Source organism: Benincasa hispida, chromosome 1, assembly GCF_009727055.1.
Source record: "Benincasa hispida cultivar B227 chromosome 1, ASM972705v1, whole genome shotgun sequence".
In the NCBI taxonomy this organism is placed as follows: Eukaryota; Viridiplantae; Streptophyta; class Magnoliopsida; order Cucurbitales; family Cucurbitaceae; genus Benincasa; species Benincasa hispida.
The window spans coordinates 52,241,250-52,313,338 of record NC_052349.1 but is presented as its reverse complement, the minus strand read 5'-3'; the positions used below and the strand labels follow the sequence as shown (position 1 = coordinate 52,313,338).

Here is a 72,089-nt window from a genome sequence, read left to right as displayed (position 1 = left end):
CTCATGTGACGTAAGTCATAGTCCTACTATGACTGAGTCTTCTCTTCCACAGAGAAGCTGTGGCCACTATGTTCAAGCCTCAGAATCAGCCCTTAAGGGAGAAATCTCTCTACTTATCCCTACTTCGGGAAAGGAGTGAATTTCATCTTGTGGATTGAGTTCCCAGCTCCCAGATTAGACCCCAAAAAGGTATGCATGTTAAGTTGGCAATCTGGCCACTCTCACCCATACTAATCAAAGGTCCGCCTTAAAAAACAAGAGTTCCCAAAACACACAGGATTGAAGTCGTGTCACCTATGGTCGTTTAGTGAGATGCATGTCTCTAGTATCACCGGCGTTATATACATAGTCTTGTCATCTCGTAGTCCAGGTCTTATACAAACTCTTTGTATAGGACTCCCCCGCACATTTCCACATGAATGGTCAGAATCTATCATCTATAGTAGTTTACAACACTTGCAAACCTCTACAAAGCGGATCGTATCTGTAGTGTCAACAGGATCAGGTATCCCACTTTAATCCTTATACTATAGACCTATTTAGATTATCACTTAAGGCATGATCCACTTGTATATCACATATACGTGCTTAAGTTCACATAAGATAACCAAGGAGCTTTGTTTATTGGATATGAGTAAATGGCAGAATTAAATAACATTTATTTTATTCATTGAACAATGTGTATCTTTACAAAACGACGAGACTCTGGGAGAATTAGGGCACAAATCCCAACAGAGTGTAGCTGTCAGTCTTTAATGAAGTGTCTGACAGTTAATGGATGTTGAGTACTTTAACTAAAGAAGTTTAATTAACTTGAGCTTCAAGTTACAAGTCCATGAGGTCCTCTCTATAGCTCAACACAGATTTAATGAGAATCAATTTTAGATTAATTTGAATTGTTCAAATTAATTGAGGGAATTAATTATATGTGATATAATTGATTTTAATTAATTATATATGATATAATTACTATAATGTATTTGATATATTAACATTATAATATACAGTTTATTTGAGAGGAAATAAATATTTGAATATGATTCCAATATTAATTATGTGAATTGGATTCATATAATTAAATTTAATATAAATGGGATTTATATTAAATACATTGATGAGCTAATTAAGATGACACCTCATGGACAATTTAATTCTCTCATCAATGGTATTTAATATAAATGGAATTTATATTAAATTCAAGTATATGAATCCAATACACATAATTAATATTTGAATCATATTCAAATATTTATTTCCTCTCAACTAAACTTTATATTATAATGTATCAAATACATTATAGTAATTATATTAAATTAAATTAATTATACCACATATAATTAATTCTCTCATTTAATTTGAATAATTCAAATTAATCCAAAATTGATTTTCATTAAATCTCTGTTGAGTTACAGAGGGGACCTCATGGACCTATAGATTGAAGCTCCAATAGTACTTGAATAATTAATTAAACTTCTTTAATTAAATTATTTAACATCGATTAACTATCGAGCTCAAAGACCGACAGTTGCACTCTTCACACTATAGATATATTTATATGTTCATTGGATATAACCAGTCAACAGTGCAATGACCCTTCACAAATTGCTCGTAAGTACAACTAGGCAAATTACCATTTTGTCCTTGTAGTTACATCTAACTCCTTAAATACCACTGGTCCCTCTAATGAATAATAAGTCATAGCCCAACTACGACCAAACCCCTCTCTGGCCAAGAAAAGGTGTGACCCTTCACAAATTTATCTACTTACCTCAACGTTAGGAAAGTAGTAAATTTCGTTTTGTGTAGCTGCGTCCCAGCTCCTCAATTAGACAAATCCCCAATATGGTAGGTTTACTGAGTCAGCAATCTGGCCACTCTCACCTATACAAATCAAAGGACCGCCTTCATAGGTAGGAGTTCACAACTCACTCAGGATTCAGGTCATGTCATCTATAGTCATCCTGGTGAAATATAAGTCTCAAAGAACGACATTATATAATGACACTAGTCATTTCGTGGTTTGGTCTTATACAAACTCCTTTGTATAGAATACCCATGCCCACATATCTCTACATGAATGATCAGGATCAAATCATTTGTAGTAATTTACAACAATTGTAACATCTACAAAGCGGGCCATATTCATAATGTCACCAGGATAAGGTACCTAGCCTTATCCATCTACTATAGACCATTTGGGCTATCACTTAAACATGATCCACCTGTATGTCTCTACATACATGTTTAAGCTACAGATGATAACCTTGGATGTTAGTTTATTGATTTGTGGGTCTAATGCTACTAAATGTCAAATAAAACATCTCATATTTTATTAAATAAGTGAATTGTTTATACATTACAATTACAAACTACAGGAACCAACAAGATTTAGGGCATCAATCCCAACAAAAGCAAGAAGAGAGTATGAGTATTTCATCTATTTCTTTGATGTTTATTCAAGTATGGGTATTTTTACCTAATGCAGCATATATCTGAAGTTCTTGAAAAGTTCAAGGAGTATAAATTTAAAGTTGAAAACTTGTTAGGTAAAAAGAATAAAACACTTTGATGTGATCGTGGTGGACAATATATGGACCTAAGGTTCTAGGAATATATGATAGAACATGGAATAATGTCCTAACTCTCAGTCCCTGGTACACATAAAAAAAATGGTGTGTCAGAAAGGAGAAATAGAAACTTGTTTAACATGGTTTGGTCTATGATGAGCTATGCTCAACATCCTGACTCGTTTTGGAGATATTCAATGGAGATTGCAGTTTCTATTTTGAACAATGTTCTGTCAGAGAGTATTTCAGAAACATCTTTTGAGCTTTGGAGAGGTCATAAAAGTAGTTTATGCCACTTTAGGATTTGGGGATGTCCGTTACATGTGCTAATAACAAATCAAAAGAAGTTGGAACCTCGTTCAAAAGAATGCATATTTGTAGGCTACCCCAAGGAAACAAGAAGTGGGAACTTCTTTGATCCAAAAGAGAATAAAGTATTTGCATCGAAAAATGCTACATTTTCGGAAGGATCACATGAAGGACCACAAGCCACGAAGCAAAATAGTATTAAGTGAATTTTCAATAAAACTACGCTGAGACTTCAATAAGAGTTGTTGATGTCGGTTCATCTAGTATATCATATCCATCTCAAGAATTGAGATTTCCTCGTGTAGTGGTGTTGGGTTATATGTCCTAAAACTCGCAGTTTGTAGTGTTAAATATTTTCTGTTATCAATAAAGATGTTATTCAACATTTCTTCAATAAATCTAATGAACTAAGATCCACGACTATTATATGAATATTAGAACTTTATGTGGAGACATAAAAGTGGATTAGGTTTGAGTAAATAGTCAAAATGATCTATAGTATACAAATAAGATTGGGTGTCTTATTCTGGTAACACTATCGGATGCGACCCACTATGTAGTTGTTACAATGTGCTGTAAGGTGCTATAAATGAAGTGATCCTGATTCATTCATGTATTGACATGAGAAGTGGGGGCGTCCTATGCAATCAGTTTGTGTAAGATCGGACCAAGAAATTAGTCACATTACTTTATAACGTTGTTTACTATTTAAGACTGACTATTTCGCTCAGATGACCTAGGTAACTCGATCTTAATCCTGAGCTAATTATGAACTCCTGTTTATTCAAAATTATCCTTAGATTTGCATAAGTGAGAGTTGGTTTAATATCACCAGCTAAATAAGCCTTCCATTTCAGGGGTAAGACCGGGTAAATAGTTGGGGACATAGGGTGCAACACGGAATTCACGCCTATCCAATTGAAGGATAGGAGAAAGGTTGTTCTCTTAAGTGCTAAATCCGAGTCTTAAACAAGGGACCCCACCCTCTCATTGGCNAAACCAATTGTTCATTAGAGGATCAATGAAACTTAAGAAGCAAGACGTAATTTTGGGGGTAAAACAACATTTGACCCAACCGTTATTACGAACAATCTGTGAAGGGTTGACTTACTAATTATGGTTAAATCAAGTGGACACAAATATATGGACAGTGAGAAGAGTGCAACTATCAAGCTATAGTGGTGTGACTCGGTAGTTAACGAATATTGATTAATTCAATCTAAAGAGTTTTAACTATTAATCTCAAATCATTGGAGCTCATGATCTGTAGGTCCATAAGGTCCCTCTATTAGCTCGTAAAACATGAACACCTTAAATTAGTAAATTGAATGAATTGGAATGATATCAATTTGAAATGTTCAAATTGAATTTAGGGTTTGAATTTGAATAGTTCAAACTTAATTTAAGGACTGTATAATTCTATAATGTTTAATTTATTAAAATTAAACAAAATTGGAGAGTTTATAATATTTAAATATTTATTTAAATATCAATTACATGAATAGAGTTTATTTTTAAAATTAGGATTGTGATTAATTTAATATTTGATATTAAATTTTTATTTAATTAATTAAATATGTTTAATTAATTCAAATAAAATTATTTTTCAAACTTAAATTCAATTTAAGAAATTGAATTATGAAATTTTGATTTAAATTAATTTTGAATTAATTTAAATTTAAATTCAATTTGTATTTGAAATTTGGAATTTTAGTGGGAAAATTTTGAAGTTTCACTAACTAGTAGGTGGAACTCTATAATTCACACATATATCCCACTCAATTTTCAAATTTGAGGTGTCTTTGATTGAATTCACTGATGTCTGCATGTAGTTGAAGAATAAAAACACTCTAATTTGTGAGAATTCGGAAAGAGGATGATTGAAGAACTAGAGGAAAAAGTTCCTGCTGAGTTCTTCTCCTTCACTTGAAAACTCATCCCTTTCCCTTCACAAATTTAGCTCAATTATGAGTTCCACCACTTAAATTCAAGGCTAAGCAGAGTAGAGAAGATCTCTTGGTGGTTCACTGAAGTTTTGGAGGTGAGAATTTGTGAGAAGCAGCTTGGACTGGAGAGGAATTCTTCAAAGGTATGTTTTTCTTGAAACCATCTTATTACCCTTTGAACATGCTTATTTTAATGTCAAAATTAAGGAATTAGAATACTTAATGATCCTTGTTTCTTTCGCTATTTGTTTCTGTATTCCAACAACTAGTATCAGAGCATCATTTAAGCATTCAATTCGGTTTAATTTTTGTTTGGTGGGTGTTGTTCATAAGTTGTATGAAAATGATGAATTGATATGGTTTTTTCTGAGTTTTGGCATTGTTTTCTCTTCAAATATGTTGTAATTCTTGTAATTGGCTGTTGATTGATGGGTCTTAATGTGTGATTAAGTGTCTGTAATTCGATTGGAATCATTAGAGTTACAATTAGGATGTAACTGAAGAAAGAAGTGAAGAAGGTCGAGCAGCAAAAATTGGATTTTCAGCCACTGCCCAATACCCGATGCTCCATGGTCCATACTCGATGATATTTTGTGAAATACTCAATGCACGTTGCCATACTCGATGGTACTCGATATCATACTCGATGATATTTTGTGAAATACTCGATGCACGATGCCATAATCGATGGTACTCGATGTCATCCTCGAAGGTATTTAGTGAAATACTCGATGCACGATGGCATGCTCGATGCTTGATGCCATACTCGATGCTTGATGGTACTCAATGGTTTTTGCCTGGTTCAATCCAATTTTGAGCATTGGAGGTCTGATTCGAGAGGTTCTGGTCCAGTTCGAGGTGGTTCAAGCAATCCAGAAGTGTTTTGGAATCAGTTTTTGTTGAATTTTGTAATAATTAGGCCTTTGTTTGCTTGAAAATGCCAAAAACGAAAATCATATTAGTTTGTGTTTAATTATTTATGCATGTGATGTATGTTATAATAAAATAAATCTTGTATGTGCATAAAACATGCCCTGTAGATTTAAAATCCCACCATAGGAAGCATGTTACATGTATTAAAGGTATGTTATAAAGTGTAAAATATATAGTATACATGTATAGGGTTTCAAATATTTTAATATATATGTTATATTAATGTTGAATGCCTTTTATGTATGTTATGGATGCTTAGCATGTCTAAAATTTTATAAGTTGTTACAAAATTGGGTTAGACATTTAAAATCCATAACAAAAATAAGTTGCATGCTCACGTAGGTTAACCACTTGTTTTAATAATTAAAATTGGTAGATATCTTGTAAAATATGGTCACAAACTCAATCAGTATATAATCCTATCTAAGGCTGGGGGTTCTTAAGTTGACGATTTCTGGAACACCTTCTACCTGGGGATTATGGCCGAATAATTGAGCATTGTTAACCAGTTTTATGAGCAATAAGTGAGCGATGTGAGGTTTTAAAACTGATTTATCACCTAGACATCGTAGATTAAATCCAAATATAAATGTTATACTTGGATAAACACCTAAACTTAGGTTGTTTAATTAGCTAGAATAAACTTCAGTAAAGAATATACCCAAACAAATGTTAGGACACTTCAGTGGGAGTTCAATAACATATATGATATATTCTTAGAACACTTCAGTGGGAATTTATTAGAATGCTTTAGTGAGAGATTAATAACGTATATGATATGTTATTTTTAGCTCTCGCATCCCTAAGAGTTTCATATCAAGATTCATGCTTCGCTTCGTGTCGATTATACCTCGACTGCTCCATTTGAAAAGTGTTGACATGAATCAAGATCAGGTGAATAAGGGTTCACAGTAAAATCAAAAGTGATGTTTTGATTTTAAATCTCACGTCCTAAGATGTTCACTCTGTGAGATCCGTGCAACGCTTCATGTCGATTATGAACCTCGACTGCTCCATCCAGAAAGTGTTTACATAGGATCAAGATCAAGGTGAATAAAGGGAAGTTGTTCAATGTAAAATAAAATATATGATATATTAATTTCAACTCTCACGTTCCTAGAAAGTTCACATCGTGAGATCCGTGCAATACTTCATGTCGATTATGAACCTTGACTGCTCCATTCAGAAAGTGTTTGCATGGAATCAAGATCAAGTTGAATAGGGGAAGTAGTTTATAGTAAATGGGTGAAGGATATGTGTCAACACATCCTGCGGTCTCTTCCGTTTGTTTGGACCATGAGATTCCATGTTGCACATGCTTGTCGTCTTTAAGTCGACCTTGCTAGTCGTTTAACAACGGCTATCCCCTCGAAAGATTGTAACATGGGATTCGGAACAACTCATACTCTAGAAATGAAAAGGATTTCTTAGGTCATTTTCTAACCTTGACTTTCCAATTCAGTAGCATCATTGGGGCCGACTTCTGACATCTGAAAATGGAGGGTTACACTTACGGAATTACTAAGGTGTTAGTAAGTTCTGACAAAAAACAGTAGCTAAATGACTATTAGAATATGAGTTATTTTGGAGATAGTATTTAGTCAAGAATCTTGCTTTAGTGAAGGAGTATTTGACTGCCCCTCGGTAGCACTTATTCTGACTCACTATATTATCGTTGCAAATAAATAATGATTATGGGTACATTATTATTTTTTGCTTAAAAACTTGATTTGGACTTAGTTGTAATTTAATACTAAGAATATGTTTAAAATTTCAGCATGTCAAATTCTTTTAAAATACTCGCTTCCGCTTTAATTAACAGTAATAACAATTCAACATGCAAATTACTAGCAAATGACGATTCAAAACAAGTTTTAACAGAGGATTTTCCTCTATCTCCCAACTCATCTAAAGTTTTGAACAATGTAGATGAGAATGAAAAATTCGAATGACAAAGTAAATGTGATTTACTAGTCATCGAAACATGCTTAGTGGAAAATGATAAAAGACCTAGATAATAAATTCAGGTGCCGCTAATCAATCTGTATTTTCTCTCAGAAAACTAGTTCCTGGAGACAACTTACAGAAGACGAAGTAACCTTTAAGGTAGGGATCAGGGAGATTGTTTCAGCTAAAGCAGTGGGAGATATGAAGTTATTTATAGGAGATAGGTACAATTTACTTGAAAATGTTTATTATATTCTATGAAAAAGTATTTAATATCCATCTCATGTTTGCTAAAATGAAATTACAAAGTTTTTTTTTTTTGAAAATAATGAAGTGTTCATTTCTTCGAAAGATATTAATATTTGTTCTGCAAAATTAGAAAATAACTTGTACATGTTAAAACCGACTGAGGTAAAAGCCATTTTGAACATAGAGATGTTTAAAATAGCGGAGACTCAAAATAAGAAAAGGAAAGTTTCTCCAAATACCTATCTTTGGCACTTGATATGTGGTCACATATATCTCAACAGGATTGAGAGATTGGTGAAGAACGATTATCTAAATTAGTTAGAAGACAATTCATTACCACCATGTGAATCTTGACTTAAGGGTAAAATGACTAAAAGATCTTTTTCTGAAAATGGTCTTAGAGCCAAAGAACCCTTGGAACTAGTACATTCAGACCTTTGTGGTCCGATGAATGTTAAAGTTGGAGGAGGGTATGAATATTTCATCAGCTTCGTCGATGATTATTCGAGGTATGGCCATATTTACCTGATGCATCATAAGTTCGAAACATTTGAAAACTTCAAGGATTATAAGGCTGAGGTTGAGAACCAATTAGGTAAAAGGTTAAAACACTGAGATTAGATCAAGGTGGTGAATATATGGACTTGAAATTCTAGGACTATTTGATAAAACACAGAATCCAGTCATAACTTACAGCACCTAGCACACCTCAACAAAATGGTGGGGCAGAAAGGAGAAATAGAACCTTGTTAGACTTGGTTCGTTCTATGATGAGTTATGCTCAGTTATCAAATTCTTTTTGAAGTTATGCAGTTAAGATTGTAGTATATATTTTGAATACGGTTCCCTCAAAAAATGTTTTTGAAACACCTTGCGAGCTATGGAGAGAACGTAAAGGTAGTTTACGTCACTTCAGAATTTGTGGATGCCCAACACATGTGTTGGTACATAATCCTAAGAAGTTGGAACGTCGTTCTAATGTATGCCTATTTGTAGGTTACCTTAAAGAGACAAAAGGCGGTTTCTTTTATGATCCTCAAGAAGATAAGGTTTTTTTATCGACAAATGTAACTTTCCTACAGGAAGACCACATCAAAAATCACCAACTTCGTAGTAGGCTAGTAATAAATGAAATGACAAGAGAAACGACAAGGGCATCAACAAGAGTTGTAGATCATGTAGGTCCATCAACAAGAGTTGTTGACGAAACTGGTACTCCACGTCCTTCTCAAGAGTTGAGAGTTCCTCGACATAGTGGGAGGGTTGTGCAACAGCCTGATCGGTACATTGGTTTAACTGAAACTCAAGTCATTATACCTGATGATGGCTTAGAGGATCCATTAACTTTCAAACAAGCAATGGAAGTTGTGAATAAAGAACAGTATGTTAAAGCCATGGATCTTGAAATAGAGTAAATGTACTTCTATTTAGTCTAAGATCTTGTTGATCAACCAGAAGGGATAAAACCCATCGGTTGTAAGTGGATCTACAAGAGAAAACAAGACCAACCTAGAAAGGTATAGACCTACAAAGTTAGGCTTGTGGTAAAAGGATTTACCCAAAAAGAGGGGGTACACTATAAAGAAAACTTCTCTCTGGTTGCCATGATAAAGTTTATTAGAATACTCTTGTCTATATTTGCATTTTTTGATTATGAAATCTGGCAAATGGATGTTAAGACAACCTTCCTAAATGGCTATCTTGAAGAGAGTATCTATATGTCTCAACTAGAAGGATTTATTGAACGAGGTCAAGAGCAAAAGGTTTGCAAGCTTAATAGATCCATTTATGGATTGAAACAAGTGTCTCGATCCTAGAATATAAGATTTAACACTGCGATCAAATCTTATGGATTTGACCAAAATGTTGACGAACCTTGTGACTATAAGAAAATGGTTAACAAAACTGTCGTTTTTCTGGTTCAATTTGTTGATGATATTCTACTTATAGGAAATGAAATAGAATTTATGGCTGATGTCAAGAGATGACTTCCTATGCAATTCCAAATGAAAGATTTGGGTGAAGCGCAGTATGTTCTTGGGATCCAAATAGTTCAGAATCGAAAGAACAGAACTTTAGCATTATCTCAAGAATCTTATATAGTCAAGATATTGTCTAGATATAAAATACAAAATTCCAAAAAAGGAGTGTTGCCTTTCAGACATGGAATTCATCTGTCTAAGGAACCAAGTCCTAAGGCACCTCAAGATGTTAAGGTTATGAAACGAATTCCATATGCATCAGTAGTAAGGAGCTTAATGTATGCCATGTTGTGTACTCATTTAGACACATGTTATGCAGGCGGAATGGTCAGCAGATTTCAGTCCAATCCAGGATATGATCATTGGATAGTCGTTTAGAACATCCTCAAGTATCTTCGGAGAACAAGGAATTATATGCTCGTGTATGGTGCTAAGGATCTGATCCTTGCTGGATATATTGATTCTGTCTTCCAGACCGATATTGATTAAAGGAAATCAACTTCGAGTTCAGTATTCACTTTGAATGAATAAGCAGTAGTGTGAAGGAGTATCAAGCAAAGTTGTATTACTGACTCCACAATGGAAGCTGAGTATATAGCTTCAAGTGAAGCAACAAAAGAAGCAGTATGGCTCAGAAAGTTCCTAACTTATTTGGGAGTGGTTCCAAATATGCACCTGTCGTTGCAAACTCAAAGGAACCTAGAAGCCATAAACGTGGAAAGCACATCGAACGAAAGTACCATTTCATCAGGAAGATTGTATACAGAGGAGATGTGATTGTCACGCAGATAGCCTCAAAAGACAACTTAGTTGATCCATTTACAAAGGCCCTCTCAGCTAAAGTGTTCGAGGGTCACCTAATGGAACTAGGACTACGAGATACTTTCTACTAGGGAAAGTGGGAGAAATAATGGGTATCTGATGCCCTAGTTTATTGTATTTATTTTTTTTCTTCTCTCATTGAACTCAACATTGTATATATTTATCCACTGGATTTTTAGTCCAAGTGGGAGTTTGTTGGGTTGTATGTCCTAAAACTCGAAGTTTGTAGAGTTAAACATTTTCTATTATCAATCAAGATGTTATTCAACATTTCTTCAATAAAGTTGTTATTGAATTTGTAAATTTCATTTATAAAGACTAAATCCAATAAACCAAGATCCATGGCTATAAAATGAATACTTGAACTTTATGTGGAGACATAAAAGTGAATTAGGTTCAAGTAAATAGTCAAAATAATCTATAGTATACGAATAAGGTTGGGTGCCTTATTCTAGTAACACTATCAGATGCGGTCCAATGTAGTTGTTACAATTTGTTGTAAGGTGCTACAAACAAAGTGATCCTAATTCATTCATGTATTAACATGAGAAGTGGGGGTGCCCTATGCAATGAGTTTTTGTAAGATCGTACAAATAAATTAGTCACTCTTACTTTATAACTATTTATTGTTTAATCCTAAGCTAACTATGAACTTTTGTTTTTTCGGGATTATCCTTAGATTTGTATAGATAAGGGTTGGCTCAATAGCATCGCCTTAATAAGCCTCCCATTTTAAGGGTAAGACCGGGTAGATAGCTGGGGACATAGGTTACAAGACAAAATTCACGCCTATCCAATTGAAGGATAGGAGAAAGGTTGTTCTCTTAAGTGCTAAATCTGGGTCTTGAACAAGGGGCCCCACCCTCTCATTGGCCCAAGAGGAATCCGGTTCAGTGACTGGATTACAAACCAATTGTTCATTAGAGGATCAATGGAATTTAAGATGCAAGACGTAATTTTAGGGGTAAAACAGCATTTGACCCAACCGTTATTATGAACAACCTATGAAGGGTCGACTTACTGATTATGGTTAAATTAAGTGGACCCAAATATATCTACAGAGAGAAGAGTGCAACTATCAAGCTATAGTGGTATGACTCAATAATTAATGAATATTGATTAATTCGATCTAAAGAGTTTTTGCCAATTAAGCTCAAATCATTGGAGCTCATGATCTGTAGGTCCATAAGGTCCCTCTACTAGCTCGTAAAACATGAACACCTTGAACTAGTAAATTGAATGAATTTGGAATGATATCGATTTGAAGTGTTCAAATTGAGTTTCAATTTGAAGTGTTCAAATTGAGTTTCAATTTGAAATGTTCAAATTGAATTTAGGGTTTGAATTTGAATAGTTCAAATTCAAATTAAAGTTTGTATAATTATATAACATTTAATTTATTGAAATTAAACGAAATTAGAGAGTTTATAATATTTAAATATTGATTTAATATTAATTATATGAATAGGGTTCATGTTTAAAATTAGGTATGTGATTAGTATAATATTTGATATTAAATTGTTATTTAATTAATTAAAATCATTTTTTTTTTCAAATTTAATTCAACTTGAGAAATTGAATTCTGAAATTTTAATTTAAATTATTTTGAATTTATTGAAATTAAAATTTAATTTGTATTTAAAATTTTGAATTTTAGTGGAAAATTCCAAAGTTTCACCAATTAGTAGGTGGAACTCTACAATTCACATATCTATCCCACTCAATCTTGAAGTTTGAGGTATCTTTGATTGAATTCATTGATGCCTGCATGTAGTTGAAGAATAAAAACACTCCAATTTGTGAGAATTTGGAAAGAGGATGATTGAAGAACTAGAGGAAAAAGTTCCTGCTGAGTTGTTCTCCTTCACCTGAAATTCATCCCTTTCCCATCACAAATTCAGCTCAATTCTAAGTTCCACCACTCAAATCCAAGGCTGAGAATAGTAGAGAAGATCTCTTTGTGGTTCACTGAATTTTTTGAGCTGAGAATTCGTGAGGAGTAGCTTGGACCGGAGAGGAATTCTTCAAAGGTATGTGTTTCTTGAAACCATCTTATTGCCCTTTGAGCATGCTTATTTTAATGTTAAAATTAAGGAATTAGAATGCTTAATGATCCTGGTTTCTTCCGCTGCTTGTTTTTGTATTCCAACAAGTGGGAGGGTTTTGAATCCACGTGTTCGTTACATGGGTTTAATAGAAGCCCGAGACATCATATATAATGATTGAGTTAAGGATCCATTGTGTTATAAGCAAGCAATGGAAGATGTTGACAAGAATGAATGGACTGAAGCTATGAATCTAGAAATAGAGTCTATGTACTTCAATTATGTTTGGGAACTTGTAGATCAACCTGATAGGGTAAAACCTATAGATTGCAAATGGATCTACAAGAGAAAAAGGGGTGTAGATGGAAAGGTACAAACCTTTAAGACTAAACTGGTGGCAAAGGGTTATTCCCAAGTTGAGAGAGTGGACTTTGAAGAAACTTTCTCACTTGTTGTCATGTTGAAGTCTATATGGATTCTCTTATCCATTGACATATATTATGACTATGAGATGTGAAAAATGGACATCAACATTGCCTTTTTGAATTGTAATCTTGAAGAGATCATCTACATGAATCAACTAGAGGGATTCATTGAACAAGGTCAAACACAAAAGGTTTGCAGCTTAATAGGTTCATATATAAATTGAAACAAGCATCTTGATCTTGGAATATAAGATTTGATACTGCAATCAAGTTTTATGGCTTTGACCAGAATGTTGATGAACTTTATGTCTACAAGAAGATAATCAACAGTTCATAGCTTTCCTAGTGTCTTATGTGGATGATATCCTACTCATTAGGAATTATGTATGTTTACTGACAGATGTAAAGAAATGGCTAGCCGCCCAGTTCCAAATGAAAGATTTGGGCGAGGCGCAGTTTGTTCAAGGGATTTAAATCATCAGGGATAGTAAGGATAAAGGGCTGACCTTGTCTCAGGCGTCATATATTGACAAAATGATTGTCAGATACTAGATGCACAATTCCAATAGGGGTTATTACCTTTCAGGAATGAAATTGTATCATCTAATGAACAGTGTCCTAAGACTCCCCAAGTGGTTGAGGAAATGAGACGAATTCTCTATCCATCGACTGTTGGCAGCCTTATGTATGTAATCTTATGTACTAGATCTGATGCTACACAGTAGGAATTGTCAATAGACATCAATCCAATCCAAGATTAGATCACTAGATAGTGGTAAAAAAAATCCTCAAGTATCTATGGAGAACAAGGGACTATATGCTTGTGTATGGAGCTAAGAATTTGATCCTTACAAGATACACAGACCTTGATTTTATGACAAATAAAGATTCTAGGAAATCCACACGATGATCAATGTTCACTATTAACAGAGGAGCTATAATTTCCAAATCATTAAATAAGGATGTATCGCAGATTCCATAATGGAAGTTGAACCATAGCTACTTGTGAAGCTGTTTGGCTAAGAAAGTTTCTTAATAATTTGGAAGTCATTCCAAATATGTCTTTACCCATCACAATTTATTGTGATAACAGTAGTGCTGTGAAAATTCAAAGGAACCTAGAAGTCATAAAAGAGGCAAACATATTGAAAGAAAATATCACTTGATTCGAGAGATTGTGCTATGAAGTGATGTGATAGTCACGAATATAGTTTCAGAGCACAACATTTTTTATCCGTTTATGAAGGCTCTCATGACTAAAGTGTTCCTGGGTCATCTAGAAAGTCTAGGTCTATGAGATAGGTGCCACATTGTCTAGAGCAAGTGGGAGATGTTACTGGGAATAGTGCATGCCTTAGTTTATTATATTGTGTACTTTATTTTTATTGTACACTTCACTAGTTTTAAGATAAATGGAAGATTGTTGGGATTGGTGTCCTAAATCTCTTTGTACTCGTAGTTTGTAAACTTATACAAACAAATTGTTATTAATAAAATAAAAGTTATTTTATTTTATGCATTAACTCAATCCAATAAACTAAGGTCCAAGGTTATTTTATGTAACTTGAATATTATGTGGTAGACATACAAGTAGATCATGTTCAAGTAATAACCTAAATGATCTATAGTATATGGATGAAGAAGGAAACTTTATCCTTGCAACACTATGGATATGATGCACTTTGTAATTGTTACAATTGTTGTAAAGTATTACAAATGATCTAATCCTGATCGTTCATGTGAAGACATGTGAGTGGAGGTATCCTGTACAAAGAGTTTGTATAAGACCTGATCACGAAATGATTAGTCTCTCGTTATAACACCATTACTTGAAGAAACATTTCACTAGGATGATTATAGGTGACTTGATCTTAATCCTGAGTAAGTTGTAAACTCCTACTTACGAGGACGGTTCTTAAATCTGTATGGGTGAGAGTTGCCAAATTCACCAACTCAATATGCCTACCATTTTGGAGATTCGTCCGAGTGGGGAGCTGGGAACACTACTACACAAGATGAAATTCACTCCTTCCTGTAATTAGATAAGTAGATAAATTTCTTCCTTAAGGTTGATTTCAGGTCTTGAATAATGACGCTCAGCCGTTTCACTGGCCAGAGAGGGGTCTAGTTTATAGTTGGACTATAACTAATTGTTCATTAGAGAGATTAGTGGTACTTAAGGAGTTAGATGTAACTATAGGGGTAAAATAGTAATTTTGACCCAACTATAGTTACGAGCAATTTGTGAAGGGTCAATTTACTGCCAAATGGTTATATTTAATGGACACAAAAATATATCTACAGTGGCAAGGATTGCAGCTTTCGGTTTTTAGTGCAGTGACCGTAAGTTAATGTATGTTAATTAACATAACTAAAGATTAAATTAATTAATCTCGTAGCATTAGAGCTTCTAATCTGTATGTTCATAAGGTCCCTTTGCTAGCTCAAAAGGGTTTAATGAGAGTCAATTAATTTTTGATTAATTTGAATTGTTCAAATTAATTAAAGGAATTAATTGTATGAGATACAATTAATATAATGTATATGGATACACTATAATTTAAAATTTAATGAGAGAGATAAATATTTGAATATGATTTAAATATTAATTAGATGAATGAGACTTATATAAAAACTATAAGTTAAAATTAATATGAATATGATTCATATTAAAACTATAGGTTATATGAGAGAATATAAGGTTAGTTTATATTATATATGATATAATATAAACTATAGACTACATTATATAAGATATATAAGGTTGGTTTTGTCTTATTAATTTAATATAATTAAAAGAAAGATAAATCCCTTAGAATTTATTTTACATGATGAAAGGAGTTATGAAAATAATTCCCCCCATCTCTCTCATGTACAAGCATCACAGATTAGTAGTGATTATTCAATTTTATAGAAAACGTGAAACAAATAGAAATTAAAATCTCAAATTAAAATCTCTCTGCTTCTTCTTCCTATCAATGATATTTCTCTAAAAAGGTTCTCCCTTCTCCCTCACCAAAATTAACCAGAAAAGCCCACAGTTCCTTTTTGATTCTCACATTGAGAACAGTAAGGAAATCACTTGTGGTGGTGTCCAAGAGTCTCTATGTTCTTGCTGTGTTCGTGAGGAGTAGACGTTCTCTGTTCGTGATCACCAGGAGAGGAATATGTGAAGAAGCGTTTCTTCAAAGGTATGTGTTAATCTTCCCTTTCCTCTCTGTTAATTAGAAAGCATTCTTAGATTCATGTTTACACTCTCTGTATTCTATGATTCTCTGATTTAATTCATTCCAAAAATAAATTACTGACATAAAGGTTATCAATCGTTCTCGCATTGGGAATTCAATTTTTTCAGGTTCAAGGATAACTTGGTTAATCAATTAGGCTAGCCAATTGATTTAATCACACAATGGGACCCTTAATCTTAATGCAAATATGTTAGTTCTAGATGGCCACTTTCAAATCCAATATGACTAAAGCATTTAGATAAATTAGGGCTTAGGCTTTAATTAATAATTAGGGCACTTACTAGGTTTAATTCAATGAGTTGGCTACTTGTAGCATCAATGAGTTGATTATGCCGAGCAAGTCCTGTGCATGCGTAAATTTAATGGATATTAGTCAAGAGAATCCAATGATCGGAATTGCATCAGAATCCTTTCTTCCTCCTAGGACTAGAATCTCCAATCCTAAGTTACTTTACCCATTTGCTTTTATTTTCCACATTTATGATTCTCTATTCTATATACAGTTCTCTCTATTTACTGTTGCAACTGCTTAGTTGGCTATTTGAAACCATAACTCGTGCATCCCTATTTAAAGTCAAGTGTATAACCAAGAAAAACATGCAAGAAGTTTTAGGTTCAAGTTTATTTTTATTATAAGATTTTAATAAAGAATAGAAAACACATCCAAAAAAATTTCAATGTAGTAAATCAAGAGTGTGACATCATATTTTGGGATGGGATTGGCATACAGTCAATAAAATATATTGCAGTGGACATGGAATACGGTAAGAATTCAAGAGATACAGACGAATGGAAAATGAGAGACATGGCAGTTTCGACAATATGCCTGTGTTCGCATTCTACAACACCATTTTGTTCAGGGGTATGAGGATACAACTTTCGATGAAGCACTCCCTTGAACATAAATAAATTTTGGATTATATTATTGCAAAATTCACTCCCATTGTTTCAAAAAAAGTTTTTAATCATAGTTAAAGTAAATTTTCAACAATCGGAACAAACTTTTACAATATGATACTCAGATCAGGTGAAGGAACTCTATGAGAAGAGAACTTTGAGTGGAAGCAGATCGACCAAAATTCATTTTTCATTGAATATAAATTTTACAATAAACAAGAAACAAGATATGCATTTATTTATAAATTGTAACATGCTAATGAAAGGGTTTTAGAAACCTCACCTTTGAAGACTTTTCTTCAAGAATTCCCTTGAACAGAACACGAACCACTTGAAGACTTTCTTCCAAAAAAGATAACTCGAACAAGTTCGAACACGACCACGAAGGTTTCCTCAATATTCTCAGGATGAGAATCAAGGAGTGGTGGCCTCTGGCTATTTGATTTGAAGGAATTTTGTGGAGAGGAAGAGGGAATTGAAAAATGTTCACAAACAAAATTCAATTCACACTCATAGAAAGGTTCTGTCTTTTTTCTTTGTATCACAAAAAATATCATTTGGCCAAGAAGAAAAAGAAACCTTTTCTTTTCTACATGCCAAATATAACCACCACCCACTTACGTGGGTGGAGAGAAAAGAAGAAGAAGTGAGTTGTAACTCCCTCCTTTATTATTAAAATAATAATTAATATAAATATAAATATGATAACTAATTTATCATATTATATCTATATATAAAATTATATGTTATATCAATATAACATATAACCTATAGTTTTAATATTGTATCACGTGAAATATAAACTATAATTTATTTTCTCTCTTATATGACATTTAATATAAATCATATTTATATTAAATTTAACAACTATGAATCCAATTCATTGAAACTATATTTGAATCTCATTCAAATATTTATTTCCTCTCTTTAAGTTATAAAGTATCAAATACATTATAATAATTATACCACATATAATTGGAACAACTTAATTATATCATATATAATTAAATCCCTATATATAATTAACTCCCTATATTAATTGAACAATTCAAATTAATCCAAAACTGATTCTCAATTAATCCTATTGAGCTACCGAGGGGACCTCATGAACCTGTAACTTGAAGTTCCAACGGTACATGAATAATTAATTAAACTCTTTAATTAAATTATCCACCATCCGTTAATTGTCGGGCACTTCACTAAAGACCGACAACTGCACTCTTTGCACTACATATATATTTTTATGTCTATTAGATACAACCAACCAATAGTACGATGACCCTTCACAAATTATTCGTAAGTACAACTAGGCCAAATTACCGTTTTGCCCCTATAGTTACATCTAACTCCTTAAGTACCACTGATCCCTCTAATGAACTATATATCATAGTCCAACTATGGCTAGACCTTTATCGAGCCAGGATAGGGTGTGACACCACATTGTTCACGACCCGAAATTAGCCCTTAAGGGAGCAATTTATCTACTTACCCCCGCCTCGGGGAAGGAGTGAATTCTATCTTGTGTAGCTGTGTTTCAAGCTCCCCAATCAAACAAATCCCCAAAATGGTAGACTGGTTGAGTCGACGATCTGGCCACTCTCACCCACACAAATCAAAGGACCACCTTCATAGGTAGGAGTTCACAACTCACTCAGGATTCAGGTCATGTTACCTATGGTCATCCTTGTGAAATGTAAGTCTCGATTATGAATGACTTTATATAATGAGACTAAATATTTCATGGTTCGGTCTTATACAAACTCCTTTGTATAGAATATCCTCGCTCACATGTCTATACATGAATGATCAGGATCAGATCATTTGTAGGACTTTACAACGATTGTAACACCTACAAAGTGGGCCATACTCGTAGTATCACCAGGATAACGTACCCAACCTTATCCATCTACTACAGACCATTTTGGTTATCAGTTAAACATGATCCAACCGCATGTCTCTACATACATGTTTAAGTTACAAAAGATAACCTTGGATGTTAGTTTATTGGTTTGTGGTTAATGCAACTAAAATATCATATATTTTATAGACAATGAATAAAATATCAAATATTTTATTAAATACACAATGAGTTTGTTTAATAATTTTTACAAACTATAAGACCCTACGAGATTTAGAGCATCAGCCCCAACAATCTCCCACTTGACCTAAAACTAGTGGAGTGTACAATATAGTCAAAATACAAAGTACACAAATAATAAACTAGGGCATAACACGCGCCTAGTACAAATCTCCTACTTGCCCTAGTCTAGGCGTGGCTTGTCCTATAGACCCATACTCTACAGGTAACCCTCAAACACCGTAGCCGTGAGGGCCTTTGTAAACGGATTAGCAACATTGGGCTCTGAAGCTATCTGCGTGACAATCACGTCCCCTTGATGCACAATCTCTCGAATGAGATGATAATTTTGCTCTATACGCTTGCTGTGCTTATGAATTCTAGGCTCTCAGGAATTAACCATAGCACCACTATTATCACAATAAAGTTTGATGGGCTTTGACATGTCTAGAACAACTTCCAGATCAATCAAGAATTTTCAGAGCCAAATGGCTTCCTTAGTAGCTTCACAAGCTGCTACATACTCAACCTCCATGGTAAAGTCAGCGATGCACCCATACTTGGTGCTTCGCCATACTACTGTCCCTCCGTTAAGAGTGAACGCTGACCCTGATGTGGATTTCCTAGAATCTTTATCAGTCTAAAAATTAAAGTCTGTGTATCGTATAAGGATCAAATCCTTAGAACCATACACAAACATGTAATCCCTCGTTCTCTGTAGATACTTGAGAATGTTTTTTATGGCGATCTAGGGATCTAATCCTGGATCAGATTGCTGTCTAATGACTATCCCCACTGCATAACAGATGTCAGGGCTAGTACATAACATCACATACATTAAGCTGCCCACAACAGATGCCTAGGGGATCCGTCTCATCTCCTCAACCTTTTGAGGTGTCATAGGACACTGTTCTTTAGACCTGTCTCTTATACACATCTAGATGTGTATAAGAGAGGGGATCCGTCTCATCTCCTCAACCTTTTGAGGTGTCATAGGACACTGTTCTTTAGACAATGTAACTCTGTGCCTGAAAGGCAATAAGCCCCTCTTGGAGTTCTGCATCGAATATTTGACAAGCATCTTGTCAATATACGATGCCTGAGACAAATCTAGCATTTTGTTCTTTCGATCTCTAAAGATCTTAATACCCAGAACAAACTGAGCCTCCCACAAATCTTTCATTTGGAATTGGGTCGCTAGCTAGTTCTTAATTATATTCAGTAAACCTACATCATTCTCAATGAGTATGATATCATCTACATATAATACTAGAAAAACTACTGAATTGTGATGATCTTCTTGTAGACACAAGGTTTATCAACGTTTTGATTAAAGCCATAAGATTTGATCGTAGTATCAAACCTTATATTCCAAGATCGAGAAACTTGCTTCAGCCTATAAATGGACCGATTAAGCTTGCAAATCTTTTGCTCTTGACCTTGGGTTATGAATCTCTCGGATTGCACCATGTAAATGGTCTCCTCAAGATTGCCATTCAGAAAAGTAGTCTTGACATCCATTTGCCAAATCTTATAGTCATAAGGAAATGGATATGAGGATCCGGATATACTTAAGCATGGCAACAGGCGAGAAAGTCTCCTCATAGTCAACTCCCTCTACCTAGGGATAACTCTTTGCCACCAGTCTAGCCTTGAAGGTTTGCACCTTCCCATCAGCACCCCGTTTCCTTTTGTAGATCCATTTACAACCTATAGGTTTAACCCCATCAAGTTCATCTACAAGATCAAATACAGAATTGAAGTACATAGACTCCATATCGAGATCCATCGCTTTGATCCATTCATCTTTGTCAATATCCTCCATTGCCTTCTTGTAAACAATGGATCCTTAACTTCGCCATCAACTACCATAGCCAAGATTTCAGTTAAACCCATACAGCGAATAGGTGGGTTCACAACTCTCCTACTATAGTCGAAGTTCCCTCAATACTTGAGGTGGATTTTACCTATTAGATGATCCTACTTCAACAACTCTTGTTGAGGTATTAAGTTCTTCAATAACTGTTGTTGAAGATTCAGTAGTTTCTTTGGAAATCTCATTAAACACAATCTTCAATCGGGGCTTGTGTCCCTTATGTGGTCTTCTTCATGAAAAGTAGCATTTGTCGATATAAATACTTTGTTTGCTTTCGAATCAAAGAAGAAACCACCTCTCATTCCTTTTGGGTAGCCGACAAATAGGCACAATCTTGAACGTGGTTCCACTTTCTTAGAATTAGCCTCAAGCACATATGCTGGGGAACCCTAGATTCTAAAATGACGTAAACTAGCTTTACGATCATTCCATAACTTCAAATGTGTTCTGGTAACACTCTTGGAAGGAACGCAGTTCAGGATGTATGTTGTAGTCTTTATTGCATAAGCCCAAAATGAGTCAAGTAAGGAAACGTAACTCATCATAGATCGAACCATGTCTAACAGGGTTCAATTTCTCCTTTCTGATACACCATTTTGCTGAGGTGTACCAGATGCTAAGAGTTGGATACAATTCCATGATCTATTATGTATCTGTAATGTTAAGTCCATAAACTCTCAACTTCAATCAGATTGAAATATTTTAATCATTCTGTTTAATGCATTTTCAACTTCAGCTTTGAATTCTTTGAACATTTCAAAAGATTCAGACTTATGTTGCATTAAATAAACGTACCCATATCTTGAATAATGATTAGTAAAAGTGATGAAATATAACCTCCCCTAGCTTTTACATTCATCGAACTACAGAGGTTTGAGTGTATTAGTTCTAAAGAATCTTTGGCCCTGTGACCTTTTTTAGTAAAAGGTCTCTTAGTCATTTTGCCTTCAAGGCATGACTCACACACAAATAAAGAATTTCTTCTAACTCGCTTAGAAGTCCATTCTTCACCAACCTCTCAATCCAATTGAGATTGATGTGTCCTAGTCTTAGATGCCAAAGTTGTGCATTTTCTTTAGGAGAAATTTTAAGTCTTTTATGTTGAGTTACTGCAGGTTTAAACAACTCAGTGTTATGGAGGGCATTAGTTGCTAACAATCTTAGCACATAAAGATTATTTTCTAGTTTTGCAGAACAAATACTAGCACCATTCTTAGAAATAAATGCTTTATTAGAAAGAAAGTTGATATTATAACATTGTTCAAGTAAACACTTTATAGAAACTAAGTTCCATTTTAAATCAAGATCTACATATACATCATTTTAAAAAAAAATTTATGTAAAGTCAACCAGAGACCTTCCAGTACCACAGCCAAGACGACGTGCCCAATTCCAACCTGCATCGTCATCTCTCTAACATCTAGTTGCCACCAGGAACTAATTTCCTGAAATGAACAAAAAATATGGTTAGTGGCCCCAAAGTCAATAATCCAAGCAGAATCATCATTCTCCACTAGATAAGTTTCCAATACAAGCAAATCATATTTACTTTGTTTGACCTTCTTCTTTTCTGCCAAATATTTGGGGCAGTTCCTTTTCCAATGACCATCTTGGTTACAATGGAAGCCTTTTCCTTTTTCAGCCTTGATGGGTTTTCTACCCCTATGAGTAGCAACTAAGGGGTTAGCCTTCCCCTTTTCACCCTTCTTCTTCTTCCACTTTTTAGTGCTAGAGGAAAAAGGTACAGACTTAGTTCTAAAGGTTAAACATTTATGGAACATTTTAGAAGATGAAGCAACATTTGCTTCACCCTTTTTCTCCTTGCTTTTCAACAAGGATTGGAAGGTCTGTAGCTCATTGAGCAGAGTGGTCAGGTTGTAGTCAATCCTGCTCAAAACAACATTGCTACGGAAATGCAGGAAACTTTCAGGTAAAGATTCCAGTACTATGCTAACCTGACTTGCTTCATCAATTCTCAACCCATTCATCTCTGCCACGTTGAAGTGGACCATCATGTTGAGAACATGTTCTCAAACAGATGCCCCTTCTTGCATACGGGCATTGAAGATGTGTTTTAGAGCATCATGCCTGAGCTGTGCAAACGGTTGTCCGAACATTCCCCTTAGGGACTCCATGATCTCACAAGCTGTGAGCATGGGCTCATGCTTCTTGGCCAAGACTTCATTAAGACTTGCCAATATGTATGCTCGGTCCTTTTTGTTTGCTCGTGTTCAACATCCATATGCTAGCCGAACATTTCAAGGAGCGTTGACAGCTAGAACGGGAGGGCGATCCTCCATCAGGACAAATCAAAGATCATCAATGATTAATATAGTATTGATTGTGTTTTTCCAACTATCGTAATTCTCTCCCATTAACTTATCTACGACGAGTAAACTTAAAGTAACGATAGACATTTAAAGAATTTGCTGAAAAAGAACTATTTTAGTCTACTTGCATTGAACCACTTAAGAAAACCAATCAGTTTTTAGCAAAATAGTCTAACGTACCCTAAGTTACATCTATTTTGCAATGATGTTTCAGTGAGGCAGTACCCCTTCATTGAAATGAGACATTCTCAATCATTAGACAGAAACAACATCTTGTCACTATAACTAACAGTCACCATTGTTTGGTTCAGAATTTGTTAACATCCTTAACAGATCTGTATAAGTGTAACCCCTCATTTTAGGTTCTAGAGTTCCGCCCTAATGAGCCAACCATAGGGAAAAACCGATTGGGACATGAAACTAAAGCAACCCTGTCCATTTCTGGAGATCGAATAAAGCATCATGTAATACATCCATCCTTTAGTGGGACACCCACGATGCCATGAGACGATACATGAAACTTTATTTAACCTAATAAGGGAGATCGAGGGATGTGTTGTCACACGTCCCACTCCTATTACTATAAACACTTTCTTTATTCACCTTGTTATTGACCTACCCAAATTCCACCTTAGGGGGACACCCATGGTGCCTCGAGGTCGAGTGTAGATATCACGGTGTGAACTTATACGGTGAAACGTATAGAGGCTAAAATGAAGTATCACATACCCTTTTTTCCTCCCATTGAGTGTTCTACCTAAGGTTAATTTACTTAGGAAAAATTAGGCTACTGATTTTATCTAAGCGTTTGTTTAATCTGCTAAAAAACAACTCTTGTCTTTGATGATTAAACAATTTTGATTGAAGTCTCACTAAACTCTTTAATAAACTTTAATCAAATTTGCATGCATGTAACAAATCTATCCAATTCACCTTTCCAGGTAGGTTCCCAGGTAGGAGTGCAAGTTTCTATCAACTTAAGTACCCCAGCCTAGCCAGAACCTACCTTAGCCAAAAGGTCCCTTATAGATACATTTGTTACATATTTAATATTTTATTAAGAATCAATTTAATCCAATTAAATCGATTAAAAAATTAAACTTAAATTTCCAATCATATTAGAAATGTGATCTTGGGTCTATCTCAATCATATTTAAAAAATAAAAAATAAAAATGATTATAGCCTAAGGTTTGCATGAAACTCTTAATTATTGATTTTAATTCTAATTTCATTTAGTTATAACCATTATAAATAAATGAAATAATTAAAAACAACTATTGCATTTTTGACATACTTCAGTTAATTATTATATTTATAAATTAACCTAAGATAATGTCATGCTTCATGAAATCTCCATTCATTACTAATATATAACAATTATATAACTAAGTAATGAATAATAATGCTATAACATACTTTCCATACATTCATTCAACCATATATTATAACAATTATAATATAAATGATGCATGAATATGCTATAATGCATGCATACATATACTATAACATTTATACTATATGATGCAAGCATGCTATGTGTAATTTAAATCATGCATATTCCTATATTATAATATTTATAATATAAAATGATGCATAAAAATAAATGCATAACCTATGGTGGGTTTTAAAACTATATGACATACATTATGACATATAATATAAAACATACATCACATGTATATTTACATAATAGTTGATGGACTAGGATAGGACCTTTAAAAGAAAAAAAAAATAAAAGGTTATCTATTACATAATCTTTAGTCATTCGGTTCGAAATAGGTGAACCGGGCCTTGAACCACCCAAACCGAACCGCTCTTCAACGAACCATCTTGCAGTGATCGTGTAGCAATTGATTGTGTGATTGTGTAACAAAAGCTACATGATCGCGTAGCAAAGTCTACACGATCTTGTAGCAAAAGCTACTCGATTGTGTAGCAAAGTCTACATGATCATTTAGCAAACGCTACATAATCGTGTAGCAAGAGCTACACGATCTCGTATAACTGCTTCGTCTTCTCCATCGAAACAGTGCTCTACAACCCTTCTTTTAAGCTTCCCGGAATAGCACAAGTGACTCAAACTTACGAATTATAGACTCTATCGCAAGATTAATGCCCAAAAATGCAAGGGCCTTTACAAACCAAATTTGTAAACAAAGAAAGTCTTAAAATAGATAGTTCTATCCCGAAAACATCCATCAACAAAGTCACATTCACAAACATTCATCACATAAAACAAAATAAAGAAAATAAAACCCACCATTACTGTAAAGACAATTCAGTAAAAGAATGGATTTTGGAATTAGAACTCTATGAGAAGAGAACCTTGAGCGGAAGCGGATCGACCAAAATCCATTTTTCATAGAATATAAATTTTACAGTAAACAAAAAACAAGATATGCATTTATTTATAAATTAAACATGCTAATGAAAGGGTTTTAGATGAAGGAACTCTTATCAAAGAGTCTCTATGAGCGGAAGCAAGATCGTTCAAAATTCATTGTGACAGAAATATCGCATTCACAATCCAACAAACAAGTTATGCATTTAACAATACATTACGACAAGCTTTTCAAACTTAAATGCAAGGGAACGAGAGACATACCAGTTGAAGAACTCTTCTTCAATTTAAATCTCGCTCTCGTCAAGTCAGCAACTTTCGCTGTCGCTGGGATTGTCAAGTCTATCGTCCACCAAATTTTTCTATCGTCTACCAACGAATAGACTTCTCACGAGCAGGCAGCAAGAAGGACACAACCACTCGAAAACCTCTGTAATCTCGAAGTGAGAATCCAGGAGGTGTGGGCTCTGTTGCATTTGGTAGAGGGAAAGAGGAAGGAACGATCGTTTACCATGACCAAGCAAGTGAGAGATATCTGAAGTCTATCGTATACAAGAGTGCTTGATCGTTTAGCAAAAGGTGCACGATCGTTTAGTGAAAAGGGCATGATCGTTTAGACAATCGTTTAGTAAAATTGCTCGGGCACGCGATTGTTTAGAAAAGTCTACGTGATCATTTAGGTAATTCGCACGTATACACAATCGTTTAGGACAACTTAAGCTATCGTGTAGGCTCTCGTTTACTAGACGATGGGTAGTGTACTAAATCGAGGAGCGAATATCTTATCTCTTTGCAAAATTAAAACCATTTTCATTTTATCCTTCAGTTATGAAAATAAATTGCAACCTCCCACTATCTCATTTGATTACGGAGAAAAAACCACCAGCAATTATCTTATAATTGTTTGATTAGAAATAAATATAATCATATTATATTTATAACCTATAATTTAATATCACATCATATGCAACATATAAACCATAGTTCTTTTCTCCTCCACTAGATATAAATCATATTTATATCTTTTTTCTCCAATTAATGTATCTCATAAATCATGTCAACCATATCATATGTAATTGACCAGTTCAATCATATCATATATAATCGAACTCCCTCTTATCAATTTGAATACTTCAAACTGACCTGAAAAAACTTATTATCAACTTGAATCCATTGAGCTACCAAGGGGACCTTATGGACCTATGACTCGAAGCTTCAACGGTACGTGAATAACTAATTAAACTCTTTAGCCATAAGATCCATCATCCGTTAACTGCCAGACATTCCATTAAAGATCGATAGCTGCACTCTTCTCACCACAGATATATTTATCTGTCCATCGAATTTAACCAATATATAGTACGATAACCCTTCACAGATGCTCATAAGTACAGCTGGGCCAATTTACCGTTTTACCCCTGTAGTTACATCTAACTTCTTAAGTACCACTGATCCCTCTAATGAACAATACAACATAGTCCTACTATGTGTGGACACTTCTCGGGCCACGAGAAGGTGTGTAGCGCCACATCGGAATTAGTCCTTAAGGGAGTAGTCTATCTACTTACCCCCACTTTGGGGAAGAAGTGAATTCCATCTTGTTTAGCTGAGTTCCCAACTCCTTAGTCAGACGAATCCCCAAAATGGTAGGTTTGAGTCGACAATCTGGCCACTCGCATCCATGAAAATCAAAGGACCGTCCTCAAAGGCAGGAGTTCCCAACTCACTCAGGATTAAGGTCATATTACCTATATCATCCTAGTGAAGTAAAGTCTCTATCATGAAAGGTGTTATATAACGAGACTATAACACTTCATGGTCCAGTCTTATACAAACTCCTTTGTATAAGACACCCCCGCTTGCATGTCTCTATATGAATGATCAGGATCAGACCATCTGTAGCAAGTCACAAAACTTGTAACTAATCTAAAAAGTGGGCCGCATCCGTAGCGTTACCAGGATAAGGTTTCCCTCCTATATCCATATACTACAGACCATTTTGGTTATTACTTAAGACATGATCCACCTATATGTCTCCACATACATGCTTAAGTTACAACGATAATCAGGGATCTTAGTTTATTGGTTTGTGGTAAAGCAATTAAAACATCCAATGTTTCATAAACAACAATGAAGAAAATATCATATATTATTACATCACAAGCATTTGTTCAATACAACGTTTACAAACTACAGAACCCAACAAGAGTTTAGGGCATCAACCCTAAAAATCTCCCACTTGTTCTAAACTAAGTAGGGTGTACAAACAACTAGTACAAAACAATAAACTAGGGCACTAGGCCCAGTAAATAAATCTCCCACTTGCCCTAGTCCAGCCGTGTGCGGTCTTGTAGACCCATGTTCTAAAGGTCACCCTAAAAAACTGTAGCCGTAAGAGCCTTCATAAACGGGTCAAGAACGTTGTGCTCCGAAGCGATCTTCGTGACTATCACATCCCCTCGATGCAATATCTCGCAGATGAGATGATACTTCCGCTCTATATGTTTACCGCGTTTGTGACTTCTGGGCTCCCTGGAGTTCGCCACAGCACCATTATTTTCACAATAGAGGGTGATGGGCCTATACATGTCTTTAACAACTTCAAGATCAGTCAGGAGGAACTTATTGAGCCAAACGGCCTTCTTAGCAGCTTCACAAGCCACTACATACTCGGTCTCCATTGTAGAGTCGACGATGCACCCCTCTTAATGCTTCACCACACTACTGCTCCTCTATTAAGAGTAAAAACTGGTCCTGAAGTGGATTTTCGAGAATCCTTATCAGTTTGAAAGTCAGAATTCGTGTATCCAGTAAGGATCAAATCCCTAGTTCCATACACGAGCATGTAGTCCCTCGTTCTCCGAAGATACTTGAGGATGTTCTTGACTGCGATCCAGTGACCCTATCCTGAATTAGACTGATACCTACTAACTATTCCAACAGCAAGCAGATGTCTTAGTCTATACAGAGCATCACATACATCAAACTGCCAACAGTAGATGCATTTGGGACCCATTTCATCTCCTCAACCTCTTGGGCATCTTAGGACATATTTTCCTTAAACAGTGTAACTCTATGCTTGAAAGGCAGTAGGCCCATTTTGGAGTTCTACATCGAGTACTTGAGAACATCTTATTAATGTACAATGCCTAAGATAACGCTAGCACTTTGTTATTCCGATCCCAAAAGATCTGTTTAGCAGAAAAAACTTAGCCTCTCCCAAATATTTCATTTGGAATTAAGTTCGCTAGCCAATTCTTAACTGTAGTCAGTATTCTTACATCATTCGCAATGAGTAGGATATCGTCTACATAAAAACTAGGAAAACTACTGAATTGTTGATAATTTTCTGTAGACATAAGGCTCATCAACATTTTGGTCAAAGCCATAACGATTTGATTGCAGTATCAAACCGAATGTTCCAAAATCGAGGCGCCTGTTTTAGCCCATAAATGGACCAATTTAGTTTGCAAACCTTTTGCTCTTGACCTTGGGCTATGAATCCCTCGGATTGCACCATATAAATGGTCTTCTCAAGATTTCCATTCAGAAAGGCAGTCTTGACGTCCATTTGTCATATCTCAAAATTATAATAAGTCTTTTCTTCAATTTGGTTATTTATTGAAAAGATGCATCCTCAATGAACGAACACAACTTATGATATTGAAATGATGCAACCCTTGATGAATGGTCACATACCATTTATTCCAACGAAATTCTATAATTTTATAGAAAATGAGAAAAATATGATGAAGATATTGTGTGAAACAAGCACAATTATCAAAGACTAAAAACTAAAAACCAAAAATATCTCTAAATTTTCAAAAGTTTCAAAAATCCTTTAAACTTAAAAGAAATATATTTATTGTTAGTTATATGAACACAAATTGTTAATATTCTTTTGAAAAATATCATGAAACTTTAAAAGGTTGTATTAATACTCTTAGCCTTGCAAAAAAAAAAAAAAAAAAAAAAAAAATTAAATGTTCTATCGTTAGTATGGTGATCAATTTATTTGAAGCTTTTTTTTTTGTTAAAAAAAATCAATTTAAAATAAATTTTATAGATATCATTTTTTTTTTCATAGATGCTCTCATTTTTCTCCCATTTCTCTAATTCATACACTAATTTTCTCACAATAAAATATAAACCAAAACTTCAAGTTAACATAAAATCTCATAAAATGTCAATCAAAATCTCTCTTAAAACTTACCAAAATTATAAATAGTCAAATACAAAAAAGACGTATTTGGCTATTAACGTACTCAATTACTAACATACAACCTAGTTAAAACATTTAAGTTTTAAAGTCCCCTTGATACTTCTATTATTATTTTTCTTTTTGTTATAATCTACTGAAAGGGGCAACTTCTTTTTTTTCCTTTTCTTTTTAATGAGATAAACAAATGACAAATATTATAATTTTTAACCATTTTTTTTTAAGTAAGATACAACATTTAAAAGTTTATTTTTATAACGAAATATTAACCATTTTTATTCATATATTAACCTAAAGGATTTTTTTTTTTTTTTTACTTTTGGGCATTTTCAAAAATTTTTAAAGTTGAAGAGTATTTTTAAAATACACTAACAGTTTCAATCCAAAATTAACTTCAAAATATACTTTTAAACTATTTTTAAAAGTTTAAGAATATTCTTAAAAAAACTTTTAAAGTTTGAAATATATTTTGGCTGTTTTTAAATATAGAAAAATAAACCAAAATATTTATAAAATATAACAAAATTTTAGAAGTATCAATGTCTATCAACGTTTATTATTGATAGTTCTAAAATTTTACTATATCTTGTAAATATTTTCAACAGTATTATCATTTGAAATAATTTTTCAAGATATTTTTACACAAATACAAAGTTTTTAGCTGAGAGAAAAAAAACACACGCATTCACAGATTCAAGTGTTAAGCTTACCCAATGGCCATTTGTCACATTTAGAATAATGGCGTAAAAGAAATGCACAATTACATAATAATCCCTTCTTTCATTCAACTATGCCTCTTTTCTACTATTCACTTAAATTTCTCCTATCCTTCCCCCCCCCCCCCCCCCCCCCCCCCAATCCCAAACTTTGCTACAGTTTCAAAGAATAAAGCAATTTCTTTGTTCTAAATAGAAAAATTGAAAATGGGGTTTCAAGATTTTGGTAAGGGTTCCCCTTTGAGGAATGATTTGAAAAGCTGAAGAGCAGCTCTTGGTTTGAACAATGGAACTTCATGCCCTGCTCCTCTCACTGTTGCAAAGGTAAGCCCTTCATATACCTCTGTCCAACCTCCCACCTTCATCAAAACCAAAATACATTCCACATTATTTTCCATTCAAATTAGTTGCTCATTATCATAGAGATTTTGATTCTGAATTTGGGTATTTTGTTCTTCATATTGAAGTTCCATGCAATGAGATGAAATCATGAAACTGACCTGGTTTTTGACATACCATGGATACCATGGAACTTTTGTTGTTAATTTTAGCTGTGAAATGGAATATCTTGTTGCTGTTACAGGCACCACTGAGTCCACATCTCCACTGAAAATCATTTCCCACAATGTTGATCGTCAGGTGTTTGATAAAATGCCCCAAAGAAATGGAAGATACTTTTTTGGCTTTATTACCATGATTTATTGATGGGTATCAATCATTTAACATAAAACTTTATGGGTGCTGGTTCGAACACATAGTATCTTCTATCTAGAATATTGAAATCTTACAAGCTTTCTGGAAACTAAATATTATGGGATAAGACTGTTATTATGTGAGATTAGCCAAGTGCATAAATTGACCCGAATCTTTAGTATCAAAGAAAGATGGGCACAAACATGTAGAAAGTGACTACTGACCTGAAAACCCAAACTCTCATGCCACTTGATATCAACTCCCTGTAAATTGGAAGTATTGATACATCGGTGTCGTTCCAATTTCGGTTCAAAAGTTCGCTGCATGAAAGGAAAATGTTGTTCTTTTATGTCAAGAAAGATACTCATGGGCATATATAAACTGTCACCTTTCTTTCTCTCCATAATACACTCTTTAGTTTTAAAGGAAGAAGTTGACGATGCAACATGGATTTACCTGCAAGCAGTCCATCTGTATGGAATTTTTGTTATGTTGGCATGAAGAGCTTTTTGTACATCTGGTCGATTGTAGTATATTTCTGCATATTTCTCGGTACAAGGATCGTAGCCCGCCATTTGCCTGAATGCCTGGTAGTTTATGAAAGCAACATTAATGACTTGATCTCTTTTTCATAGCTCTCATGAACACCATCTTTCTGTCATTGCTAGATGATTTTTGTTTTACAATATAAACAAAGAAAAATACCCGGTGAGGACGGTGAGGCAGTCGCATAGTACTCTGGCGGGTTGCAAGGCTACCATCCGAGTTGTTGCAAGGAGGTGCATAAATGTTGTACTGATCAATATTACCAAACTCTTTATCCATAGCATAGGTGTACAAGGACTCACATTCATTCGATTCCTTTTGTCGACTAAAATCACAGGTGTTAATAAGCTCATGGTACGTCTTATCCGAGATCATGGCGTGGCTCCACCAGTAAGTTACCGTCCCTAAGTTATCATAGTAGTTGTCTGTTACTGCGTTGCCCACCTACATTTCATTCACTTACCCCATTCAAAATCCAATAGCATTCATGACGCCTAATTAGTATAAATCTTCTATGTCAAGTTAAGATTCTCTCCGCTTTTAACCGAGTTATACAATGATGCACATGTGGACGTCTTTACATTGTAGCGGATACAAAGTGAATGATGATTGAAGCAACAAGACAAGAGGAAAGGACAACAACACAAAAGGCAAGGAGAGAAAGTTACCATGATTCCCTTGAGATGGATGGGGTGGGAGGACTTTGCATTGTAGGCCAAGATTTCTCTGGCAAGCTGGGGAACATAGTGACCAGCATAGCTTTCTCCTGTTAGAAAAACATCACGGGTTTTATACCGGGGGAAACGGTCGAGCCATCGAACAAGGAATTCCAAAGAGTCCTTCGCTGAAACAGTGTTTATGATCAGTCACAAGTCCGTCCATCCATCCAGGTACATATAATTCAACAAGTCAGTTTGGAGCAAAAAGCAGAGTGATTACTTTAGCTTCCAAAGGAAAGTATACTGAGTGCTTCCCACAGTGCAATGGCAGTTTTCAAAAAACTGTGAATATAAGCACAAGAAAATAGTCTATGGTTTGTCATTAATTTTTATGAGTGTTTTCAAAATCTGAAGACCACAAGTAGTAAATTATACTCTATCCAATCAAAATATAATTTATATTTAAGTTAGAAAATATATTAAAAATGGGAGGTTGTAATTTTTGGTGATAGAATAATGGGTTAATTGGAGAAGTAGGGATGTTATGGAAATTAAAAAAAAAAAAAAGGGATGAAGTAGTTGGTAAAAGGGGTTGTTTTGAAACTATTTAAGGAAAATGGAGTAATTTTTTGTCCTTATTTGGATGTGTATCTTGAAGAGACGCTTTCAACATTATTTTAATTATTTGAAGAGATGCATTCAAATAATTAAATTAAAAAAAAAAAAAGATGGAATATCAAATCCGTCTGAATGCGTATGTTCAAAAGATGCATGCAAATGCATCGGAATCTCATTGACTGTAACGAATTTGTCCACAAACAACCTTCTTTCACCTTCCTCCTTTTAACATCTTTTTCATATTCCTCCTCCAAATTTGATAGTCATCTCAATTTCTACCATCTTCCTCACATGTTCATATTATTATTTTATTTTAGTGCAACATTTTTTGGTAAGTAGATATATTTTTGTTATTTAATGAAATATTTAGTTTCTCATGACTTTGTATTGATTCTTTTTATTATTATTTTGTTTACAATAGATATTGTTTCGGAGAAAAATTCTACAAAAGATCATTCAAAGGCTTTTTTCTTGTAAGGTACAACGTTTGTCTTTTAGTAAGTCATATTTTGGTCATTTAATAGAAAATTAAGTTTCTCATAATTTTATATTATTTTTTTAATTTTGTCTACTGTGGATATTATAGAAAAATTCTACAATCGATCATTCGAAGGTTATGTATATAGTTATTTACTTTTATTTAAAATGATGTATTGAATATCGAATGTTTGAATGTTATTGTTGTTATTATTGTTGTTATTATTATTATGTTTACGATTTATTTAATCATTAGTTTATTTAGTCATTATCGTTATTATTATCTCTATATAAGATAATGTTTATAATTGATTTCCAAAATGAGAATGCATGTCCATATAAGAAAATTTTATGATACATGAAACATGATTCGCTTAAAAAGTAATTTTAATTTACTCTCTTTCATATTAATATATTTTCGTTATTTAATAGAAAATTCAGGTTTTCCATGATTTTGTACTCATTTTTTTATTATTATTAAGGTGGATATTATTTTAAAAAAATGTTCTTTTATAAAAATAGGAAACCCACAACCAAAAATAAGAAAGGAGAATATCATCAAATCGGTGTCCAAATATGTTAATTAAGCAAATTTTTTTTTTTTTTTTGTTAAGAATTGAACAATAATTTAATAACACAAACTTTCCATTTTCAACCCATTGTTCGAACATTTTTTTAACAAATGAATTGATTGTGAATTTAGGTTTAAATGTTTGAAATGAATACAACAAAAAAAGTTAAATGTTTTTTTTTAATATAATTGACCTAATTAAACATTCAAATAAAAACTATTAAATGTTTTAAATGTTCAAATTAAAATTTCATTTGGAGTATAATAAAATCTTGGATTTATTACGATATATTAATTTAAACCATAAGTTGTTTATTATGATATATTAGTTTAAATCATAAGTTTTTTTAGTTCATCAATTTTAACTATAAACCTAAATAAGTCTTCATTCCATAAAAATTCTATATCTAGTTTATAATGATATATTAAGCATGAAGATACTAAATTTGGACATTCTAACATAGACTGAATATTAAATTTGGATATTTTTCTTCTTAATATATACTTACATAGTCTATGATAAATATCAGATTGCATTGGTCAAACTACAATGGACATTGTGGGGTTTCTATGTTATATGCATGGAAACATTGTTAATGGACCAAACGGTCTACAATATAATAAGCAACCATCTCTTCGTATAAACATGTATCGTCAAGTTGACATCAACACATTAATCGACGGATTACGTAATGCAATATCCGTAGATAGAGATGATGGGGTAGAGGTAATATTTAGATATGGCAGTTATGTAGTGAGATCTACTTTCTATATTCCTATCTCATTATGAAGTGAAGTTGATGTATGGTTTATGTTGAGCAATGCTCCATACCCTCCAAATACAGTTGAACTGTGTATATCCCAACCCAATGTCCCAAGTCCAACTTCAACGAGAGAAATTGAAACTACCATTGAGTTGGAAAGGCATAATGTAAAGGATGAGCCTTATGATCCAACTATTGCCATAAACGACAAAGAAGTTGAAATAGACAATGATGATATCTATCTAGATCAAGTACCTGGTGAATTTTATGGTATTCACGAAGTTTCTGAAACATTTACTAAAATAGACCTGAACGACGTGAACATTGTACCCGATCCAACAACGGAGGGAGACAATAATATAGATTCTGATTCCTTGCTTAAGGGGATGGTATTCAATTCGAAATTGGATTTAAAGAAATGCAGCGTAGAGTTATTTAATCATTTGACATCAAAATTTTGAAGTTATTGAGTCGAAGAAAATAGTATGGGATGTTAGGTGTAAAGGATATGACAACTATTGCACGTGGAGACTTCGTGTTGTCTGCCGTAAAAGACACGACAAATTTGAAATTACCTAGTATAATGGCTTTCATTCCTGTGTGTATGTAAGACTAAGTCGGGATCACAATCAATTGGACTCAAATCTAATTGCGACTGAGGTAAGCATCGTATTTTAAAAAATCCGTTTGTTGATGTCAAAACATTACAAGATATTATCTTGAAAAAATATGGCTATTCTGTTAGTTATTGGAAAGTGAGGGACAGAAGAAGGAAAACATTAAGATATTTGGAGATTGAATCAAATCTTATAATTTGCTGCCTAAATGGATGAATATTTTATAAATCACAAATCCCGATACAATTATCCATCGGAGGCTAAATGAGGTGGATTGTGATGATAGGATTGTCATGTTCAATAGCATGATTTGGTCATCTAGACCTGTTATTGAGAGTTTCAAGTACTGCAAACCGCTTCTTCAAATTGATGAAACCCATTTGTACGAAAAGTATGAAGGAACATTATTGATAGCTACCTCAGTCGATGCAAATGGTTACGTCTATCCAATTGCATACGCTATTGTACCGAAGGAAAGTGCAGACTCATGGGGTTGGTTTTTTAAAAATTTATGGGATCATGTGGTGCATGGAAGGGAAGGAATGTGTCTAATTTCAGATAGACACAAAGACATTATATCTATCGTGAGAAACCTTAACAACAACTGGGCAGGAGTAAACCATAGATTTTACTTGTGACATGTGGCGAGTAATTTTAACGACAAATATAAGAATAGTATATTGCAAAGCTTGGTATCTAATGCAGGATCGAAATTTCAAGGTTGAAAGTTTAATGACTGTATGGCCGAACTTCAAACAACAAATCCTAATTGCTTATGATTTTTTACTTCCATAGATCCTAAGCAGTGGACATAGTCACATGATGGTGGTCATCGTTATGGATGTCTAATCACGAACATAATCGAAAGTACAAATGTTGTTCTGAAAGGAGCTAGAAAACTACTCACTACAGCACTAGTCCAAGCAACATTCTACGGAACTATCGCTTATTTCAATGCCCGTCATGTAAAAATAGAGACTACTCTTGAATCTATAGAGTGTTTCACAAGGTAAATTATTCACATCTTAGTTATCCCACATATTCATACTAACTATGGAGGTATTCTAAGTAATTGTCGTATATGCATAGGTATGCAGCTAAGAAATTAACTCATTGGGAACAATGTGCCACTAAATATACAGTTAACATATTTGACAATCGAACAGGGTTGTGTGATGTCACCACATCAATCAATCAAATAACACTGAAGGGTGGAACCACACACTGAATAAGTTAAATGAAAGAACATACACATGTAATAAGTGGCCAAATTATGGAATCTCATGTTCTCACGCTATGGCTGCATGTAAGACCATTAGGTTAGACTCCTTGTACTACATTAAAGATTATTATAAAATTCTCACTTACGTGGCTTGTTATTCACCTTAGTTTGAGCCCATCCCAATAAAAAATGTTGGCCTGATCCTAACTTCCCCACTATTTATCCAAACGGATCACGAGTTAGAAAAGTTGGCAGATCGTGTACTTCTCGCATGCAAAACAAGATGGATTGGAGGGAACGTTAGAAGACACATTGTACAATTTGCAGACAAGAAGGACATAAGAGACAGAATTGTCCCAATCGGGCTTGCGATGCAATTTAGTCATTGGATTTCGTCTTTTATTGTTTAATTGCATACCAAAACAATTTTTAAAGTCATTATCTTGTTATTCAATTCTTTTTCAAGCCAATTTACCAAATATGACATTATCTGCTATAAGGGCCTTATGTAGACTCACCTCTATATATCGAGTGTGATATTTCGATGGTGATGTTCCAATGGAAGAACAAGGTGATCCAACAAGACATCAGGATAATCCTATTCGACCTAATGTTCAAAATGAATATCTAGCAACCTCATTCGATCATTTTACACGTAGTTCCATGATGTCATCTCCTTCAACATTTGAATTTTTTTCAACAACCCTTAGTACACTAGGTATGGAAGAAGGGCAAACTTCACATGTCTGTCTAGATGTCCATAATCAGTATGTGACATATCGACATCATGGTGAGGATATACACTTTATGAAGGGTATACATTAAAGATTATTACAAAATTCCAATTTATCTGGCCTGTTATTCACCTCAATTTGAGCCCATCCCGATAAAAAAAACATTGGTCTGATCCTAACTTCCCCACTATTTATCCAGACGAATCACGAGTTAGAAAAGTTGGTAGACCGTGTACTTCTCCCATGCAAAACAAGATGGATTGGAGGGAACGTTATAAGACACATTGTACAATTTGCAGACAAGAAGGACATAATAGACAGAATTGTCCCAATCGGGCTTGTGATGCGATTTAGTTATTGGATTTCGTCTTTTATTGTATAATTGCATACCAAAACAATTTTTAAAGTCATTAACTTGTTATTCAATTCTTTTTCAGGCCGGTTTACCAAATATGACATTATCTGATATAAGGGCCTTGCGTAGACTCACCTCTATATATCAAGTGCCGTCGATGATCCGATGGAAGAACAAGGTGATCCAGCAAGACATCAGGATATTCCTATTCGACCTAATTTTCAGAATGAATATCCAACAAACCCATTCGATCATCTTACACGTAGTTTCATGATGTCATCTCCCTTAAATTTGAATTTTTCCAACAACCCTTAGTACACTTAGTATGGAAGAAAGGAAAACTTCACGTGTCCGTCCAGATGTCCATGATCAATATATGACATACCGACATCATGGTGAGGGTATACACTTTACAGATGAGGGCCAACCATCAAGTGTAAGAGGTCGTGGCAATCGTGGACACTATGTGAGTCAACATAATCGATCTAGGCGTAATAGAGGATCGTATTATGATCATGAATAAAGAAAACTGTACTCATAATCAAAATTTTTATTCAAATAAAAAAATGCACTTTGACCAAATATTATTAAATGCATCCATGCACTTTGACTAAATATTATTAAATGCGTCCGTTGAACAGACACATTTTATTGAATGCGTCTATTGAGGAGATGCATTCATCTTTTTTTTTTCTTTTCTTTTTATTTAATTATTGAATGCATCTCTTGAAGAGACACGTTTTTCTTGAATAGACACATTCAACAAAAAATTAATAAAATAATGTTGAATGTGTCTCTTCAAGACACATATTCAAATAAGGACAAAAAAATATCCTCATTTTCCTAAATAGTTCCAAAATAATCATTTTTACTCAATTAACTTCTAAAACATCCTTATTTCTCCGATTAACCCTAGAATAACAAAATGAAATTCAAAGAAAATGTTATGAAATAAAGGTACAAAGGGGCAGTAGTTGATTGGACAAGGAACCATCAAAACCACCTGTGTACAATTGCATAATCAAGGCCATAATCTACTGCGGTTGAGCACATTTTATTGTGATGCACCCGCTCAATCCTAGTTGTAAATTATCTTTGACTACTTTTATTCTTTCAAAATGATTCCACTTTGTCAAGGGTGATCGTGACTGTCACGACTAACGCTCACACGGAATTATCGAAAAGGTGGTCAACTATTTGAAAATATAATAATCATTTATAACCATTTTATTTTTTATTTTTATTTTTAAAAATTAAGTTTATAGATATTATGTTCCTTCAAAATTTTTCTTTTGTTATTTATTAGATTTAAAAAATAAAGCTAAATTTTGAGAACTTTAAAAATTGTTTTTATTTTGAAATTTGGTTAACAATTCAACCATTGTACTTAACAATGATATAAATCATGGTAAAAAATATGGATGATGTAAATTTAATTTTTAAAAATAAAAATAAAAAAATTAATAATTACCAAACAGGAGCTAATGTTTCTGTTTTTTATGAAATTTAAGGTGAAGTAACAATTGAATCATTTAACTTCTTTTTAAAAAAATAAAACAAAAATAATAAATCATTTCATTTCAGAAATAAAATTGGTTCAATTCGGTTAAGATTTTGGTTATAAAATAATATATAATTACAAATTCCCCTTTTAACAACAACAAACAATAATAATAAAAAATAATCCTTTTTTGAGACTTAAAGAAATGGACAATTATTATGCTACACTTATATCATACATCCCTTTGTATAAGATAGTAAGTAATAATAATAATAATAATTTAATATTCTATCTTTTGAAAAAGTGTTGTCACATGACAATTTTACTCTTTTATTGGGTAATTAGCTTTGTGCAATTTAACCTGCACCTAAATTTTCAAACCTGTAGATGGATTATCATATGAGTTTCAAAAATGTTATCAAACGTCTATATTATGTAGAAACTATTTATCTTTGTTATAGAATTGACCTAGGACAATGGTACTTAAAAGACTAAAGATCTGATTTAAGTTCATTATGATTTAGATCTTCTTGCTTATTACTTAAACTCGTTTATGAATTTTTTTTCTTTTTTCTTTTTCTTTTTTTTTTTTTTTTTACAAATTTAGATTTTAAATTTTGAATGTTGTTACTATGGTCTTTGAATTTTTCAAAGAGTATTAATGTAGGCTCTATTTGATAACCATTTAGATTTTTATCTTCAGTTCTTAAAAATAAGTTTAATTTTCAAAAATCAAATGATTAATGATTATGAAACAGGGTTTTAATTTTTAGATTTTTTAATTCATGATTTGTATACATAAAATCATATTTATATTTAATAAGATCATTTACATCTCAAAATTGAAAAACTAAAGATATATTAAACACTTTTAAGTTAAAAAACCTAATATAAATTCAAATTCAAGATTAAACTGGTAAGTTAAGGAAAAAAACATATCTATTTTTACTTGAACATTAGTAAGTAGTAATATTATTAAATTTTCAGGAAAAAAACCGATTATTAAGATAAAAATATATTATACAGCCAAAAAAATGTTTTTTTTTTTTTTCTAAACTAATACATATATAGTTGATTATAGTGAATCAATATATTAGTTAATTATGCCAAGATAAACCTAATTCAATTATGCATTCTTAATTCAAAGTTTTGCACAGATCAAAATATATATATTAGACAATCATAAATTTATATAAAATTAAATAAAATCCACATTAATTTTTGTATTTAAAATTATGCAATGATCAATTAGTTTCACAAGATATTATATTCAAAAGTTTATAAACAAAGTCTGAAATGTTGATATAAATGAAAATATCGATAAGTATGAGATATTTTATCATATTTTTATAATTTTTATATGATATAATGGAAATACCGATTCAATCTCGTTAAGGTAAATAGAAATTTTAAAATCTTGGTTATGACCACATTCAACAAATTTACACACGAAAAGTAAGGAGAAGAGAAAAGTAGGATACCAGTACGACGGTCACCGGTGTCGAGTAGGTCGGAGGAGCAATTGGTGTACGAGAACCCGACGCCGGCAGGAGTTTCGAGGAAGAGGAGGTTGGCGAGGGAGTTCCAAGAAAACTTGTTGGGTACTAAGCCGGAGGCCGTCTTGTTGATTCTAAAGGGACCAATCTCTTCCGAAGCTCCATAAGCTATGGAGGAGCAACCGGGACCTAACAAATTAAATTCAATCAAATACATAACAATAATAATTCGGAAAAATATATGTCTCTATTTTTTGGATCTAGTTTCTATTTGATTTCTAAATTTCAAAATGTTATACATTTAGTTTTTAAATTTTGAGTTTGGTTTTAATTTATTCTCTAAATTTTAAAATTTTATAATTTTACCTTGACATTTAAGTTTTGTTTGAATTTGGTTCCTAGATTTCAAGATTTTCACTTTTAACTTCGATTTTTCATTAAATATTAATTTTCTACCTTTATGTGATAAGTTATGTTAATAAATTTTAAATAATTAACATAATTATAATTAATTAAGTTTCACTATTTTTTATCACATTTAAAATTTTACTTCATGGTTATTTTAAATTAATTAAGAGATATTGGCATTAATGATTGGGAGTGAACATTTAATGAAAAATTGAAGTTAAAATTGTAAAATCTCAAAAGTTAGAGACCAAATTGAAATAAAACTCAAATCTCAAGGATAAAATTGAAACATTTTTAAACTTAGAGATTAAATTGAAACTAAACTCAAAATTTAAGAACTAAATTTGTAATATTTTAATATTCGAAGGACAGAATAAAAAATACAAAATATAGGGACGAAAAATATATTTTTAAAATGGGAAATTGTGCTTCTTTTCAAAAATTGGCTCATCATTAAAATCTTGCTTCACACAATATCAAGACCATGTTGCATAATGAAGCAAATATTAACTTTTGCTCTTTACTACTCTATGGATTCATTGTTTTCCCTTGCATTAAAAAAAAAGTTACCTTTTAAAAAAAAAAAAAAATCATTTTTTAGTTGGTTAGAAAGGGAGAGAACAATGAAAAGTCATTTTCATATTGTTCTAGTTATGTAATTAGTAATGAATGAAATGAGTTGATTTGAAGTTTTCATTCTTATTCAAAACTATTTCATTCCAAATATATTATTTATTCAAAAGAAGAAAAAAAAAATACCTTTCATATGAAAATGTGAGTTTAGTATTGTCAAAAACATCATAGGATTAATATAAGTTGGATTCCTCTCCCTCAAATTTAAAAAAAAAAAAAAAAAAAATTATATCCATAATCTATCTAATCAACTATCAATTTTGAAGTTTGAATCTCTCATCATATGTATTGTGGAACTCTAAAAAATCTATCTAATTATATAGAAGAAATAAAAGAAGAATAGAATGGAGTGATGGTATAAAAAGAGAGTTAAATATACATAAAAAAAAAGTTTAAATACCACTTTGATCCCAATGCTTTAAAATTTATTTCATTTCGGTCTATAAACTTCTAAGTTTGTTCCATTTTAGTCCATAAACTTTCAAAATGTCTATTTTAGTCCCTAAACTTAAAAAAGAAATCATTTTGGTCATTAATATAATATCTTTCCATCTAATATTTAATGGTCAAATGTAAGTCTCTGATCTATATGACTTGGAAATCATGGTCATATTAACATGTTTAGTACATATACTTAAATTATATCATTAATTTATTTAAAATAAAATAAATATAAAGATCGAAATAATTACTTTTATTTTAAAATTATATAAATCAAAATAAAATTTATTTAAAAGTTAAAAAGGATCACATTAAAAAAAAAAAAAAAAAAAGTTTGAAAGTTAATGAGAAAGAAGCAAAGATATTATAGGGTATAGACAATGGCATTGATGGTTTGCTCCCAATACATAGCTGACAATATGACCTAACACAATATAAATTAAATTGGCAGCTGCCTCTGTCCTTTTATATTCATTATTAGGAGGCCCTCCTTCACCCTCTTTGTACTAAAAACATCTCTTAATATTCACATCATATCTACTAATCTTATGTCGTTGTTTATAAATGTTGAAGCACGAGAAGAAGTATCAACTTTCTCGTAGTCTTAAAAAAAGTTTCACTTCGCTAACACTCTTTTTCTCACACACGTCTCACAGAGAGAGATTCATATATAGATGAAAGAAAAAAAAATGTTTTCTATATTCATCGCTATTATTTCTGTTTTAAAGTGAATTTGTGACGACTTTTGAAAATAGTTGTTTCGAATATATTTTGTTAAATTTTTTTAAACGATTTTAACTGACGAGAAGTTTTTACCTTTTTTACCATTTTATGTTAAGTCACTTTTGTCTTTTTTTTTTTTTTTTTTCTCAATGTATGTTTTTTTTCCTTCTTTTTGGAAGGTTCTTTTTACTTTGTGTTTCTTGTTGCATCTTCATGCATTTTGTATCCATCGGAGCAACATGTGTTTGTGTTTAATACTATAACTACATAATTTCAACATAGACTTGATTAATATTCTTAATAAAAGAGTTAAAAGTTAACCATATTCATCTCACATATTGTTAAATTGAAAAAAAATATAACAAAATATTATAGTTTTAAACTAACAATTAAGCAAGTTTAACAGCCATAAGAGTATTAATAAAATTTAAAAATCAATTTATCCGACTCTACTAATTTAATAGGACAATCGTATGACTTTACAACATTTCATCGTAAAAAAAAACTAGTAAGATATTAAACTATAAAGAGTCGTCTGGACCCCGACTTCAAGTGGATGGAGTATAGCTCACTCCATGTTAAAGACTCCAGTTATAATAGTTGGTATTTTTAACTATTATAACATACAACTAACAATAATATTACTATTTCAAATCACTCTTTGTTACATTATTTACAATTTACTACTCATCCTTTCTTTTTTATTTTATTATCATTTTCTATCCAACACAGATTATCAAACCTAGACTAAAATAGTTTACATCTCAACCGCAAACTATTAGAACTCACATATTATAACAACTATTAACTATAATAACTAATGTAATGTCCTAAACCCCCCTAAATAGAAAACCACGATAATTAGAACTCATTTTCTCAAACATTTTTTTAATTATTTGTACCACCTTAAATAAATAGTAAGTCAATTTAGAAAAAAATTTATAGTATTTAAGGTGGTCAAAAGATATTATTTAAAAGAAAAAAAAAAGTAATATTATTTTATATTGTAGGTGTGATATTTGTATTTGGTATTGCCTTGCCTTGTACAGCCTATTAGTGGTTGGATCATCATTCCAAGGCAGACAGTAGGGCAGTGAAGTGTTTGATATCTCTTTGGTTTTTTTTTTTAAGGGCCCCTTCTCCCTCTATTTTTTATTATTATTATTATTATTATTATTATTATTATTATTATTATTGGTCATAAATAAAACCATGGGGGAGTTATTGACTGTGGCTTGTCCTTTCACTGCAAAACGCTGTGAATAAAAATAACTATACCTACAAAAAAATCTTTAATAAAATCCTCTCATTTTCAAGGCAACCCATTAAAGTTTTTACACAGTTCCAAGAATTTCTTCTTCTTCTTTTTTTTTCTTCCCCTCTCATCAATATTATTATATATGATGTCGGCAACCCAAAATTAAATTCACAAGTTGGAGCAAGCCAATGTTAATTAATGCATTCTTTTCTTTTCCCCTTCTTTTTAGAATTGTTAATTAATGGGGTTTATTGAAACAGAGAAAAATAAATATTATACTGTCAATTTAGTTTTTAAACTTTTAAATTTATTATAATTTCTTAATTGGATTTAAATTCTTTTAAAAAACAAAAAATACGATCTATCTAGTTTCTACCCTTTATATTAAATGAAATTTATCTTTTTGATCCTTGAACTTACAAAACTACCCATTTAGGACTCGTCTGGTAGCGATTTAGTTTTTGAAAATTAAGTTTATATATACTATTTCTAATTTACAAATTTATTTCTTTGTTATCTACTTTTTATTAATTATTTAAAAAACTTTAAAAAATAGCTTTTAAAAACTTTTTTTTTTTTTGGAATTTGGTTAAAATTCAACCATTGTATTTAAGAAGATGCAAATTTAAAAAAAAAAAAAACAAAAAATAAAATGGTACCAAACAGGGTTTATTTTTTTTTAACTTAAAATTTTTTTTAAAAAGAAAGTTGATTGATTTACTAGACAAAAATTTGAAAGTTTAAATCTCATTAGATATAAATTTATACTTGTAGTTAATAGATCAATCAACTTTAAAAAAATTTTAATTTAAGGAGACACTAGATACAAATAAAAAATTTGAAGATTTATTAGATACTTTTAAAATTCTAAAATCAAATATATACAAAAATACTAAAGTTGAGAAATTAAACTACTTGCAATCTAACTTCAAGAAAAATATTAAACGATTCATTTGGGTACACAAAAATATAGAAGTTAAATATTAATTTTCAACCTTAAATATTATAAATATATATATATTTAAAGAAACAATAAAAATGGATAAAATGGTAATAGTTGTTTGAGGAAAAAGACAATTGAAAATCATGTTACTCAAAACCAGCCGATGTAACAGTGCCACCTCTTTTTTTTTTTTTTTTTTTAATTTCTCCTCACTCTTAGCCCTCCATTCAAATTAAAATCCCATTTTTTTTAAAAAAAATAAAATCTTTTTATATATACAATTAAAAGATAGGGAGGAGAGAGAAGAAACAAAGCCATTGTACAGTACAAACGTTTCAATGAAAAAAAAAATTGTCGAAAAAAATGGTAATTGTCAAGTGTTTGTTCTACTTTTAAAGAAAATCAATTTTACTGGCAATTAATTGGTACAAATTTTTCATTTCAGTCTTTTATGAAACTTATGCATGTATGTGAGTATATATGTATGCAAAGTTGTTAAAATATTTAATAATAATTTTGGTTTTTCATTTTTTAAAATTAAATCGTTTTAATCTCATTTTCTTATCGTGTTTGTCATAATTAAATTTTTAGTTAAATTTTGTTATCTTTTCTTTCCAAAATTTGACTTGTTTTTTTTAAAAACAATAATAAAGCAAGAAATTTAGAGATGCAAGAAATGTTTTAGACTTAAACGATGCTTTAATGAGTGATATTTTGTAGTAACTTGACGACTTTCATTTAATTGTTTTTTCTTTTTTTGATCATATATGGAGTGAGAGATTGTATGTCGGATTTTGAAGTTAATAATACAAGTTCAAATAGTTCGATCATATTAATAAAAATTTGAAAGTTTTAATAGAAGATATATATCGAAATGAATTGAGTTATACGGGAATGGAGGTAAAATATTAGAAAATTTAGTAATAATTAGATAAAAATGAAAATAATAGTAGGAGGGAAATTAAATTAAAAAGGAATTTGTGAGTGAGAGTGAGACAGACCTCCGTTGAGCCAAACGACGAGGGGCTTGGAGAGGGGTTGAAGAGAGGCTTCAGTGAGCCAATAGAAGAGGGCTCGACCGGCGGCCCGGTTCACGGTGACGTAGCCGGAGAACTGCTCGAAAGACACCTCCGGCTGCCCGGGAAGGGCGGAGATTCTATCGCCTGCGGCGGCGTCTTCGTGGGCGTGAGTGGGAAAAATGATGGCTACAAGGAGGACAAGGGTGGTGAGTGTGAAGTAGATCTGAGAGTTTGCCATGGCGACGGGCGGCCACCGTGTGAGGACGGCGGAGGAAAGGAAATTTTTAATTTTAATTTTAATTTATTGGGCTTTTTTTTTGTGTTTGGCTTTGTAGTGAGTTTGATGGGGAAGACTGTTTTTCAGTTTGGATTAAATAGAGGGAGAGAGAAGGAGAGAGAGATTTGGGCAACAATTATAAAGTTGGATAAATAGTTGTCTTTTTTTTTTTTTTTTTTTGAGTGGACGGTTGAAATTAGGGTAGTTTTATTGGATGACCACAATGCATGAGTTACATAATTTTCTCCCACATGTTGACATTTTAGGTTTCTATAGATTCAACATTGATCGCCACGAAGGATGAATCATAATTTCTCTCGTATCATAGAAAAAATTACAAAACATAAGAAATAAATAACAAAATATCATTAATATAAAATTGATATAAATAATATAACACTTGTCTAAAATAGTTTAAAATTTATTTTCTTGAATTTTATGTTTTTATAATTTTTCTAGAAATATTCATCGAAATCAACATTTTATCGATATTTCTATTGAAATTCTGGTAAAATTAGTATCTCGATATTTTCGCTGACATCGATATTTTAAACCTTTGTTATATAGTGGTGATTAAAAATTAGAAATCCAGATTGTTTGTTTTCTTTTTAAGAATTGGAAGGGGATGCTTAAATTAAATTGGAGCTAAATTATAACCATTAATAATGTTTTATATAACTAAAATTCTTTAGAATTTCGGATTTAAAGTCAAACTTGAAATGGGATATTGGTAATCTAAGAATGTGTGATCATTCAAATTTATACTTCAATGATAGTTTTAAAACGTTTATAAAAGATCAAAAGTTATTACACGATATTTTTTAAATGACATTGGAGATTGACATTTAAATTAAAAAATATATTATAATGTTTTCTTAGTGATTCTTTTTTTAATTATTTAATATGTGTGTGTGGGGAAAAAAAAACACTAATTAAGTGCATTTCCTCATGAAACACTTGACAAGGGTGTTGGGTACTAGTGAGTGTTTGACTTACACATGGAATGGTTCGAATTTGACATGAAAATTATTTATTGAGTTTTTTTTTTCCTCCAAATATATTGACACAAAGGTTTAAGTGATGATATTCTAATAGTATATGAGAATTAGTGTTAGGGTTCTATATTGATAGAATGTAATTTGTTTTAATCATTATTTAATCATAATTTTTCAAGAGACAATTTTTTCTTTCCTTTTATTTTATTAATACTTTATATTTTTTATTGTTATTGTTGAGTAAGCTACAAAAGATAAATGCAGTCTAAAATGTAATCAATTAATAGGTTTTTAAACTTTTAATTTTGTGTCTAACATACTTCTAATAAATCCTTAAACTTTCGAATTTGTCTAATAAATTCTTAAGTTTTCATTTTGTATCTAATTAGTCCTTGAACAATCCAATTTTTATTTGAAAATTTTTTGAACTTGTTAGATACAATATTGAAAATTTAATGTCTTATTAGACATAAACTTCAATTTTATGTCTAATAGATTCATTGAAACTAAAACAATGTTGAACGAGTCAGAGACTTTATTAGATACAAAATTAAAAGCATAAGTACCTATTTGATAATTTTAATATTCTGGGACCAAGTAAATACAATTTAAAAGTTAGGGACTTAGGCTACATTTGGCATTGTGTTAGTTGTGTCAAAAACTATTTGAAAAAAAATCTAAATCATTTTTGCGTTTGTTAAAATAAATTTAAATTATATCGGTTAAAATCACTTTTAAAAACTCGTTAGTTTCACGTCTATTATCCTACTAGCTTTTAGATTCTTCTAAAACCAGGTAAAATCTTTAATTAATATTTAGTTTTCAAATGTATACTTTAAAAGGAAGATTTATTTTATATATTTATCTATTTCTCACATGATCAAATCTATTTTTATTTTTATTTTTTATGAGTTAAATGCATCATTTTTTTTTTTTAGAAAAAGGTATACTACATTGATTTTTTAAAAAATAAAGCTACTTCCCTTAATATTTAAAAATTAATGAAAATTTTTCAAAAATAGAAAAAGAAGAGAAACTATTTACATAAAATAGTAAAATTTTAATCTTTTTTACAGAGACGGATAGAAATCTATCAGTTTCTATCAGTGATAGAAATTGATAGAAGTCTATTACTGATAGACACTAATAGAAGTTGATAGAAGTTTATCAGTATCTATTAGTATTTTTTTTTTGCTATTTCTGTAAATAGTTTGACATTTTTTTATCTGTAAAAAATTCCCAAAATTAATTTATAACAAATAAAACCTATCATATTAACAAATTATTTAAAATTTTAAATTACAAAGAAAAATTAAGTTAATTAAAAGTCTATTTTAGTTTTTATATCTAAAATAAGATATTTTTGCATTTATTTACCAAACACTCTAACCTATTTCTTCAATTTAAAATGAAATTTACCAAACAATATTTGACTTCTTTTCATAGTTGCTTTTTTTTTTTAAAAGCACAACTGCTAGCAATTATTTTAAAAGCTACAACAATCCTAAACGAAATCCTAATAGACAGAAACATTAAAAATTCAAGGAGTAACGTTGCAATTTAACCTACATACATTATCTACATCATCTATCTCTTTTAGAGCATGTTTGTGAGTGAAATGACCACTCAAAATCACTTTTGATATGCCTAAAATCATTTTTCTTCTAGAATTGCGATTTTGGCAATGATGAAAAAAGTGATATATCATTTTTATCAAATTTTCTCTCTCGAGTGGTTTTTAACTCTCTAGTTTTTTCTCTCCTAAACTTTTCTCTCTAGGTTTTTTTTCTTTTTCTTTTTTTTTACTTCTTTCTCTACCATTTGCTCCTGAAATTTTGTATGTGTTGCTCACTCTTAAGTTTTTTTTTCCTCTTTAATGTTATTCTTTATATCTTTTCTAGTATTTAATTTTGAAAATAAGTCATTTTTTTTAAAAAAAATAAAATGTCAAAACAACCTCTACAATAATTTCAAAGTTTTTAAATTTTTTTTATCAAAATAGTTTAAATAAAAATATTTTTTTAAAAAAATATATTTTTCTTTCATCAATCCAAGCGGACCTTAAACATGTAATTGATTCTTTGATGCAAACTTTTATTTCTGTTTAATCCATTTGGAAGTTAGTTTGATGTGAAGTTGTCCTCTTCTAATCTTCCATTAATTTCCACAAAATAAGTTTGACCATGTTTTGTTTGAGTGCCTTTTTTTCCTCCACTTTCTGTTCCTTTCCCTTTCTATTTTCCTTTTTTATTTTTCTTTCCCCTTCTTCTCATCAGTTGTGTCTTGTCTGAATTATCAATGTACAACTATTTCTATTTCTATTTTTCTTTCCAATAATAATAATAATTTGTCATATGTGTGGAGATTTTTTTTTTTTTTTAAAAAAAAAATTCATCCCTTGAGGCAATAATTGGGTGTTCAAAGAAGGGACTGATCAAGGTACTAAAAAACAAATACCAATAAGATATAAAAGAATATATTGTATTATTTGTATATCATTTAATTTCAAAGATAAAAACATAATAAGAACAAAGGAAATTATTGAGGGTTGTTTTGATTTTATTAGAAATATAAAGCCTTAGATGGATTCTTGGGGATGATTTTTAATTTCTTTGGAAATTTCTTTTTGGGGGAGAAATTTGCCCCCACTTTAAATGCTTCTCTTGCTTGTTGTGGTGCTATGGAATAGTGTACTAAAACTATACATTTTCATCACTTTTTTTTTTTAATCCTCATATTTAGACCTATCTTTAAAATGTTCGTAAGAAGTTGACTTAAGTATAGTTCAAATTGTCGAACAACGTTAATCTTTATTTTAATGAATACAAGTTTCGAACTCCTCTTCTTATAAGTAGTTTGACTAAAAAAAACATTTTTGTATCCATACGAAGTAAAAGAAACAAAGAAACAATTTAATTGTTCCTGAAATTTATGTTGTGTCAATTTAGTCCTTATGTTTTTAAGTTCGTAACAATACATATTCTCTAAACTCACATATGTAACAATTTAGTTCCTATATAATTTAAGCTTGGTAACAATTAAGTGTTAGTTTCTACCATGTAATGAGATTAGTGACTTATAAATCTTAACAACAATTTTCACTATAGAAACTATTTCGTTATATAAAATTTTAAAGTATATGAACTCAATTATTACACTAAAGTTCAATGTTTATGTTGTTAGAAAATTGAAAGTATAGAGACTATAAATCCCAAATTTTTTTATGTAATTTAATTTCAGCTATTTTGTAATATTTGAGAGTTATTTTGAATTTTTGAGATTAAATTGAATTATTGTAAAAAAAATAATTTAATTTTAAATTTTTATCTTAGTGAAGGATTTTGGAATTTAAAAGATTTTAAGGAGAATTTGAGATTTACTTCCATTTTAATTTGATTTGGAAAATTAAACTAAAACTAGGAGTTTGGGCTTATTTTTATAATTTAGAGAAGATAATCAAAATTTAAATCAATTCATTGAGAAAATGGATTTGAAATTATTTTCCCAAGAGGATTTGGGAATTTAAAATCTAAAAGGGATTTGCGTTTGGAATTTGAAAAGGAAAAAGAAAAGGGGATTGTTTGTATATTGAGATTAAAAAGAAAAAGGAAAAATAAATTAGAAAGTTCTGCCCCTCTCTCGAACGTGTATAGTAGACCCCCCTCCCAAGAGCGTCTTCTTCTGCACGAGGAAACTTTAGCCGCCGGTCGCCGTGCGAGATCCCAGCCGCCCAGCCATCGTTCGACGGTCAATGCTTGTCCCAGTCGTCGTTGATCGTCGACGCCGATTCGTGGGTTCCGTTCGTACTGTTTGACACCACAGATTTGATTTCCCGCGCCGACACCTGAACCTAAGCCTTGTCACGCCTCCGTACCGCCAGTCGCGCCAGCCATCATGACCACCCAGCCGCGCGAAGCCTTCGAGCCTTGTCGACCACGCATCTCAACCTAGATCTGCCAACAACGCACCTCTTGTCTCCGTCGAAGCTGTGTCGTTTAAAACAAAAGCCTTGAGTCGTTGTTGAGCTTGCTGTCGCTGCTATCTCTGTGTTAACTCTCAAAAAGAGCTATTATTCCTAACTTAATTTGGGCTCGTTATTAAATTTTACGTGTTTGTTTCCCTATTTTGTAGGTATCGAGCAATCAAGAGGTAGAATTAATCATTTGGTGAAGAACGGAGTTATTTTGAAGTAATTTGGAGTTGATATGAGTATCCGGGCTTCAAAGGAGTTGAAATTACTAAAACGCCATCGAGTTCCATTGAGTATAATCAGCCATCGACTATCATCAGGTAAAGGGCTGTCGAGTATTATCGAATAAAATGCTACCGAGTAAACGAGCGTCGAGTATCAAGTAATCGAGCATCGAGTTTTTGACAGAATGCTCAACGTTGCAACGAGACTCCTAGCATTCCAATGCTCCGTATGTTCAACTTCGCACCGTTGCAATGTAGCCTGACGCTTCACTCCAACGCTCGTGGCCTTTCCTACCAAGCATTGCAACGCTGTTTCTAGCGTTGCAATGCTGCAAAGGTTTCTATAAATACATCTCTTCGGTTTTAGGTCAAAATATGTTGAAAATTGTATTGTTCTTCAATGGAGGCCGAGGACAGACCTCGACTTCTTCCTTTTCCTTTATGTTTTCAGTATCTTTAGGTTAGTTTTTATTTTATTTGCGGATTATGGACGTATTTTGGATTGTATCCCATTAGTTTGTCTATGAATTGATGAGGTAATCTTTCGTTTAGTCCTTGGATCAAGTGTTCTTGTATTTTGATGAGTTTTTTTGTTCAACTTTGTGCTTTAAATTAGAATTATGTTTTTCTTTGAATATCGCGTGATTTAGTTTTGCTTTCGTGTGTTGGATTGTCGCCCCTATCATGATCGCATTCCTTAACTAGTTAAATTCAAGCTCGCAGTATCCTTGCAATCGTCCATGCTTGAATTTACCCTTGTAGAATAGATTAGATGAATATGCTTAGGTGTATAGGTTGATGTTTAATCTTGGCATCGTATGTTTAATCCAGATTTTAAAGAATAATCTATTATTTGAAAAAGGCTTTCATGACACTTAATCAACAAAGTTGAATCCTTGTTCTCAATGCGTGTGTTTCTAGTTCTTTATGGCCGCTAAGAACCCAATTGCATCTAGGAGCATGTAGGTTAGTTAGGGCACAATCTTTCTAGCCTTAATTACGAATTAGGACACTCGATTGGTTCGAATTAATTGATTGTCGATTGGGTAGAGATTACTTAATTCGCATCGATTAGGTAGCTATGCATGCATAATTCAAATACATGATATGTTAGATGAAAATGATGATTTAATTTACATTGAATGGCTACTTGATCCGAGAACTAGATAAATACATAACCGTTCCGTATATCCCTTGCAATTTCCTTTTCTTGCATGTTTTCAATTTCAAAATCATAAACCAAAACCCAGTTTTTACTGTTTTTCCATGGTCAAATCTAACCCAAAAGAAATTAATTCTTCGCTTCTCTGTGGTTTGATCCCGCACTTACCACTGTTGCTACGTTTTAGTAGTAATAGGAGTAGTTCGTTGAATTTACAAATTTTCTTTTGATCAAGTCCGAGGCTTATTAATGACGTAAGTTTCAGGCCATGCCATTGCTGGGAAAGCAAGCTAATTAATATCTTTTAGTTAGAATTGACTATTAAACTTTAAAAACCAAAAATATTTTCTTTCTTTCGTGTCTAGTTTTTCAATGGGGGAAAATATAAACATTTATGCACTTCAAGCGAACTACACGAAATAACGGGAAACACCAGAGGTAAGAGAGATTCATGGGCTTAGAGATCAAATTTTTGAACTAACCTCTATTGTTCATTATGGCTAGTATGCAGATTCAGAATTCACATGGTCTTGAGTGCGAATATTATCCTCCTTGGGAGTGGCCTAGCCAAATGCCATTGTTGATGCCATATTCATCTACCCACACAGGTATTTCTTTAAAGGATATAGTTAGGGAACTTTCTAATTGCTTTGGTGAGTTTGTGCAGGAGTGCCCCTACGATTATGAAGATCCCATCAGTTTCCAGCAAGATGACCTCTTTTTCGAATGTGAGGTTAGAGCTGAGTTTCAGAGTCTGAGTAACCACATTGCTTAGATCACTGAATCAATTAGGAGACTGAAGAAGACTTGGGAATCATCTTCTGAGGATGCCGAGGTGAGTAGTGGAGATACTTGCATCAATGATTCTATCGAGCAGGTGGTCCCTCGAATTTTCGACGAAGGTAAGAAATTGGATTTCTTAATGTATGAACATACTAATGATTTTTTTGAGTGTGCAGAAAATCATTCAGAGCCGTCCTACATCTGTGGCACTGAGGCCGACCTTGTTAGGGGATACGCATGGACCGATTCAGATGACGATTTTTATCCTCTACCATCCCAAGAACAAGTTTGTGAGGTTAAGTATGAGTATAGGCTTAATTTGGAAGAATTTCAGGTAAAAGAGTTAGAGGCTCCCAAGCCTCGTCCTGTTCTTTGTACTAGTATTCCTGTTATTTTTTAATTTTGCTCACCTTCACCTCACGAGTCAGTCAAATCAGTTGAGTCAGAGTCTTTATTTGCAGTTGAGTCAGTCCCAGAGTCTTTTCTTTTATTTTCTTTTACAAAAATTAAAAATTAAAAATTCGACCTGTCTAGTTATTTTCAAAATATGAGAACCCTTATAGCCTTACTAGGCTATACTGGCTCATCCATGAAGGGACTAGAGAAATACGAGAATTTTTTTGTATCTTGACAGGGGACAAGTTACGTCGAGCAACCGACGTTAAAAATTTGCCTTTCCTGGAGGGAGCCAAGTGAAGAAATTTATTGCTTTCTTTATTTGTTTTCTAGATTAGGTTTCTTTTTATTTTTGTTTTGTAGGGACGACCTAGAAGAGAGGAGAGCATCTTTTTGAAAGGCGAGCCTACTACCACCACCATCCCGTGTGTGACATTGTTATCAGGAGAGGTTTTCTATTCCCTTGTTTTTATTCTTTTTGAGCTATACTTGAAATACATTGGGGACAATGTATCATTTTAAGTTGTACCCATCGGGTAGTATGTTGTATGCTTGATTGCTTTGTTTGTTATTTGCTTTGTTGTTATCGTGATAGTTTATGGCACACTTTTCTTGTAATAAAACTTGCATGAAAGAACGTTAGGACAACATGATCATGATTTTAGCCCTTTTTTAAAAAAATTTCTTGTCTCTCATGCATCCTAAAGTCATTGTTTTGCGAAATTAAAGTCTTGCATGCTTAGAATTGGGTTATCTAGTTTGTACTTCTGTTGTCACCCCGAAAGGTCCACCTTTGACATAGGAGTATCTATGCTTGTTTTAGAGCAAAACTAGACAAGTATAAAATAGAGCCCACTGTGAATAATAAATAAATAAATAAATAAAGGAAAGCAAATTAGTTGAAATTATTTAAAAAAAATAGAAAAAAGCATAAAAAAAGAGGCATATGCTAGTTCCATTCCATTCTTAAAAATAAAAACTTTATTTTCAGTGAAGGATAAAGAATACTTTTGTTCAATTAGACAGAAAACAGAAATTAAGTTCCTCTTGATGTGAGGAACTACATATACGTCATCTAATAACATTTATTATTTCTTATCTAAAAATAACTTAAGTCTGCCTACAGCAACAACTGAAACGGTCTCATTAGTACCAACTCTGAGAGTCATCTCTCCAGCTGCTAATTGTTTCCAAGAATTATATTCTTGATGGGAAGAACATACGTAGTTAGTAGCTCCTGAATCAACTATCCAAGCAGAATCATCATTCTCTACTAAGCATGTCTCCAAGACAAATAAATCAGATTTATTTTCTTTGGAGTTCTTCCTCTACAGAGTAGTGGGATCAGCTCCACAACCCAAATCATAAACTCCAAGTTTCATCTCAGAAGACAATTCTCGTTGATTAACTTTATCAAAGTTAACAACTATTGCTTTCTCTATTTGTCCCTTGACATTCAATATGGACTGGAGTTTATCTTAGGAGCTGACATTACTGGTGTCATTGTCATCAACCCGATTTGCTTGAATTGTGAGAACTTTCGGCCCAACAATTCTTATATTGATTGCATGATCTCACGTGCAGTGACCATGCTCTCAAAACTTGCCAAAATGTGAACTCGAGCCTTAGAATTAGTCTTTGTCCACATTTCGTATGTATTATAAACATTTCGTGTTGCATCAGGGGTTGGGACTTGAGGACAATCCTCAATTATGACAATTTCGAGGTCGTTTACCACGAAATATATTTTAAGTGATTCTTTCAACGTCATGTAAGTAAAAACAGTCAAACTAGAAAAGGCAACTAACAGAAAACTACTGTTTGGTATTTTTGCTGAAAATAAACAAATTGATCTACATAGATTTTAGCACAATTGTCATTCAATCAGGTTTAGCAAAATCTAAATGAACCCCAATTACATCTAATTTTGCAATGACGCTCCAGTAATTTAGGACAAAAGCCATCGAAGGGTAGTCAGTTGTCCCTTCACTGAATTGAGACACTCTCAACTAATCATTACACCAGAATAACTCTTATTCCTATAACAATCAGTTATCATTTATTTGGTCAAGAAATTGTTAATTTCCTTAATAATTTTTTGTAAGTGTGGCCTTCCATTTTAGACCCGTGACCCTCCATTTTAGACCCTAAAGTTCTACCTCAATGAGCCAATCGAAGGGAAAAATCGATTGGGGCAAAAACTAAAGCGATCTTATCTATATCTGGAGTTCGCCTTGATATTGACCTATTGCACAAACCATCTGAAGGGAGACACTCCCAGGGTACCTCGAGGCAGTGTAAAAAGGTCTCACGGTGCAAACCAATGAAGGAGACCGTAGGATATGTTGACACACATCCCTTTCCAACTTTCTATGAATACTCTTTCATTCACCTTGATATTGACCCATGTAAACACCATCTGAAAGGGGACACTCCTAGGGCGCCTCAAGGCCAAGCATGAGTCTCACGGTGTGAATATTAAGGGAGAAACGTGAGTGAAAAATTGATGTATCATATACATCTTTTTCCTCCCACTGAGCATTTTAATAACTTGGGGTTTAATTAACTTAGGAAAAATATGGCTAATTATTTTTACTAAGTGATTGTTTAAGGTTTGCCCAAAAGTAACACTTTAAAAAGTTAAACATTTTTTTTTATTATTATTATTGTTTGTTAAATGCTTTAACAAATTCTAATCAATAATTGCATGCTTGTAGCAAATCTATCTAATTCACTTTTCCAGGTCAGTTCCCAGATAGGAGTGTTCCGTTTCCGTAAGCTTAAATACCCCAGCCTAGACATAACTAGCCTAAGACAAAAGGTTCCTTATAGATACGTTTGCTACAAATTTAATCTTTTATTGAAACCAATTTAGTCATATTAAACTGATTAAAAGATTAAACTAATTTCTAATCTCATTAGAAATTTGTGATCTTAGGTCTATGTAAACCAAAAATTAAAACTATTTTAAAAATGATTTTACCTAAGTTTGCATGCAATTCTGAATTATAAATTTTAATTTCTAATTTCATTTATTTATAACTATTATAAAATAAATGAAACAAATTAAAACATATATTGCATCATATGACATACTTTATAAAACTATAACATTTATAAGATTAACTAAAGTAATGTCATGCATCATGCAATTCCCATTTTATTTCATATACACAACACTTATATATAACTATGAATGAAATTAAATAATATAAAACACATGCATACATTCAAACTATATATTATAACTATTATAATATAAATGATGCATGACTATGCATGCAAGCATATAGTATAACACTTATATTATATGATGCATGAGCATGCTATAAAATTAAAAATATGCAACTATATATTATAACTTTTATATATAAATGATGCATGAATAATGCATAACCTATTGTGGGATTTTACTATATGACATCCTTTATGGCATATATAAAACAAATAAATCATACATCATATGCATAATATAAACAACAATATTGGACTAGGATTGGACTCCTAAAACCATTAATTAAATTAATATAACATTTATATTAAGTTAATTGATCTAAACTACATATTACATCAATAAATAGTACAAACAGTTTGAAACAAGTGAATCGGGTCTTGAACCGCATGAACCGAACTGGACCCAAACCACTCAAATCAAACGAACTAGAGGTGAACCGAACAAGCTAAGAATTGAACCGCCCGCGAACCAGAAATTTTTGTTTGTCTCAGTGTTGCAACACTATGGAAAAAATTTCCGTTTCGCCTTTGTGCAGCGTTGCAATGCTAGGGCACAACGTTGTAACGTTGTATCACAGACTGCAGCGAACAGATTGCGAACTTCATCGTTTCTCATCCAAATTGAGCCCATTTTTTTGCCAGAACTTCGTCGGGAACAACAGGAACAACACAAGACATAAAATTTACAAATTCTATAGCAATTATTCCTAAAAAATGGGCCTTTTACAAACCAATTTTGTAAACAAAGTTATAAAAACCTAAGAGACCAATCTCAAAAACATCCAATTTGCAAACCATTCTTTTACAGAAACTCATCACATGAATAAAGAATGATACCCACCATAATTCTGTAATTAAAATTCTAGAAGTTGACAAAAATTGGGATCCAAAACCTTGGTCGGATACCAATTGAAGGTTTTCGCAGCGGAAGGCGGGGATCGATCCCAATTTTTATTTTTCACAGAATTCCCAAGAATTACAGAATTAAGAAGAAAGATTATGCATTAAAGAAGAAAATTACAACATGCTAATAAAGGGAAAGGAGAAGAAAAAAATCAAGAACACTCTCGAACAGATCTCTTCTTCCAAAAGGGACACACCAAATGGAGCCTCATGTATTCTCCTGAAGGTTTGAGAATGGTAGGAGGTGTGGGCTCTACCTTAGGGTTTTGGAAGAGGGAAGGACATGGAGAGGAAGAGAGGAATTTTCTTCTCTGTAAACTTTTTCCAGAGTACACAACTCATGGAGAGAATTGTGGAAGCGATGAATCAGCACCATTCATTCTTCCACAACTTACGTTATTGACTGAGAGAATGAGGGGAGGGAGTTTTAATTAATTTAAATTAAACTAATAATAATAATAATAATATATAATAATATATAATAACTACTTTATTATATTTATACATACTATATTTTATAACAAATATAACATACAATCTATAGTTTTTATTGCATCAAATACAACATAACTTATAGTTTTATTTTCTCTCAACACTACATGGAATTTAATATAAATCACATTTATATTAAATTCACTTATATGAATCTCATTCATATAATTAATATTTGAATCATATTCAAATATTTAATTCTTCTCAACTTATTTATGGTATTTAATATAAATCATATTTATATTAAATTTAATTACATGAATCTCATTTATATAATTAGTATTTGAATCATATTTAAATTCCTCTCATATTGTCTTATATTATAATGTATCAAATACACCATATAAATTATATCACATATATAATTAATTTAACTAATTATAACATATATAATTAATTCTCTCAATTAATTTGAACACTTCAAATTAATCTAAAACTAATTCTCAACTAAATCCCTATTGAGCTACAGAGGGCACATAATGGACCTGTAGATTAAAGCTCCAACGATACTTGGATAATTAATTAAACTTTTTAATTAAATTACCCAACATCCATTAACTGTTGGTCATTCCATTAAAGATCGATAGCTGTACTCTTCGAACTACAGATAAATTTCTCGACAGTGTGGTGAAGTACAGTTGGATAAAAATTACCACTTTGCCCCTGTAGTTACATCTAACTCCTTAAATACCACTGATTTCTCTAATGAACAATAAGTCATAGTACAATTATGATCAAGTCCCTCTCGGGCCAGAAGAGGGTGTGACCAGTATGTTCAAGTCTTAAAATCAGCCTTAAGAGAGTAATTTATCTACTTATGCTAACATCGGGAAATGAGTGAATTTCATCTTATATAGTTGTGTTCCTAGCTCCCCAGTTAGATGAATCCCCAAAATAGTAGGCTTATTTATTTGGCAATCTAGCCACTCTCACCCATACAAATCAAAAGATCGCCTTCATGAGTAGGAGTTCACAACTTACTCAGGATTCAAGTCATGTCACCTATGGTCATCCTAGTGAAATATAAGTCTCTATTATTAACGACATTATATAATGAGACTAATCATTTTGTGTCCAGTCTTACACAAACTCTTTGTATAGGATACCCCCGCTTATATGTCTCTACATGAATGACCAGGATCAAATCATTTGTAGCACTTTACAACACTTGTAACACCTACAAAGTGGGTCGTATCCGTAGTGTCACCAGGATAAAGTACCCAGCCTTATCCATTTACTACAGACCGTTTAGGTTATTATTTAAACAAAATCCACTCGTATGTCTCTACATACTTGTTTAAATTACATAAAATAACCTAGGATATTTAGTTTATTGGATTGAGTGTATGCTCATAAAATAACAATTATTTTATTAATAACAACTTATCTATACAATGTTTACAAACTACGAGAGTATAAGAGAATTAGAACACCAGTCCAAACAGGGGGCACAAACGTCCTTTTTGCTATCAATTATTGAAGATTCTTTACAGTCCCACCTTGGAGTTCTGCAAGGTAGTAAACCTCTTTTGGAATTCTGCATAAAAAATTTGACAAGTATTTTGTCAATATACGATGCTTGAGACAGGGCTAACGTTTTGTTCTTTTGATCTCTAAAGATCTGAATGCCCATAACAAATTGCGCCTCTCACAAAATTTTCATTTGGAATTGGGTCGTCTACATACAACACTAGAAAAGCTACTGAACTGTGGATCTCTTGTATACACAAAGCTCATCAACATTCTGATCGAAGCCATAAGATTTGATCACAGTATCAAATCTTATATCTCAAGATCGAGAAGCTTACTTCAATCCATAGTTGGACCGATTAAGCCTGCAAACCTTTTACTCTTGATGATGAATCCCTCAGGTTGCCGCATATAAATGGTCTTCTCAAGATTCCCATTCAGAAAGGCAGTCTTGACATCCATTTGCCAGATCTCATAGTCATAATATGAGGCAATTGATAGGAGAATTCGGATAGACTTTAACATGGCAACATGTGAGAAAGTCTCCTCATAGTCAACTCTTTCAACCTGGATATAACCCTTTGCCACAGAAGGTTTACACCTTCCCATCAGTACTCTTATAGATCCATTTGCAACCTATAGGTTTTACACATAAGGTTGATCTATAAGATCCCAGACTGAATTGAAGTGCACAAACTCCATTTCGAGATCCATAACTTTGATCCACTCATCTTTGTCAACATCCTCCATTGCATTCTTGTAAGATAATGCATCATCAACATCTCATCAGCTACCATAGTTAGAATTTTTGTTAAATCCGTATAACGGATAGGGGCAGGTTCACAACCCTCCCACTACGTCGAGGCTTCCTCAACATTTGAGGTGGATTTGACCTACTAGATGATCCAACTTCAACAACTCTTGTTGAGGTGTTGGGTTCTTCAACAACTTATATTGAAGGGTCAGTAGTTTCTTTGGAAATTTCATTCAACATGATCTTACTATGGGATTTATGCTCCCTAATGTTGTCCCCCTCTAGAGATGTAGTGTTTGTCGACACGAACACTTCATTTTCTTTAGGATCATAAAAATAACCACCTCTCATTCCTTTAGGGTAGCCTACAAATAGGCACAATTTTGAATGATGTTCTAATTTCTTAGGATTTGCCTCAAACACATATGTTGGGCAACCTTAGATCCTGAAATGGCGTAAACTGCCTTTACGACCATTCCATAATTTCAAAGATATTATAGTAACACTTTTGAATGGAACACAGTTCAAAATACATGTTGCAGTCTGTACTACATAACCCCAAAACGAGTTCAGTAGGGATGCATAACTCATCATAAACCAAACCATGTCTAACAAGGTTTGACTTCTCTTTTTCGATACACCATTCTGCTGAGGTGTACCAGGTTCTGAGAGTTGGGATAAAATTTTATGTTCTATCAAATAGTTATGGAATGTAAGATCCAAAAATCCTTCACCTCGATTAGATCGAAATGTTTTAATTGTTTTATTTAATGCATTTCTAACTTCAGCCTTAAACTCTTTGAACTTTTCAAAAGCTTCAGAATTTTGTTGCATTAAATAAACATACTCATATCTTGAATAATCATAAGTAAAAGTGATGAAATGTTCAAACCCTTCTCTTGCTTTAACATTTATCGGATCGCAAATATCTGAATGTACAAGTTCTAAGGATTCTTTGGCCCTATGACCTTTTCCAGTAAAAGATCTTTTAGTCATTTTGCCTTCAAGGCATGACTCACACACAAGTAAGAACTTTCTTCTAACTCGTTTAGAAGTCCATTCTTGACCAATCTCTCAATGCTATTGAGATTGATGTATCCAAATCTTAGGTACCAAAGATGGGTATTTTCTTTAGGAGAATTTTTTAGTCTTTTATTTTGAGTTACTGCAGTTTTAAAAATTTTAGTGTTAAGGATGACTTTAGTTACTAACGTCCTTAGAACATATAAATTTTTTTCAAGATTAGTACAAAATATTAAAACTCCATTCTTGTAAATACTTTATTCACTTGAAAGTTAAGAGAGTACTATTGTTCATGAAGACATTTTACAGAAATCAGGTTATTCAAACCTGGAACCACATATACATTATCTAATAAAATATAGGATTTCTGTAAGTAGAGTCTGAGCCCTCCCATTGCCATAGTTGAGACGATGTACCCAGTTCCAACACCCATCGTCATCTCCCCAACTTCCAATTACCACTAGGAACTAGTTCGCTGAAATGAAGAACAAACATGATTAGTGATGCATGAATCAATTATCAAGGCAGAATCATCACTCTCCAATAAACAGGTCTCTAATACAAGTAAACTATATTTACCTTGCTTGGCCTTCTTCTTTTCTGCCAAGTATTTGGGATAGTTCATCTTCCAATGTCCCTTGTGGTTGCAATAGAAACAGATTCTCTTTGCAGCCTTATCGTTGTGCCCTTCTAAGTAGCAACTGGTGGGTTAGCTTTCCCCTTTTCACCTTTCTTCTTCTTCAACTTTTTGGTGCCGAAAGAAAAAGACACAGACTTAGTTCCAGATGACGATCCTCTATAAAACTTCTTTGAGGATGAGGTAATTTTTGCCTCTCCCTTTTGTTCCTTGCTTTTCATTAAGAACTGAAAAGTTAGAAGCTCATTGAGCAAAGTGGTTAGGTTGTAGTCGATCCTATTCATAACAACATTGCTACGGAACTGTAGGAAACTTTCTGGTAAAAATTCCAAAATGAAGCTAATCTGACTGGCTTCATCAATCACAGATCCATTCATCTCCGCCACGTTGAAGTGGACCATCATGTTAAGAAAATGTTCTCTAACAGATGTCCCTTCTTACATACGGTCATCGAAGATTTTTTTAAGAGCGTCGTGCCTGAGGTGTGTGGACGATTGTCTGAAAATCCCCCGCAGGGACTCCATGATCTCATGGATAGTGATCATGGCTCATGCATTTTGGCCAAGACTTCTAAAAGGCTTGCCAAGATATACGCTCGAGCCTTCTTATTTATCGGTGTCCAGCATTCGTATGCCTCTTTGTTGGATTTTATGTCCTAAAACTCGTGGTTTTGTAAACATTAGAACTTATTCTAAGAATTGAATAAATTTTTTATTGAAAATATTTTTTTTAGAAATCCAATAAACCTAAGTCCCTGGACTATTATATGTGTACTTGAACTTTATGTGGAGACATATAAGTGGATCAGGTTTGAGTAAATAGTCAAAATGATCTATAGTATATGAATAAGGTTGGGTACCTTATTCTGGTAATACTATTGGATGCGACCTACTCTGTAGTTGTTACAAAGAGTTGTAAAGTGCTATATACGAAGTGATCCTAATTCGTGCATGTTGAGACATGAGGAGTGGTAGTGTCTTGTGCAAACGAGTTTTGTGCAAGATCGATCCACGAAACTTGTCGCTCTTACTTTATAACACTGTTTACTATTTAAGACTAAATATTTCAAAGCGATGACCTAGGTAACTTAACCTTAATCCTGAGCTAACTATGAACTCTTGGTTTTTCGGAATTATCCTTTGATCTGCAAACAATGAGAGTAGACCAATTTCCTCTGCTCAATAAACTTACCATTTTGGGGATAAGACCAGATAAATAGCTGGGAACATAGGGTGCTAGAGAGAATTCACTCCTACCCGATTAGGGTTAGTAGAGAGGTTGTTCCCTTCAAGTGCTGATTCTGGGTCTGAATCAAAGGCCTCACCCTCTCATTGGCCTGAGAGGGATTCAATTTGTTGGTTGGAACACAAATTAATTGTTCATTAGGGGATCAGTGGAACTTAAGGAACAAGAGGTAATTTTGGGAGTAAAACAGAGATTTGACCTAGCCATTATTACGAGCAACCTGTGAAGGGTTAACTTAGTAATCATGGTTATATCGAGTGGACATAATATATCTACAATGAGGGGAGTTCAGCTATGGGCTTTATTGGAATCACCCATTAGTGAACGAATGAGGGTTAGATCGGTCTAATGAGTTTAGCCGATTAATCACGGATCGTTGGAGCCTATGATCTGTAGGTCCGCGAGGTCCCCTACTAGCTCGTAAATGATAAGCTCTAGAATAGCGTGATAAGTTAATTTGACGTGTTCAAATTAGAATTAAATGAATTTGGAAAAATAATATTTAAATATGATTTAAATATTTGAAGATGGAATTGTGTTAAAAATTAATTTAATATTTGATATTAAATTAATTAGAATTATTTAAATTGTTCAAATAATTATTTATTAATTTTATTAAAGAAAATTAATTTATGAAATTAATTTTGTAAAATTAATAATATTTTCAGTTTTATTAAATAAAATTTATTTTGTGAATCAATTTTGATAAAATTGAAAAAAGAAAAGAAAAACACAAAGTTGGAAAAATTGATTTTCCATTTACTTCATGAACTAGCTCACCAACAACCCACTTTAACTCTTCATTAACTCCAAGCATGAGGTGCATCTCATGCAGCAAACTTCTTTGCATGAATGTCTGCAATATATAGAAGATTTTGGAGTGTTTTGAAGGGAGAACAACCGAACAAAAATTTGAGAAAAATTTGAGAGAAGAAGGGTGTTCTTCTACATGTTTGCTGTTGTGAGATTCTCCAAATTCCCTTAATTCCAGCTTATTTTGAGTCCCACTACTCAATCTTGAGCTTTAAGAGGATAGTAGGAAAGATCTTGGGGTGGTCTACAACAAGATCCTGTGGAGATTTGCAGCTGAATCGAAGCTTAGAGGAAGTTCTTTAAAGGTATGTCATGAAACCCATTTTTTTTTCCTATTGAAGCATGTTTTCTTTTCTACCAAAATTAATGAATTAGAGTGCTTATGGATCCTCGTTTCTTCCGCTGCACATTGGTACCTTCCAACAACTGGTATCAGAGCATCAATAAGCATTCAATTCAATTTAATTTTGGTTTTGTGGGTGTTTTATATGAGAATTATGAAACTGTTGTACTGATATGGTTCTTTCAGTTTTGGCTTTTAATTTCGCTTTGATTTTCCATTTAAATTTGTAATTGGCTCTTGCTTGATGAGCTTTAATGTGTTCTCAAGAGTTTGTAATTTATTTGGAATCATTAGAGTTGAAATTAAGCTGTAAGTTAAAGAAACAAGCGAAGAGGCCGAGATGCAGTTCCAGAAAATCAGCCTCTGTTCTTATCGTCGTTGAGCTTCAGTAGATAAACGATCGTTTAGCTTCATGCATTAGATAATGTGAAGAAAAGCTGAGTGATTGTGTAGCTTTGGGCGTTGATCGTTGAGGTATTATGCACTAGACGATCATGTACCTACTGGAGCTAAGCGATGCGTTGTATTGCTATACGATGGCACTACATGATTGTGTAGCTTCGGGTAGGAGCTAAGCGATGCAATGAAGAGCTATACAATAGCCCTGAGCAATCGTTTACCACGATCGTTTACCTTTGATCGGGAGCTAAATGATGCGTTGAGTTGCTAAGCGATAGCATTCTGCGATCATCTACCTCTATGTGGCAGCTAAGTGATGCGTCAAGATGTTAAGCGATAGCACTATGCGATCGCTTACCTATGTGCAGTAGCTGGGCGATGCATTGAATGCTATGCGATGACATTTAGCAATTGTTTACCTTTTATGCGTGCTAAACGATCGGCTTCATGTGTTAGACAATGGAGCTAAACGATCGTGTAGTAAATTGTCCGTGCTAAACGATGAAGCTGTGCAATAGTATGAGACACTAAACGATCGTGTAGCTTCCTTCGACATTAGACGATGACACTATGTGATAGGTGGAAAATACTACATGATCGTGTAGCTTTGCTAAACGATCAAGCATTTACTAAATGATCAGGCAAAGTGCAAGACGATGGTCGTCATTGCTAAACGATGAGACTTAGCGAGATGTTGAACATGAGTGAAGGTTGTCGGTTCGACCGGTTCTCTTGTGGTCTGGCCGGTTCAGCTGCGAATGGTTCTTGGCTGGTTCGATTCAGATGGTTCGGGTCTGGTTCAAGCTACTTGAGTTTTTTTGGAGCGATTCGAGCGGTCTGGGAGCGTCAGAAGTTATTTTTGTAATAATTAGGTTTTGTTTGCTTGTTTTTTGCCAAAATTAAAGCCATATCAGTTAGTGTTTAATTATTTATGCATGTGATGCATGTTATAATTAAATAAATCTTGTATGTGCATACAGTATGCCATGTAGATTTAAAATCCCACCATAGGAAGCATGCTACATGCATTAAAAGTATGTTATAAAATGTTATAATATATAGTATGCATGTTAGGGTTTCTTTTATTTAATATAATAGTTATATTAGATATTGAATACCTTATTATTGTTTATCATGGATGTTTTAGCGTGTCTAAAATTTTGTAAGCCATTAGACAATATTTAGTATGTTATAAAATGTTATAATATATAATAGTTATATTAGATATTGAATGCCTTTATTGTTTATCATGGATGTTTTAGCGTGTCTAAAAATTTTGTAAGCCATTAGACAATATTTAGTATGTTATAAAATGTTATAATATATAGTATGCATGTTTATTGTTTATTGTTTAAAATTAATTTAATATTTGATATTAAATTAATTAGAATTATTTAAATTGTTTAAATATTTATTTATTAATTTATATAAAGAAAATTAATTTATGAAATTAATTTTGTAAAATTAATAATATTTTTCAGTTTTATTAAATAAAATTGATTTTTGAAATCAATTTTGATAAAATTGGAAAAGAAAAGAAAAACAAAAAGCTGGAAAATTTGATTTTCCATTTACTTCATGAACTAGCTCACCAACAACCCACTTTAACTCTTCATTAACTCCAGCATGAGGTGCATCTCATGCAGCAAACTTCTTTGCATGAATGTCTGCAATATATAGAAGATTTTGTAGTGTTTTGAAGGGAGAACAACCGAACAAAAATTTTGAGAAAAATTTGAGAGAAGAAGGGTGTTCTTCTACATGTTTGCTGTTGTGAGATTCTCCAAATTCCCTTAATTCCAGCTTATTTTGAGTCCCACTAATCAATCTTGAGCTTTAAGAGGATAGTAGGGAAGATCTTGGGGTGGTCTACAACAAGATCCTGTGGAGAGTTGCAGCTGAATCGAAGCTTAGAGGAAGTTCTTCAAAGGTATGTCATGAAACCCATTTTTTCCTGTTGAAACATATTTTCTTTTCTGCCAAAATTAATGAATTAGAGTGCTTATGAATCCTGGTTTCTTCTGCTGTACATTGGTACCTTCTAACACTCTCGAACATTTTGATTGACATTTGGAGTAGGAATAGGAGGACAATTCACCATAAGGACAAAACAGAGGTCATCGATGATTAAAATCGTGTTAAGTGTGTTTTTTCATGCTGTATAATTTTTGCCCGTTAGTTTGTCGACAGTGAGCAAATTAACTATTGTAGATGTCATAATTAATAGATCATTGAAACCATACAAATTATTTATATTAGTAATATATGCGTTAACCCATTTTGAAAAAACCAAACAAATTTAACAAAATAATCTAATGCACCCTTATTGATATCTATTTTGCAATGATATTTCAGTGAGTCAGGACAAAAGCCACCATAGGGTGATCAAGTGCCCCTTCACTGAAATGAGACTATCTCAACCAATAGATAAAACAACTCCTTGGTAATGTGACTATCAGTCACCATCGTTTAGTCTAGAAATTGTTAAACTCACTTAACATTTCTTCTAAGTGTAATCCTCATTTTAGATTATAGAGTTCCGCTCCAATGAGCCAACCGTAGGAAAAAATCGATTGGGACAAAAACTGAAGTAATTGTATCCATTATTGGAGTTAGAGGTAAGGAATCATGTAAATGCCATCCATAGGGGGATGCAAGCAAAGGTGGCTCGATGTCGAGCATGAAACTTTGCTACCAACTAATGAGAGAGACTGTGGGTTATGTTGACACACATTCTGCTCCCAGTTACTATAAACACTCTCTCCATTCACCTTGTTATTAATCTATCACCATCCGTAGGGGGAACACAAGCAAAGGTGTCTTGAGGCTGAGTATAGATCTCACAGTGTGAATTTTTTGGGAGGAATGTGGAAAGGTAAAATGAAGTATCATATACCCCCTCACTGAGTGTTATACATATTGTTATTTAATTTAGAAAAATCTGGCTACTAATTTTAACTAAGTAATTTGTTTAATTTGCCCAAAAATAACACTTACTTTGGATAGTTAAACAACTTCGATTAATGTTTATTAAACATTTTAATAAACTTTAATCAAACATTGTATGCTTGTAACAAACGTATCGAATTCATCTTTCCAGGTAAATTCCCAGGTAGGGGTGTTATGTTTCCATCAACTTAAATACCCCAGCCTAGACAGAACAAACCTTAGAAAAAATGTCCCTTATAGATACATTTATTACAAAGTTAATATTTTAATTAAGAATCAATTTGATCCTATTAAACTGATTAAATGATTAAACTTAATTTCTAATCTCATTAGACAAGTGATCTTAGGTCTATGTGAATTATATTTTAAAACTATTTTAAAAGATGATTTTAACCTAACAATTACATTCATTGATATACTTAGTAAATTATAACAATTATAAATTACCTTAAGGTAATGTCACGCTTCATGTAATTCCATTTCATTACTAACAATATATAATAATTATATAGTAATGTAATGAAATAATTAATAATATTCATCCATACATACTCGCAACTATATATTATAACATTTATAATATAAATGATGCATGACAATGTTATTAATGCATGCAAACATATATTATAACACTTATATTATATGATGCATGAGCATGCTATAAAAATAAATCCATGCAACCATATATTATAACATTTATAATATAAATGATGCATGAAATTAAATGCACAACCTATGTGTGGTTCAATACAATATGACATACAATATGATATATATATATATATATAAATAAATAAAAATCATACATCAAATGCATAATTAATAAAATAATTATTGGACTGGGATTGGCCACAACTCCTTCGAATTCGCCACAGCCCTGCTGTAATTACAATAAAGAGTAGTAGGAAAATCCATATTTGGAACAACTTCCAAATCTGAAAAGGAATTTCCTCGGCCAAACAGCCTCCTTAGCTGCTTCACAAGCGACTATGTATTCGGCTTCCATAGTGGAGTCTGCGATGCCATCCTTGCTTGAAGCTTCACCAGAACTACAGCCCCTCCATTCAGAGTAAACACTGACCTCGATGTCGATTTTCGAGAACTCTATGATTGAACGTCAGAGTCTGTGTAATCCTGTAAGGATCAGATTCTTATCTCCATACAACGAGCATGTAGTTCTTCGTTCTCTGAAGATACTTGAGGATCGTCTTGACTGTCATCCAGTGATCAAATCCTGGATTAGACTGATACTGACTGACAATCCCTATTGCATAGCAAATGTCGGGTCAGTACCAACAACATTGCATACATTAAGCTTCTTACAATAGAAGCATAGGGAATCCATCTCATTTCTCAACCTCTTGAGGTGTTCTAGGACAATTGAATCCTTAGACAAAACGTTTCATGCCTGAAGGGTAATAAACCCCTCTTGGAATCTTGCATCCTGTACCTGAACAACATTTGACCAATGTACGATGCCTGACACAGGACTATCCATTTGTTCTTACGATCTCGAATGATCTGGATCCTGAGAACATACCGTGCCTCACCAAATCTATCATTTGGAACTGGGCAACTAGCCAATTCTTAATGTCAGTCAGATACCCTACATCATTCCCAATGAGTAGGATACCGTCCACATACAATACCAGGAAAACTACTGAGCTATTGATGATCTTCTTTTAAACACAAGGCTCATTAACATTCTAATCAAAGCCAAACGACTTGACAACAGTGTTAAATCTAATGTTCCATGATCTAAATGCTTGTTTTAGCCCATAAATGGACCTATTAAGCTTGCAAACTCTTTGTTCTTGATCTGGAACTATGAACCCCTCTGGTTGAGTCATATAGATGGCCTTCTCAAGATTACCAGTAAGAAAGGCAGTCTTGACGTCCATTTGCCATATTCATAATCATAAAATGTGGCTATGGACAGGAGAATCCTGATAGACTTGAGCATGACAACAGGTGAGAAAGTTTCCTCATAGTTAACTCCCTCAACCTGGGTATAACTCTTTGCCACGATTCTAGCCTTAACGGTTTGCACCTTTCCATCTACACCTCTCTTTCGCTTATAGATCCACTTACACCCAATAGGTCTTATCCCATCAGGTGGATCAACAAGCTCTCAGACGTTATTGAATTATAGAGACTCTATTTCCTGGTTCATGGCCTTAACCCATTCATCTTTGTCAACATCATCCATTGCTTTCTTAAAAGACAACGAATCTGCGACCCCATCATTCTTAATGATGTTTTGGGCTTCAGTCAAACCCATGTAGCGATCCCGTGGGTTTATAACCCTCCCACTATGTCGAGGCAGTCTCAACTCTTGAGCTGGTTGACTAGATGTACCAACCTCAACATAGCTTGGTGATCAATCGACCTATTCAACAACTCTTGTTGAACCCTCAGCAGTCTCAGTCTCACTAGAGATCTCACGTAAAACGAGCTTACTCTGTGGCTTATGATCCCTTATGTGGTCTTCTTCCAAGAAGATAGCATTTGTGGAAACAGATACTTTGTTCTCACTCGGATCATAGAAGTATCCACCTCTCATTTCCTTGGGGTAGCAACCAAAGAAGCAAACCTTCAAACGCGGTTTCAACTTCTTTGGGTTCATCACTAGCACATGTGCCGGACAACCCCAAATCCTGAAGTGGTGTAAACTACCTTTATGCCCTCTCCATAACTCAAAACGTGTTTCAGAAAAACTTTTTGAGGGAACGTTGTTCAGGATATAACATGCAGTCTCCACTGCAAAACCCCAAAACGAGTCTGGAAGATGAGCATAACTAATCATAGACCGAACCATGTCCAACAAGGTTTTGTTTCTCCTTTCAGATACACCATTTTGTTGAGGTGTACCTAGGGCCGAGACTTAGGATGAAATCCCATGATCTATCTGAAGGAAATCCAATTCACGACTTCCATGAGCAGTGGAAGAATGATAATTCCAAATCACAATCATGAATGAACATCACATTTACAGTCGACTTCAAACAAATGGTTATACAATTCATATGCAGAAATTACAGCATGAACAACAAATGAACAAGCAAAAAACTGTACAAACATTGGTAGAAGCGTCTCCACGCTCCGTTGCGTGATCGCTCAAACAATCAGCAACCCCGAACACTCGATCTACACGACCGAAACACAGCATGAACTCTTCGCACTCGTCCTCAAAGATCGCCTCGGCCGCGAACTCCTCAGCAACACGAACAGCCTCCACAGCACCACGAACGACCTCTAGAAAACCTCGACGGTGTCGAGTTGAGTCTGACACCACCACCAAGGCTACCTTGGTATTTTTAGAGTGAGAATCCAAAGGGTGGGCTCTATTCGGACTTGTATGAGGCAGACGAAGAAGGAAACACCGATCGCGTACACGATTGGACAAGTAGGA

General features: G+C 32.9%; 1 protein-coding gene and 1 long non-coding RNA gene across 2 annotated transcripts; one reads left to right on the top strand and one right to left on the bottom strand.

Moving 5' to 3' along the window:
* Positions 1 to 30,898: 30,898 nt before the first annotated feature.
* LOC120088318 (serine carboxypeptidase-like 25) lies at positions 30,899 to 47,025 on the bottom strand. The gene is made up of 8 exons (XM_039045535.1): positions 46,591 to 47,025; positions 41,169 to 41,372; positions 32,838 to 33,013; positions 32,329 to 32,613; positions 32,080 to 32,210; positions 31,848 to 31,943; positions 31,431 to 31,536; positions 30,899 to 31,289 (listed from the first exon to the last, which is right to left on the bottom strand). Exons 1-8 carry the CDS (start codon positions 46,844 to 46,846, stop codon positions 31,146 to 31,148), a joined length of 1,398 nt encoding a protein of 465 aa, XP_038901463.1. The 5' UTR covers positions 46,847 to 47,025; the 3' UTR covers positions 30,899 to 31,145.
* Positions 31,116 to 32,897, top strand: LOC120088327. Its single transcript, XR_005484894.1, has 4 exons — positions 31,116 to 31,254; positions 32,292 to 32,402; positions 32,507 to 32,559; positions 32,758 to 32,897. It is a non-coding gene; the product is annotated as an uncharacterized LOC120088327 (long non-coding RNA).
* Positions 47,026 to 72,089: the final 25,064 nt, after the last annotated feature.

Bases quoted from the DNA above. Each gene is read 5' to 3' on its own strand.
- LOC120088318 (XM_039045535.1), bottom strand. From the start codon at position 46,846: ATGGCAAACTCTCAGATCTACTTCACACTCACCACCCTTGTCCTCCTT. The intron at 41,373-46,590 runs GTCTGTCTCACT...TTAATTTGTTAG, and splicing joins CGTCGTTTGGCTCAACGGAG to GTCCCGGTTGCTCCTCCATA. The intron at 31,944-32,079 runs GTAAATCCATGT...CCTTTCATGCAG, and splicing joins TACAGATGGACTGCTTGCAG to CGAACTTTTGAACCGAAATT.